Genomic DNA, 72,089 nt, shown 5'->3' with positions numbered 1-72,089 from the left:
GGCGGTTGGTCGTTGTTCTAGCCACATGACACCCTTGTTAACCGTGGGCCACAGAACAAATGTCCTTTACATCATCTGCCCTATAGATTTCAAGATCGAAAGGGAACTTTACTTTTACTACATGATACAGTAGACCTATTCATTTTTTTTTACATGGGTTTTATCAAATTGAGTTAATCATTGAAGTTCAATATAAAGAGATCAATTATTAAGATCCAAAAAAAATGTAAGCTGGAATGAACTGGTTTACTTGTACAGTAGATCAAAATTGGAATAAAGAGAAAAAAAAAAAACATTTTGAAACCCTTATATTGATTATTACATAATAGAGACTTTACAATCTACTTCAGAGAACAGTTTTTAGCTCTATGCACTATCTCAATGAAACGTTTCCACTTACTTCAATCATATCAAGTCTGTTGTAGTTATGTCTGTGATGAAATATTACACTTGTCAGTTGACAATAGATTCTTTCAAGTTTCTCAACATTGAAACCTTCAGTGTTGGACACAAGTACATTTAGCAATGCCGTCAAGCGATTCTTGTCTATAACAAACTCTTTCTTTGATTCATCTGTTACTGTACATACAGTATCAGCATTCTTCAGATCACTATTGCAGTTTTGATTGTTATCTGAAATAAATTTTTTATGTAGATTTCATGATAAACAAGAAGAAAAAAAAAAGAGGATATATAAATATATATATATAATGCCTATTCAATCCAAAAATAACTTACCATGCGGCGAATTCTCAAATACCGGTACTGTCTGTTTAGTATTGATCTGAACTGTTTGCTTGGACAATGCCTGAGTTAAAAGAGAAAAGTACATTAGCGCTGACACAAAAACTGACGATTTAAAATTTTATCAGAGTAATAAAGGATGAAATTTGTAACATGCCAAACAAATACATGTAAAGAGAAGATATTTTTAAAACTATTTATAAGTATTCTGCAAAAGGCATGTTTAACACTATCATGACATCCTACAATTGTGTTGATTGTCATTGCCAATAAGAATTATAAGTAATCATTGATGTCATGAACATTTGTATTTTATAAAGCTGAAACAGTAAATTTGTCTAACCTCTGTTTTATGGTTATCTATACTGTCTCTGGAATCACCATTACTCTCAACTGAACTACCAACACCACTGTCCAAAGCTACAGCTTCTAAATCTAATCTTTTAACAGCACTGGGTTTTTCATGGGTTTCATTTCCTATTGATGTCTGTCTTTTCAAACCTAATTCAAAGATAGTTATTATATTAAAAAGAAAATAAACAATTTTGTTCTAGAGTTTTATAGAAAGCCATACAATTTAAAATAAGACTATTTGTTAAGAATTACCTAAATGATTTCTGTCTTCTGTCTGTTTCATTTGGTCAACTTGCAGTATTGAATCATCTATTTTATCTTGTTTATGATGGGTTGATCCAGGATCTGTACTTTTCAGAACACAATTTGTTGGACTCATGCTACTTCTTCTGGTGACTACTCTATTGGGACTAACCTCTGGGCTTTTTAAACGGACGGAAGATCTTCCACTGGGATTACTTTTATCCTCTTTTGATTCAGAAACTTAAATAGCCCAAAATAGAATAATATTTTTTTTTTTTGCTAATTTAAAACAAATGTATATTTTAATAAACAAACAAAAAACATAAAGACATAATAGTCAAAATAAATATCTTACTTTCCAGTTCAGTTGTGTCTATTCTAAGCTGCTGAGATATTTGATGACTAGAAGAGGGACTCTGAACTTCACTTGGAACATTGGATTGTTTTACTAAATCTATGTCCATTTCACTATTGACTTGTTTAGCGTCTTCAGACTTAATCATACACTTTGGACGCTTACGTCGTGGCTTGCACCAAATGTCTTTCTTTTTCTTCAACTTGGATGCACTTGAGGAAGAGGATTGAGCTTTTGTCATCTCCTTATTGTCTGACAATTTGACTGCATTAGCTGAAGATATAGCCTGATTGGAAGAGATGGGAAGGTTATCCTTATTGCTACAGTCAACAGGTGGTTGGCTGTTGGATTCAAAGGTGTCTTTGTCATTAGTTTTACTTTCTTCTGTCCCAGTAGAAGCGGAAAGTCTAGACAGCTTGAAGACTTTCTCTACCGCCTCCAAAGGCGGCACTGGATCAGTATTGAGGCCCCTTACTCTCCTGCTGAAGCGTTCACCTTCAGGTTTGGGTATGGAGCGAATTTGTTTTGCATTTTCCAAGTAGTTTGGTGTAACACTTTGACTTTTATTGGAAGCCATTTGCTGGGACTGAGGCTTTGTGTAGTAAAAGTTGGGAACGGTTGAAGATTTGTGTCCTACAATAAAACATTACAAAAATATAGTTTTAAGGAGAAAAACTAACAACAATATTAAAAATAAAATAACAGACAGCACAATCATGTCTCTGATAAAATGATAATTGACCCACTATAATATAAAGAAATATTTGATATTTAAACAAGTTTTGGCAAAGCTTAAGGTTTAAAAAAAACTTCTCTCTACCCTTTTTCTAGCTCTCTGTACCAAACAGGATGCTAACCTTTTTCAGTCTACTAATTTTTATTTATAAGAAAGGACCATTGGTGACAAGAAACATTACAGTATAAAAAAAACAACAACATTTTTCATAAAAACTGTAGTTTTACCCCACCATCATCTTATTTTATCTTTCATTCAGACCTTCCTCTCCATTAGGAAAAAACGTGACCCAGATATGTTTACTTAAAAGCAGATGTCACTTTAAAACAAATCCATTTTACATTATTTCACCCAATTATAATTTTTTTTTGTCCAGCAGCTTAATAGTCTAGTTGATTTATAATTAAATGAAAATAAAAAATGCATAAGAATTATTCTTAAAATAGAGGTGAATTAAAAAAAAAAAACAAAAAAAAACTTGCAGTATGGCTAGTAAAATTGACTAGAAAATTCAATATTTCAAATATAAATTTACCTCTTCGTTTTCTGGACTCCTCTATTTCCACGCATGTCTTTTCAAAGTCTTTATCTAATTCTGTTTTTAAAATGGCGTAAGCTGTGTCTTTTAGAGCACATGCTCTGTGTCTGATAATGCGATCTTAAGTGCAAAGATAAAATACATTTCAAATGATTATTTTCTTACATTTTTAAAATATTCTTTACTTTTAAAAATTAACTTCAACAAAATCATTGCTTACCCATTGCACCTCTATTGGGATTGTATTCTAAAGCATTTGAACATATCAAATCAATATCATCCATGAAGGCCCTTACTGTGCCATATTCATGAAGGTCTATTCTAGACATCATAGTTGATAGATCCATGGGGTGTTCAATAATGTCATAGTAATCTGGTGCCTAAATCATATGATGATGACAAAAATACATTAAAAAGGTTATGAGGTTTTATAGATTTATACATTCTAGTTGACATTTTGAGAAACAACAGTAAATTTCCAATAGTACTAAAAAAAGAGGGAGTTAAATATAGGTTTCTGGTTCTTTCTTGTCTGCTGGAGAAGCTAATTTTAGAGAGTAAAAATACATGGGAAGACATTAAGAAGGTTAAGATTCATTTTATGTCTTTTTATGAATATATTATTGACATTAAGTTATACTGTGTGTTTATAGTTTGTGTTTGATCATTTCTACTTGAGGAGCAGTTTTATTTGATAAAGAGGAACTCTTCCCCTGAACAAAGATGCCCACACAGACTTTGAACTCTGGGCATTAGATTGAACTTCTGATAATATCAAGACATAATCACCACTTCATTCCATTGTAACACTTACATTCTCAATGTTTACAGGTTTAGCAAATATAGAAAACTTTTTGTCACTGCCCAGTTTATTGAGAACATCTCTAAGAAAGATGCGCAATTCCATCAATGTAAGTTCTTCTTTTTCTAACAATTGATCAAGTTCTTGCTTAGTTAGTTCTGTGGGCTTTGGCGGTTCAGCTTTAGGTAGAACTTCAAGCATTCTTTGAGCTGAAAGAAAACAAGCTTTGATTATGTGCAATGTGTTGGGGAGCTCTAACTCTATTACATATGACAGTATTTAAATATGTTTTTCTAGTTTACAGATGATAGCTGGCATAAAAGGCCTCTACAGGTTACTCTTGGGATTCAGTTAGCAAACATACATGGCATTTAATCAAACATAATTTAATATATAAAAACAATTGTAAGAAATAAAATGTCAATATAAACAAGCTTTAAAAGTATGTACAATATATGTAAGTATAGTTATGACATAGAAAATTGTGTTCATCCAAGATTCACTTAATTATTGTAAAATTGTTCTATAAATAAAAAAAAAAAGAGAAACAATTAATTCAACATACAGTGATGAACAAGAAATAAATAATATTAAGGTAACTTGTAACCCTGACAATTTAAGTGCATGATAATTACAAACAAAAAAACAAAAAAAAAATTAAGGAGAATAACAAAAAAATTCAATTCTGCAACAAGAGAGAAACATTTTTCAAATTAAAATGTTTTACCACATTTTTCTTTACTATTGTGTCGCAAATTATAGCAAATTCTACTTGGTGTTGATCTGAGAAAATTGTTATCTTTACAACCTTGGCTTGCACTGGCAGTAGTGTGACTTGTATATTTACAACCTTGGCTTGTACTGGCAGTAGTGTGACTTGTATCTTTACAACTTTGGCTTGCACTGGCAGTAGTGTGACTTGTATCTTTACAACCTTGGCTTGTACTGGAAGAAGTGTGACTCAAAATTCTATTGGCACTATTCTCTAGATCTTTTAGATTCAAGGGCAACATTTGGGCAGTACTTTTTCTTAACAATTCTGAGTTGTCACTTTTGTCAGAGTTCTCTTTATATAGCATTTGAGAAGATCCACAAGACAATACAGATAAGTCATATGATTTGATGTTACTGCTATGTTGTAACTGATTGTCTCCTTTAGTACCAGCAGCCCAAGTACACAACTTGGACAATGTACAACTTCCCACAGATTTTAGCTCTGCTCTCAGGGATCGATAAAAATAGCGCTCATAGCGGCTGGTCATGGAAAATCCTTTTCTAGCAAGTTTCCAGTTTTTACTTTGTTGTATGTCTTGGTTATATTTCTGATCATTGAATACCAATTCACTCTTAGTTCTAGGATTGCTTGAATAGCAAGGAAGTACACTGAAGCTGTTATCCACACCTATATGATCAAATTCTTTGGCAGACTGGTTACGGTTTAGTTTTCCAATGTTAGCTCTTGGCCTCAAAGTCATAGTGTGTGTCCTTGATGAATTTTGTTTAGGTTTGGACCTCGAGCACTTTGTAACTTTGACCTTTTTAGAAGACTTGGAAAGAGGAGAAGCTGAAGAATGCTTTCTTTTTCTCCCTCCTTTGTCTGCTTTTTTACACCTACATATTTTAGAGTGGACTTTGCTAAGCAAAGGATCATTGTCTTTTTTATTCAAAGAAACAGTTTTTTTTACCAAAGGCAGTAACACTCCTGAAAAACAATGATTATTGTTGGTCCATTTAATAAATTCCTAAAAAATTAAGAAATAAGGCATTTTAAATAAAAATTTCTGTGCTTTCATTAATTTTAGTTTAGTATAAGACAATTTAGGTGAAAATAATGTTTGTAAAAATTCTAATATATGAAGTAAATAAGCTAACATTCATAAAAAAAATCTGATCTTTTGTAATTAAAAAAACAAAAAACAAAGTAAAATTCAGACTTAAAATGACCAAAAAAAAAAAAAAAGAAAGAAAATTCTAAATTTACATTAAAAAAAAAAATTGCTTTTGCGTATTGCATCTTTCATTCCATAGTAGCCTAAATGTGCAGTGGTTCAATATTTTTTGATGACATGAGGGTAAAGTATTATCTGGGAGAATTATCCATGCTGCCATCACATGCATAGCAAACAAAGACTCAGTTTGAGCTAGGATTCAAGTAGCCAAGCAGTTATGTCCCTCAGCCACAATTGCATAATTGTCCTTAAAACTCTGAAGGAAAATTCTGACAAGCAATGTCATTTTAATTTGAAAGGACAGAAATCAGGAATAATAATTTAAACAATCCTTTGCTTAAGAGCTTTATTTCACATTAGTTTACATATAAAGCTCTAGTCACATTTAAAAACAAAAGATAAATACAACTAAGATAATAAAATTTGTTAAAATATGAGTTCTGATTAATGATTACACCAGAGAGTATGGAAAATATTTAGTAATTTTGCATCAGGAATTCAAGTCAACACATCATTGCATAAAATAAAGTGGTACAGGAAGCTCTGATTTGACTTGTTTAGAGCATGTGCATATAGAAATGCTTGCAGAAGTGCTGTGACTTATATGTCCTCAGAAAGATGGTAATGAATCAAAAAAAACTACAAGATTCTGATTTTATCCACAAATTGAATCTGATGTTAAGCACTCAATATTTGGGTTTTCATTCTAATGATCTCAATAAGCCTAATGTACTTCATATTTGTCCACCAAGAAGCTTGCAGTTCTAGTGATGGATGGCAATATGGAGAACTTTTCAGTAGTGAGTGGCCAGGAAAACACAAAATAGCACAAAATGCCAAATCGCTCATTGGACAAAATTCCAAATTGCCAACTAACATCCTTGAGTGAACAAGTGTACATGTTTAAAAGCCCTTGAATAGTCCATATCCAAAACAATGTGTGCCTAGACTGACCAACTACTATAGATGTGTTCAGTCAAGTCAAGATGATAGAAGCTGGAGGAGGATCTACAATAGCAATGTTTCAAAGACTGCTGACAAGTGGATCAGCAAGAGAGTGGGCTTGTGGCCAAAGGTGGGCTTGATCATGTTATACCCTGACCAGCCCTATGGCTGTATGCAGACTGGAACAAGTAAGTGAAACAAATCTAGACAATATGACCTCAATGGACATTTTAATACCAGTTTGTACTTTCCATGTCCTCAGGGTTTAAAGTTAAACATGACCTTTTAATATAGGCTTGATAAGAGATTTCGATACTTTAGGAGACAGGACAATGTGTAATGGTGGTTACAAGTGCATGAGGATAGTCAAACACAACAAATTTTGGAATTAGATCAAAATCACATAAATTATTTTAACACATTTCATAATTTTATATACTTAATAATATGGTAAAAAAAATAATCTTCTTGAACAAGCACACTGGAGATACTGAAAGGCAATCTCTCTACTTTGCATACTGCTACACCATTTGTTTTCCTAAGAAGTATTAATTGGAATTAATGTGCATAGGTGTAAGTATTTAAAAAAAACAAAAAAATTAGCAATCATTTAAAACATTTAGTTTTACCTGCTTTCTTCTTCTGGGGTGGAGGCTTGCAAGCTTGTTCCACTAATAGGTCACTAAAAAATGTTCTTCTTTCATCTGCATTGGGATTCCTCATTTCAATAACTTCACCGTTAGAGTCACAAAACAGTTCTTGGAGCTAAAAGAAATTCAAGAAAAAATGTATAAAAATTTAAAACAATATAAAAATGATCAATATTTAAAAATATGAAATGACTAGTTTACTTGTTCAAGCTTACCATGGTATCTAAAGTATCATATGATTGTTCACTGGTAGCCAACAAAAGGAGTGGTAAGCATGGATCGATGTCTTGAACAAGTGAAAGCAATGTTGCTCTCAATGTTTCTGCCATAGAATCCCACCACTGATTAACATTAGGCAGGTAAATAATGCTTGGACATTTGCGCTTGGCTTCTTGAAATACCTGATTCAGACATCAAAACACAGTGTAAGAAAACATTGTATTCCATCAACTCTCAATAACATCATTGGCATGCTTCCAAAAAAATTAGGAAAAAGTAAAAAAAAAAATAAAAAAAAAAAAAATCCTGCTTACATTTGCACAGGATTCTTCTGGTGTTTTAGCAGTGACAGCATATAAAGCAGGAAGATTCAAAACATGAACTGGAAAATTTTCCATTTTATGAATAATTGCTGGGGCAATATAAGTTGTTTGACCTTGGCATTTTCTTCCAACCAGCATCAAACGAGGACGGAAAGTTAAAGGACATCTTGTCGCAGGTCTATTAGAGAAACATGGAAGATTTAAGTCTTCAAAAACTTTTGAACACCCTAACAAGACATCTTTAAGAAAACTTGTTTTGGAAAGTTAAGAAATACAGAAATCATATTAAAAAATATAGTTATAAAAGAAAAAACAAGAACAAAACAAACAAGGTTACAAAGACAGTTTGTGTGGAAACAAACTGAAAATCGGCCCCCGAAGTGGTCTACCAAGAGTCTTCACCAGGATTTGAACATTGGACTTCTGGTTCCAAGTGCTTTACCACTCAGTCACAGCATCTCCACATCTTCATATATTCATTTAGCGTACACTTATATTTTTAAAAATAATAATAATTAACCTTATCCATACAAAAATTAATAACATCTAATAAAGAGAAACTAAAAAAGATTTATTCTTCTTACAAAATTAGATAAATTGGCAACACGAAAAAAAATAAATTCTTGACCTATTTTAGTTAGGTAGTGAGCTAGATATGAATGACTTGAAAGACTTGGAGTAGGTCTACTTGGACCAGACATTCCCCTCACAAAATAAAAATTAATATCTCCATTGTCATTTGTTATACAAACTAGACATAGATCTAGCTAGATCTAGATCTAAATCTAGATTCAAGATCTAAGTCTAGAACTAGAGCTTGATATAGAATCTACTATATCTAGGCTAGAACTCGTATGAATTTACAAGTTTAAACTTAAAATTACTAGACCTAGGCCAATGTTATGATAAAAAATAGTAGACCTTTTGTTACCATGTAATGCCATTACTAATGGTGTACTATGCTGTTTGTATCCGATTCATTTCTTAATATAATACTATTGTTTACATAATAAATAAATCTGCACCCCAAAGCTGTCAGAAGGTAAGTTATTGCCTTAATAATTACAATTTTGTTCAAATTATTAATACATTTATTATAAATATATCTAGATCTCTAGGCTCTATTTGTCTTATTTAGACTGTCAAGTGTAGGCCCCTATAATTAGGATATGTCATAACTGCGCGCTATAAAAGTAGTTTTTTTAATTTTTTTAAAACTTATAACTAAAACGAAGTTCGTATCAAAATTCTATTTTAAAACAACATTTGTATCAGTATTCTATTCAATGAGTTAGTTAATAAATGGAAAATATATTTTATAATGAACCTTTGAAACTTTTACCATTGTGACCTTAGATGCGCAAATCTATGAATGAAGCTTGAATTATTAATGAAGAAGTCCATGACCTTTTAAAAAACGTTACCTCCCCTGAAGTTTTTCATTTAAAAGTGGTGTAATTTTTTTTTAAAATCTGCTTGCATATATATAATTTTTGAAATTAGATGGTTCACTTTCGGAAAAGAAAAAAGTAGCCGTTGCATCAGAACTTTGAATGATCTAAAATATCACAATGTCCGATTTTCATTTTCTCTTCTAGTTTCTGAGATCTAAACGGGACGGACAGACAGACAAGCCACACAAAACAAATAGCGTCTTTTTCCATTTGCGGGGTCTGCTTTAAAAACAATGACAGCTACAATTTGTAGTCTCCTTAATAGACCTTTTTCCTTACTTGTTGTGACTTATAAGGTCCAGTTCTCTGTTTAATGTTGTTTTTTAAATGTGAACTTGCTAAATATATTTTTTTGCATTATTCTATTCCTATGTAATAGGAAACAAATATTTGATTGAGTTGGTGAGTTGTCATTGGAAGTTGTATTTTCACAATGTAGAAAGGGAAATATTTGTTTATTCTATAAAATTAATTTTTATTAAATATATTTTTTATACCTTTCTATGTCACATTGAACATTTTTAGACAAATTTAATGACAACATTCTGAGAATGAGTGAATAATTCTGTCATAATGTGAGAGATTCACAATGTGAATCATAATGCTGGAAGAAGCTTGAAGTTTACCTTGCAAAGTTTAGATACACAAGCTTAGAAGTACTGGTAGTCTCTTCTGTACTTTTTCTAAGGGCTTTCCCTTTGCTAGAAGTAGAAGGAACAAATATTGAAGGACTATTTTCATCCTCGTCACTTATTAAATCATCCCACAAAGAATCATTTTCACCCACTAACTGTGCTTGATTGGGCATAGCTGAAATTAATACCATTTTTAAGGTTAAAAGTAAGAAAAAAAAAAATTAACACCAGAAAGCTTTAAAAAAGTAATATGTGTGCATAAAACAAAAAGTACTTTTGAAAAAGCATTTCTACAGCAATAGTAGTAATTATGTCATAAATATTTATTAGGCAATTAAAAGTCTTTAATAAAATTGCAAATTTAAAAAATCTACTTTTAAATGAGATATATGTAGAGAAAATGTATAGGTATTTTATTATGAGAAACAAAATAAATATTTTAACTTACTACTTATATATAATATATATTACTTTAAAAGCACACCATTATTTATTAGATACAATTGCATACCAGCTGCATCTAAAAATGAAGATTGAGTCACACAGGGAGAGAATATATCTTTAAGAACATTGAATGCAGCATCTAATTGTCCCTGTAGCAAAGGCTGAACTCTTGAAGGTAATGCACGAGATGGAGCACTAACAGATCTCTGAGAAGTGGGAATAATATTACCAACAGCACTGAAACAAATAAACATCATTTTGATTAGTATGACAATGTTCTATTAGAGCTATAAATGAGAAGTGCTTAAAGAAAACAAAAATTATTCAACACCTATGTATTATTAATGCTACAGAAAGTACTATTACTCATTTTTCTTACTCAAAAAAATCTTTGGCCGAAACATTGATAGATGTAGCATCAATTTTTAAAGCATCATTGGTCATGTAGATCTGAGGATACCTGCGACGAAGAGCCAACATTGTAGCTTCTGTGCATAAGGCCTTTAGGTCTGCACCACAGTAGCCTATAAAACAAACATAATTGAAAAACAAAAATCTAAAATAGAACTTGCAGAAACAAAACTACTGTATGCTTATAATAAAACTGTTTAAATTTGTAACTCAGTTGAATTTTTGTTCAAAATCTGCTTACCAACACACTTCCCTGCCAACTCAGTTATAAAATGATCATTTAATTTTGGTTTCCAACTTTCCGTATGAATCTTTAAAATTTGCTTTCTTGCCTGAAAGTACAATGACTCTAACATTGGATCACAATTAAATTGTAGAAATAACTCTGTCACTTGAAAATGAATACACAAATAATAGAAAGTTAAACTTTTTATTTTAAAACGTTACCTCAGAAGAAGGCAAGGGGAATAAAAATTCTCTGTCAAATCGCCCAGGACGTCTCAAAGCTGGATCTAATGAGTCGATACGATTAGTGGCACCAATGACAACTATTTCTCCTCGATTATCAAGACCATCCATCAAAGCCAAGAGAGTTGATACAATTGAACTATGGATTTGATCTTGCCTGCTGGATCTCACAGGTGCCAGTCCATCAATTTCATCAAAAAATATTATGGAAGGGCGAAACTTGTATGCCTAGGACAATTAAGAATTTTTTTTTGTAAAAAAACTATCAATGCAAGCAGTTAAATACAAATACAAGTATATATTATAAAAAAAATATTGGTAAGGGTATAAATTAATGAAACAACAAGCAAAACATAAAAAAATACTTTAAAAAATCAACAACAAAGCTTATATAAGAAAAAGCAACACGATTACTACCATATCTCTCAATGCTGCAATATTTTTCACCTTTTTCTATTTAAAACAAAATTAATTAATTAGCACTAATTAATTAGTAAATTTTTTTTATTGATTCACATGTTGTAAAAAAAACAAAAAAAAAACAATGAATAGTTGTACAAAGTTTCAACTTGAACTGAGAATGGGAAGTGGAGGAAATAAAATGTACAAAATTTGTACCAGATAGAGTGAGTTGATGTTAGCTTTGTAAAAACATGTATTGTACTTACTTGGTCAAATAAAATCCTTAGCTGTCTTTCAGATTCACCAACCCATTTACTCAAGCAATCAGCGCCCTTACGCATAAAAAATGCCACTCTGCGATCACCCTTGGAACATTCATTTGCTAAGGCTCGTGCTACTAATGTTTTACCAGTTCCTAACAACAAACATTTTAAAACAGAGTATGAATTGCTGCTTCAAAATACTAAGTAAGTAAACACACTACTACAGCAATGCCCAACCTATGGGTCACAAGTCATATCAGGTATATGATCTGGTGTTATCAGGCCCCATCAAAACTTCTGCCCACAAGCCATACCAGGTTGGGCAGTACTGTTTTACAAGAATTTTCTTATATTTTATGTGATTTTTCTATTACATTTGTTGTGAGACAAATGACCCTAAATCACTATTCAATATTGTATGAATTAAATCTTGGTTTTAAAAGCTGTATGAGTATAAAAAAACATTTGTACATTCAATTTATAACTAAATGTTTCACTTTCAAAAGACCCAAAGCAGCCATTGGACTTAGTTTAAGTATGAAATGGTGGAATCAGATTTGAAAACTCTCTCTATATATATGCATATACTATACAATTTCTATTTTTTGTACTTGATCACTCAGTTTTTCAATTAAATTTTAAAAATTGAGATATATTCCCAAAATAAACTTTCTGTCAAACAAAAATAGAATATTAGAATTAGTACTACGTCTCTTTTTATCTTTTAAAAAGAATGAACAGATGAAACATCAGCTTTCCTCTTTTTCTTAGAGACAGCTCTTGCTATCAATTTTGAAAAAAAGTTGCCTACACTATCTTTTTCATCTTGTTATATATTTTAAGAACAAAATTACAGCATCGAACAAACAGCAAAGGCATAAAATAAACAATCTTTTTATAAATACAGTTTTTTAAAGGGGCTGTATATTTGCTTATGTTTTAGACATTAAACATCTTTGTTCATATTTTTATTTAAAAAAAAGCTCACAAAACATGATTAATATTGAAATTGTTGGGACGATTTATAAAACTATACTCACTTTCATAAATATAAAGAAAAAATATTTACCTGGTGGTCCATAAAATAATACACCCCTAGGAGGGTCTACATTAAAACGCTGAAACACTTTGTCATACAGAAGTGGAAAAACTACCATCTCTTTCAAAGATTGAATATGTTTACCAAGTCCACCAATACTGCTAAAAGTTATCTAAAATAACAATAAAAAAAAAACACTCTTAAGAAGCAAATAATTTAGAAGTAATACCAATGACGTACTAAAACTTGTAAGCTGTAACATTTTTCAAGTAATATGACTTTTACATACATTTCTGTCTATAGTCATAGGCTCTACATCAGCAAGACTTGCTCCAGACCTAATTCTATCTATTACTATATTTGATGGTGGTAAGGCATTTGTAGAATAGTTCAAGGGCATAAGCCTAGAGAAATGAAAAAAAAAAAAAAGTCAAGTAGAGTTAAAAATGACCAAAAAAAAATTATAGGAAAAAACAACAACACTTACCTGTTTCGAGCCTTTGCCATGCTCTTAGCTTTGCGATGCTTAAAACTTTTCTCATCACTACTTTCACCATCTGACGATGATGTAGAGCTTGAGCTAGAGTGAAAAGCTGATCTTTTCCTAAGACAAATCCAAGTATAAAAAATGCTCAATATAAATGAGGCACTAGAATAAAAGCTGATCTTTTGTCCTTCCAAGCACTTACTCTACATCTTGAAATACAAACTCAACATCAACAAAAGATAACACAAAAATGAAGTATTCAATATTAACAGTCAAAAGTTTTTACCTGATATTTCGCCTTTGTGCTGGGGAGTGATAGGTTTGACTAGCATTTTTCTTTGTAGGGGTTCCTATAAATATGGAACTATGTATCTTTTTGACTTTTCTTTCTAATAAGCAAAAACAAAATAAAAAATATTTTTACAAATTTGTGAGCATGACCTCACAAGATATACAAAAACTAGGTTATTTTTCTAATTTTTAGAAAATGACTATGGCTATATGTATGCATAAACAAGCATGGTATTTAACAAACATAAGTCATTAATAATAAATTTATATATAATTGTAACTTATAACAATAATTTCTTCCATTACATTCACTTGACAGACATTCTCCTTAAAAGGAGTTAATAAATTAATAGCCGTTTGTTTGTACTTTCCTAAGTTTAAGCTTATAGTTTATGAGTGTGTCTAAAACATCTATATCCTGTTTCATATTAAACATCATTAACAATTATTAGGTTTAATGAAGCAGCTTTGATGAAATCATGTGTTAACAATGCAATGTATGTATAATTATGACAAATCAATCATTACCTTCAAGGGGAGCTTTATACAAATCAGTCCGAGGCTTATGCTCTCTCAATGAATAAGATTTGACGATGACAGGTTCCTTTTTTTTAACAGGTACATTTTGTTGTCTTGTGACTCTTCTACTAGAATTATTGATAGCATCCTCTTTCTCTAGAACATCCCCCTCCTCATCTTCACTTTCAGTTTCAAAGCCATCATCATCTTTGTTGTTGTTCTTATTTCGTTTTCGTAATTCTGGAAGAAATAAACATTTCAGAACATTTAAACTTATTTGTAAGCAATTTGCAAGATAAGCAATTTTGTATTAATTCAATTATAATGGCCAAATTAGTGATGGAATCTTAATAACAGTGTTATAATTGATGTATCACCTATATATTTATATTTTTGTAGTTATTAATGATCCAATTTGTTTGCAGTGAAACAATCCAAGTTCATCCATTCTTCTAGGGAATTCCATTAATGAAAAGAATTTATTTTCCGAAATTAAGAAACACTTGTTATGTAAACATTTTTATTGGATGTTTAGCATTCATACTGATTGCTTTTTATTCGTTCTCATACTTATGTTGGAGTATTCAGACGAGTAGTCCTATATCTGAGATGAACTGCACAGTGGTTTCCAGATCTGGCAGCTTTCCATATAGTTCTGATTCTATAGAGGGGTTTTTGGGGGTCACTGTATATTCATTAAATCTGTCATAATAAGGCCTTCTTTGTCCTCATTGATGACAAATGACTTAGCCTACCAAACACTAAATCTGTACCCTTTTCCAATAATGCTATCAAAAACATTGAATAAATAAATACTTTGTGAAAGATAAGTTTTCATTAAAGAACTACCTGGACCAGAGTCAGAATCTTCAGTAACAGGCATTCCATACATATTCCTTTTGACTCTAACTCTCTTTCTTTTAACACGACTGTACATGTCTGAAAACTCCTGGAATATAAATTTTTTAATACATAAATATTATAATTTAAATATTTAACAAAAAAGCCAAATAACATATATTATAGTATTAAAATTCATATAATGAAATCACCAAAGTGATTTTTTTTTTCAAAAATATCTAAACAATTGAAGTACTAAAAAACAACAACAGTACTTCATTATCGTCACTATCATCTTGGTCTTTGGCATCAGAATGATCTTGTTCATTGGTTGTTCGCTTCCGTTGACCAGGTAAATTGACAAGATATGACTGATTTAGTGTGTCGTAAACCTTTCATATTCATTAACAGAAGAAGAAAAAAAAGAAAAGATATATATACAAATGGTATTTAGATGAGTGATTTAAGTGTAATGAATAGAATGATTGTTTCAAAAGGGTTTAATAAGAAATCTATATAGCTATAGATTTTTTCTGTAGTGAGAAAGTTAAGATAGTTTTAACATAAATAAGCTTTTTAAATTTAAATACTTGGAAGAAAAAGTGTAATTCACATTTACCTGTCGTCTAGTACGTGAGCTTCTGCGTATTAAATTTTCAGCCTCATCATCATCATCTTCAGAAGCTTGCTGTTGACGAGCAGTTAATCCCTGGGTCAAATTTTCCCCTTCATCATCATCTGACTGATTGCTCTTTCTATTGTATTTCTTTTTGCTTAATAAAGAGATTCTGTCTTTACTGTCTTCTTTACTATCCTTGCGTAATCGAGGTAGAATTCTTTTCTGAATAACATTATCATCATCATTTTCATCCTCATCTTCAACAGATTGATCAGCATCTTCTTGAAATGACCTTTTGCTTCTTAAATTGCCCCTTAAAGACTCCTCATGTTTATCTAACATTTCCTGCTTAACTTGACGAGACCTAGTATACCCCAAGTGTTGAGCTTGCCTTTGTATTGAACCTGAATATGAATTTTTTTAAAAATTAAAAACAAAATAATCACAGCAACCATTCCAACTACACAAATAAATACCAATGATTTTGTAAAAAAAAACTTTTAAAACATAAATTGCAACCACATTATTAAAACTACAATATTCAATTTCTTGAAAAAGGATTAATAGTGAAAAAAAAAAATTGCATAGTTTGGAGATGGCAGAGTTACCTCACTATGCTAGAATATTGAATATAATTCTTAGTACTGAAAATAAAATATAGTAAAGATTTTAGTGATTAAATGATGACTTATGAAAAAAATAAAAATGAACAAAGTCTTTCTCAGAGTTGTTTTTTTCCCCCTTACAATTCCATTATTGCTGTGTAGTCATAAAAAACTGCAAAGAGCTTTAAATTTATTTGTAAGCAGAAAAGAAATCACTTACCTTCATCAGATGAATCCTCATCTAGATAGTTATAAGCCCTTCTGTCAAAAAACAAATGAATGTAGGACTAAAGAGTATTCATAACCATTATAATAGCAGAAAGTGTGTCCATTTTTTAAAATTACGGTCTCTCACAGTCATACAAAAAGATTACACTTTCAACATTTGCTTTATCCATTTTCCTTATGTGTAGGCCCTACTAAAAAAATCAAGATGTACTTGAATTCCAAGGAAAGAACTAAAATTAAAAAAGGACTAAACTCTTGGAATAAAAAAAACATAAATTACAATTTGTATCCATATGGCATTCAAACAATGACTCACAAAGTTGCAGGAAGCTGAAAAAAAAAAGTTTTTTAAAAATAATGTTACCCTGGTCCTATTCGAGGTCTTAAACGAGATTCTACAACTTTCTCTTCAAAAATGTTATAGTCATGACTCTGATTTCCATAAGCACGAGTTGACTGTTTCTCAACAGCCTGAAAAATAATAAATTACTTATAAATTCTCTATATATCTAGAACTAAATATTATCTACATTTGAATTTAATGTTCAAAAGACCCACCATAAAAATAGACTCCTAGATTTTAGTTAAGGTTTGAGATTTTAAAAAGTACAAATGAATAGATACTAAAAGCAAGTGAGACCTGGAAAACCAAGTTAATTGAATTCTTTTTATTATTAATAATCTAGTACAGTACATTTTTTTTTAACTAAAAAGATCTTTCCCCCCCCCCCCCCCCCTATTTGCTGTGGAAGAGATTTGATAAGTGATTATGAGCCAAGGGAGCCATCAGGGTCAAATAGAGGAGTCATGAATATTAGATGTGACACACAAAGCCTTGATATTTTTATGTGTGAGAGAAAAAGGGATGTGTGTGTGTGGGAGAAGTACATTCAATTCACCAACCAATTTGAATTTAAGTCTATTTTGTTTGCCTCATGGCCCAAACATCCTCTGTTTTTACTTGGGTTTCCTATATGTGTATATATAATATGTTTATTTTCTTTACAGTCATTCACCCCTGCAGCAATAAATCTTTTTATTTTCAGTCTTAGATGGAGGTGTGGTGGGTGAGCGATAAAGCGCTTGGCTTCTGAACCAGGGTACCAGGTTCAAATCCTTGTGAAGACCTGGATTTTTAATTTCGGGATCTTTGGGCGCCTCTGAGTCCACCCAGCTCTAATGGGTACCTGACATCAGCTGGTGAAAAGTAAAGGCGGTTGGTCATTGTGCTAGCCACATGACACCCTCTGTTAACCCTAGGCCACAAAAACAGATGACCTTTTTTCAGTCTTAGATACAAGTAAAATTAGTTTAAAAGTGTGATAATAAATGCCTTGAATTTCTAGCTGTTAGAAAAAAGAATTGATGAAATAGATTATTTATATAGAATCTATATATACTTTATAATTGTTAAAATTAGATTCTATAAAATTCAAATGATCTAGTCACAGACTGACAAGATCTAGTAGTACTAAATCTAGATAAAATAATTATTTATCTAGATCTAAGATCTAGACAGGAGATCTGAAGATTAGATTCATTGTTCAACATCTAGAGATCTATATATAGATATAGATCTAAATCTAGATTCTAGACTATTTGTAAAACTTGTATGTTTATTATAAATCTCTAGAGGGGGAGATCTATATATTATAGTTTGTTAAGATCTAGATCAAAGATTAGATATAGATGTACTGATGTATATAACTATAAGCAGTGCTTTTTTGTGACGGCATGCTCAGGTACAGCACCTTTTCAATGTGGGAAAAAATTATTACTTTTCTTGTATTTTAACGTTTTTATTATTAATTTATTATATTATTAATTTGTTAAAATAGTATTTTTTTATATATAAAGTAACAAAACAATTTAAGTTGGTTAATTATAAAATAAAATTGTTTTAGACATTTAGTATCTTTGCAGTTGTGATTTAGCTTGCATCCAGGTGGGAATTGGTAGTTAAAAGTTAGGCAATCCATCACTGAGTACCGGCAGCTATTTTTTTTTTTTTTTTTTTTTACAAAAAAAGCACTGACTATAGAATCTAGTATACTTAATATCTAAACTATAATATCTATAACTATAGTAGATCTATAATATTATACTATTATATTTATTATTTTTTTTACTTATACTATTTTTTATATTATACTAATTATAGGAATAGTTCAATAGCTATAACTATAGTATAGGCAGTAGAGTCTCAGTAGAGCTCTAGTACTGGTCTAGGAATAGTCCGAATAGGATAGATATAGATCTATTTCTAACAATAACATTGTTACATTCCTTATAATTAGTATAAATAATAATACAATAATTAACTAGATATATAATGTTAAATTGTTTTATTCAGTTAGTTATTGTATTAAATAATTCTAGATCTAGATATTCTAGATCTATTTATTTATTCTATTATTTTTATAATTATATTAATATTCATATTGTCAATTATTGTCTTGATACTGATAATCATAATGATAATTGATGTGATTTCACTATATTAGTTTATTAGTCACTTAGTGTTTGTCAATTATTCATTATATGACTATAATCTAAATATGAAGAAATATGATTATTCTATTTATTGAAATTGTCATTGATATTGATTGAATACTGAAGACCAGTGAAGAGGAAGACAGTGAATGTGAATGATTTGACATCATTTGATTCGAGTGAACTGAAGAAAAGTTGAACGGTTACTACTGTTAGGCTTAGCGTTCAAGTCTTACATCACTGATCCGATTAGACAATCGGTTCTTCTCGTTGCTGAGTGAGAGAAACTTCGGAGGTGTTTCAACGTCAATATCAACACTATGTCTTGTCTTTACCATTGCTAACGGCCTTTGTCACAATGTCAACAATGGATAATACAACACAGTCATTATTGCAAAACAGTTACAATTAGTTGTGACTTGACCAGATTTTGTTACCGGATTGATTTCAGGCCATAAATATGTTTTTGACCGTTTTACGTAGTTTTCCACGTGAAGTTGAGCATAGGTTTCTATTTTGTAGTTAATCTTACATTAATTTCATTTTATGAAAATAATTATAGAAAAATTAAGCAAAAAAAAAAACTTAATAAAAAATTTATATGAATTTATTTTAGTACTTCCATATAAAAGCTTTATATATAAAACGATGCCAAATCTGGATATTACTAGGTTACCTTATTATTATTATTATTTTAAAAATTTTACTAGATTTTGATACAGATCTATAGATCTAGATCTATAGAGTCTAGATCTAGTCTAGATCTAAGAAATCTCAAGCAGAATTTTTTTCTTTGATTTTTTTTAAACGTGTAGGCCTAAATGTCATAAAGCAATATACAATCAAGTAGGCCTATTTAAAAAAAAAAGAATATTTTTTAAAATCTTTTTAACAAAGCTTATCGAAAAGGATTTTTTCCCGCCAGTTAACTTGGCGTGTGATTCTTATGTTATAAAGTCGTTCTTTCCGAAAAAGATTCTCCATCGTCCATCACTATTCTTGACGATAACATCCGTAGGGTTAACGCTGGCGACAGTTCTTAGTGTGACAATCTTTTTCATATTTTTTTTCCCCTCCAACAATAGGCATATAATACATCGATAGGCCTACTATGCATGTGATCTTATAGATTACAGACGTTACTGCTATAGCCTACTAGAACAGATGTATGATAGAGTCATGAGATTCATAACAAAGTACAAACCATAGACTATATAACAAACGAATTGGTTACAGTAACATCATTATTCAAATCACAAAATGTAGAGACATTTCAGAACAGAAGACTAAAAAGTAAAGCAGAAATAATACATAAAACACTGAACTATGACTTAACAATACAAAAACATAACATAATTTCAGAAACACACAAAGATAAAGAAACAATTCTTATTCTGTATATTACGGCGAATTCAACAAGTGATCCTTCTTCCCTAGTGCCGTTATAGCATGGGGCGGATTGTCTGAATCAGCCAGTTCACTAGCATGCACGTGACGTCAAGATTGACACATGGATACGCGTAAGACATAATTATTTTGAATAAATAATTATAATTTTTAAGATGAGGTTAGTTAAGAGATTTATAGTTCTGCAATCTATTTAAGCTCAAAGAGGTCTCGGCGCATTTTAACTATCGTGTGGGTGTCATTTGTCTTTCACAAGTCTTCCTTAAGCCTTGACCGATCTTTTAACTGATAAAGCATTTGTACAAATGCTCCTTCTTCCCTAGTGCTATTAGAGCATGAAAAGTGTTGCCTGAACTAGCCAGAAAAACCAGTGACTTGGTAGAATTTAGGTCATTGGTTAAAAAAAAGAATGTTTGGATGCCTACGTACGTGTGAGTGTATATATATATATGTATACACGTTGGCTAGAAGTTAATGTGGGGAACTGGATTAATGTAGCAAAAAGTACATGGGGAAAAAACCCTAAGCAGTGGAGACAAAAAGAAAAAAAAATGTGTGACTAAGAGGTTTAAAATGTTTAAATGTCATTTAAAGTGTTACTTTAAATGATGGCTGCCTGGTCGTGCGGTTTGCGCGCTGGACTGTCGTTCAGATTTATCGATGGTCCATGGTTCAAACCCTGCCCGCTCCCATCCCCCGTCGTCCTGCGGGAGGTTTGGACTAGGAAGTAATTATCTTCAACTCTGAAGGAACATCCGAAACATGTAAAACATTTTACAAAACAAACATTTTACTTTTACTTATTGATGTTTCTATTCAATTATCTATTGTAAACATTTTCACGGTATATATATATTGAAAGTACTTCATATTTAAAAAAATATTTATTTTTTGCCAGTAAAAAAACAAATGTCGTATGATGAATAACCTGTCCCTGTACAAAGCAATTTATAACGATAAAATGTTATGACAACCTTAATGTATTTATTTCCATTTCCAGTTTTGTAATCATTTTAATTTAAAATGTAACTATTTAATTTCTACCTTTACTAATACAAAATATTTCTTTTGAAAAAAAAAAAAAAAAGCCCAATAAAGAAGCAAATAGCTCAGAGAAGAACAAGCAGGCTTCCGAAATATCATAGAACAAAGTCTTGAGTACCAACAACGGATAACGATCAGTTTTGTAGACTCTAAGAAAGCGTTTGATAGTGTCCACCGAGAATCACTATGGAAAATAGTTAGAGAATACGGCATCCCAGAAAAATTCGTCCAGATCCTACCACACCTATACAGTCAGTCTAGTTGCTGCATTAAAACAGAAGAAGGAACAACCGAGTTTTTTTTACCATCGAGACAGGTGTGAGACAGGGGTGCATCTTATCTCCCGTCCTTTTCCTCCTTGCCATCGACTACATAATGAGAAGAGCAATAAACCAAACTGCCTTTGGTATTCCATGGCGTGAACAAAACCGAATGACAGATTTGGACTTTGCGATGACGTTGCACTACTCGGGGCTACAAATAAATGCATACAAGAAATGACGGAGAGCCTAGATAGAGAGGCATCCAAAATTGGCCTCCGCATAAACTTGGATAAGACTCTAATTTTGCAAGTGGGATATAAGGCTAATGGTGCCCCCGTCAGACTTGGCGAGTCAAAGCTTGAGGAGTTGTACAAGGGTCACTTACTTTGGCAGCATCATAACAAATGCTGGGGATGCCTACCATGATGTAGCTTGCCGAATAGGAAAGGCAGGGAGCATTTTCCAAAGGATGCAGCCTATTTGGACAAGCCAAGCCATTGGACTCGAGACAAAAATACACCTTCTCAACACAATCGTCATTCTAACTGCAACGTATGCATGTGAGACATGGAAGTCATGTGCCAAAATGGAGAAAAGACTAAATGTGGCTCAACAAAAATATGGCTGAGACGGATTTTGGGATTCAGTTACACAGGTCGAGTCTCAAACAAGGAAATCCTATGCCGAACTGGGAGTCGAACACTTAGTTAGGTTGTGACAGAGCGTCGCATGAGGTTTGCGGGACATGTTCTACGACAAAATGAACTACGCATACCAAGAGTTTCGATGACATAGAGGGCAATACGAAGATAGCGTCTTCATGGAGGACCTCAGAACAGTGAACACCAGGTGGGAGGAGGCTTCAGACATTGCAAATGACAGATCTTTATGGAGACAGCTTGCCGCCCAATGCGCCGAGCGCGGGAGGACCTAAGTCTAAGTAAGTAAGATAATCATTACAAGACATCAGTTAGGCCAGGTTCACATCTAACTTTACATTTTCTTTCACCTATCTCTTATCTGCTGGACCGTTGGGGCACCACACAAGATCTGTCAACCTTTTTTCTCCATTCTTCTCTGCCATTTGCCTTTGATAGAACTTCACTATGATATTCTTTCTGAAAATATTGAGACCTGCCTTTTTACCTGCCAGGGTGGACCACTTCGGGGGTTGATTTTGAGTTTGTGTTTCCACACAAACTGTCTTTGTAACCTTGTTTTATGTACTAAGTTACTTTTGCTTTGAGATCGTCCTCTACCCATCTATTTGATGCCCCCCCCCCCCATTCGCCACTTCGGATCAACCATTACTCTCTAGAGATTTAAAGTGAAACCCCGGCATAAATTCTCTACATTCTAACTTTGATGTATACAGACTATCATTTACACATATTTTACAACATTTATTGTTTGACTGTATTTATGTATATCTTTTACCATTCTTTATCTTCACCTATGCCTTAGCCTGTTCCACTCTTGGGACGCCACCCATTTTGTAGGCTGTATCTTTTGAGGAATAAATACTAGCTAATTGGCTACAACAATGAAAACTCTTATCTGACCGTTATTAGCTGGACTGTTAATAGAAGAGTTGATGAGGGAAAGATTTCACACAGTACTGAAGCATTACAAGAAATAATTAGAATCTGAGAAATATTTATGCAGTACACATTTTTTTTTCATATTACTTGTTTTGAAGTTAATTTTTTTAGGCCCAAAATATCCATTGAATAATATATATTAAGACAAAATTATAACTTTTAGGTTATCTTAGTACAGATCTCTCCTTGATTACAAATAAGAAATAAAAAAAAAGTTTCGTTATAAAATATGGCCTATCAGAATAGACTCGTACCCAGAGTCTATGGCTCCGAAAGCTAGCTCTCTACGTTAGTACTATACGGCTGTTACACATTTAACAAAATCGAGGTTATTTAAACATATAAATACTTTGAATTCAAGTTCCTTTGGGATCTATACATTTTTTATGCTTATTTTGCTAATATTTCTTCCAAATCTTGAACTTTTGGGTGAATTACAACATTTTATATCACTTTAAACATTATTAATAAGAGAAAAGACAATTATTAATACGAGAATTATAGTTGACCTATAAAGTTTTAAATATATTAATGTTTATATAAATTAAAAATAGATGGCAGCTTTTCAATTAGTTATCAGTCTTTGAAGGAGAGATCCTTCGATATTTTATTTTCGTTATACAACCACATAGAGAACTCTTTAGATGCTTTGATAACACAATTTTGCATATCTCTTTACAATTGTTTCAAATAGAAAATAGTCAAAATAAATCAAATTAATATTCATATTTTAGATTCTTGCATTCACCTGGAGCCAATGGAACCTTTGAGATGGAATGGTAAAACTGATGGGTATTTAACATATTAAGTTTGTGCATTCAACTGTCAATGTATGGAATTAATGCAGTGCTAAATGCTTGATTTAAAATTGGCTAGAAAGTCTTATAAAAGATCAGGAAATGTTCTTGTAGACCATGACCCCCCCCCCTTTGCCAAATTTTGCCACTACGACCAGGTTTCGACACATTTAACGCTCCTTTGAGATCCCTTGGGAAGAGGTGTGATGGTTTTCGTCGCTCTGTAATAGACACTGCCTTGTTTTTGACTATTCAGCTTCACATAAAGATGGGATTATCATGACAAACTGAAGGGATTATCAAGACAAATTGAAGGGATTATCATGACAAACTGAATTTCTCTGGTACATTTAAAGTCACATAAAAAAAAATTATCTAAATACAAAGTTCACATTAACAACTGAAAACAACAACAACATTGGTCTTGTCTAATTCAAGCTTTTTGTGTCACACTTGAGTAGATTTATTGATACTATTGACACATAATTGACAGTGACAAATATTCAGCAAAATGTTGATATATGTAGGTCTATACATAATATGTGCCAGTATTTTGGACATTAGGATGAGTAGCTTCACAGGTGTCAGTCTTAATGAAAGATATAACTTAATCAAACAAAAATGTTTCAAAATTGGTTAACATTTAAAAAAAAGAGCTACAAAACAAAAAAAAAAGTTATTTATTAACACAAAGCATTGGATAAAACATTTTAAAAAATTCTATGCCTCATTTTATTGAAATTTGAATATTCATCATCATTTGTCCCTTGACTTTCATTGTAGGGGTTGACGGTTCGCGTAATTTGAATATTACTAAAGGATATATAACAATGTATTAATTCAGTCATAGGGAGAGTACATTTCTAAAATAGAAAGAGAACGAAACTTGTCAAGATGGAAAGGTACGTGGAAAAATTAGTTCGTTGTCATTTGCCAATTTCCTTCTTTATGGTCTGTAGTCTGAGAGTCTGATGTTATATGCCTCTATGGCTGGTAGTTGGACAAACAGTTGCAGTAGGACCCCCCATCAGATTATATGTTTTGGCTTCACACCCTCTGCTGCCTCCATTTTGTATTGGCTTGGCGACAAACTTGTTCTAGAGCAGTGTTAGGGCGTGTGGCACAAGGGGCACAAGTAGAATTGCAAGACCTTTACAAGAAATCAAAACGCAGTGCTCGTTCTTGACTTGCAAGTTTGTAACGTTCTTTCAGGAATGAAGATCATTTCGTCGTGACCTTCGTGATTGAAGTCGACCTTACCTAGATGAAGCGGCGCCTTCGACATAGTCACGGAGGTCACGGACAGCAGGGGGATAACACAGGGTTCGGTACTAACCTGATGACTGTCAACACATAGCCAGACGAGCATATACACACTTATTATCGCGGGATTTTGTAAAGTGAACACATATTTTAATGTTTATATCCCATACTTTTATTTTCAAAACAAAATGTGTTTAAGAATGTTGTATAGAGACTAACAGAATATAAATTAATATATGTACAAAGGCTAATGATGGTTTTATTTTCAGCATTTGATTGGTCTAGATAAGAGATAAGAACAGAAACTGCGAATAGACCCTAGCGCTAGCTTAGTAGCGACTGTAAATAGGCCTTAGCTTGGTATAAACTGTAAATAGGTCCTAGCTCTTGGTAGAAACTGTAAATAGATGCTAGCCTACTATAAACTGTAAATAGATCCCAGCTTACTAGAAACTGTAAATAGGCCTTAGCCTAAACAAACAACTAGCGATCTTAGTTTCGTTTTTTACTGGATAGTGGTCGAATGGTCGACTCAGAAGTAGCGTCAGTTGCAGTGTCCTTAGGTTTAAGTTTATTGACTCGAACATTAGACTGGCGTCTTTTTGTATCTAAGGAGAAACAAAAGAAATATTTCATTATATATAATCCCTTTCAAAGTGTTGCATTATAATATCATCTGTGTATGCAAAATCTTAAAAGTAAAAAACATATCTTTAGCAATAAGTATAATTTCACAGTGTATTTATTGTTTGAGGCCATAACCATTTAAAAAAAATCAGAACGCTTCTATCATACAGTCATATGCAATTTTTATACTAAAGTTAATTACATTTTTCTGTTGTTTTTTTTTTAAATGTTCATTGATTTAATCAAGTTCTTGTTCCAAAGACATCTCTATAGTACAGTAAGCGCTAAAAAGAGAAAGCGCTAAGGAGAAATGTAAGAAAATGAAGAGGAAGACTGGAAAAGATTTGGAAATCTCTAGGAGTTTTATTGAAAGATCCCAGTTGTCGACCAAACTGTCACTACACTGTTCCTTGACAATCAACATTGCGTGTTGTACTACACGCATTACACCCAGATCTATTTTTTAAATTTGATTCTGCACAGCCCTTCCCTCCCCCTCCTCCCCCCAAAAAAGAAGATTTATTTGATTTTTACGATTCTTTTTTTTAGTTTGCACTCTCTTCGTGAGTATATTTGTTGTAATTATTATCATTTTTTTTTGCAGGTGATTTCATTTTATACATTTTAGTTTTGTCAACAGTCCTAGTCTAAATACATATGTGACATCTAAAATTTTGAATTCAGTCCAACGCTAAGCGTAGCCCAGGTTAGAAACATTATTGTATTAAAACCTTCTCATCAGCCTTATTGAAATGTAAAATAAAATACACGAATATCTGTAATTTTCTCACGATATATTTCAACTGTGAAAATATTGACTAGTATTTTAATGTCCTTACGATTGGGTTAGCCCCCACTTTTAACGTATATATTGGCCTATTTGGGAGAGGGGAGAATCTGATATGTCTGTAAGAAAAACTGTAAAGATAAATTACTCTAGGTGTGAAATAATTTAGAATTTAAGGAAATAATGGCTGAGAAATTATAGACATATATTCTATCGTCACCTAATATGCTTTTTTTTGACTAGGGGAAATAACTTCGAATCAGTACCAGCATAGTTAGAATTTCTAGAGTTAACGCTCTGTTGTCTGCCAGTTTTTTTCTCTTTATCATCCCCATCAATCTCATCCAAAGGAGTTGATTGCTCCTGATCTGAGCCTGAGAGTTGTTCAGCAGCTTTGGCAGTTCTCCATGACGGAGAACACTGATGTTCATACACCTGGAGGCAGAAGACAAGACAGAAATGTCAACTGAATTAAATCAATGGATATCACATTTAGCGTACATCGTTGTATATATATATATATATATATATATATATATATATATATATATATATATATATATATATATATATATATATATATATATATATATAATTTGTTATATCACAAATCGCACTTTTTATGACCAATGTATGCAACTCAACATTGAAACTTAGAAAATGTAATGAATGCAAGGGATAAATCCCGAAAAAACCATAACTAGGTTACTATTTATAGGGATAGATAACACTGACGAAATCGCTTCTACATACTGTGGATAACGGAAGAAAGATCTAAAATATGCATATGATTCTCCTCATTTGAAGTATTTGAAGAATCGTAAATCTTAAGAAGCTGCATCTAGAATAATCTAGATCTATGTATTTCAGGAAATATTTGGTATTTGCTGGTCAATTGCACACAAGGGTTCAGGATTTGCTGTAGTAATTAATAGCTCCAGATCAACAACAATATGTTAGATAGCTAGTTGAGTTAGTTGGGTTGCGCACCTTGTTAGACCGACAGTGAACGTACATTTTATAGTGACGACATAGACTTTGGGTTAGAGATTAGAATAGACTTTTATTAATCAGTTACTGCTAGACTCTTGAGGGGCAAACATCGCTGTTAGTGACGGACTGTGGCCCATTCTGTATTAAACATTGTTTGAAGTTCACCTCGAGTCAACTTGGTCATTGAGTCTGTGTTCCTGTTGGTATCTGTTCATTATATGTAATGTGATGCTGATGTGTCGAGCTTGCAAATAGTAATTCATCTCACAAGGTACGCACGCACTTAGTATGATTTAACAATAAAACAACACAAGATACTGAAATTTCACTAAGAGAACTAGACGAATTACAGAAATAAGAATCAAATTGGAGAATGTCTTTCCATAAAAAATGCCAATTGTAAAGAGCAATATTCATGGTAAGCCAGTTTCACAGCCTAAAAACTCAAAATATTTAGGTGTTAAATTAAAAGTTATCACGGAATCCCCTAATGGACGAAATTATTTACAAATTTGAATAAACCATAAGGGTTTATTAAATACATTTTTACACATTAAACATGAGCATAAAACAAAAATACCATTTTACCTTCGTTAGACCAATATTAGATTTGCGTCCTCTATTTGGGATACCTCAACTCAAGAAAACATTAAGAAAACAGAACAGACGTATATTGTGGCCGTGGGATTTATAACAAACAAATATTCCCATTCACCAATAGTAACATCACTAAATTTAGAGACACTTCAGTAAAGAAGACTTAAAGTAAAGTAGCAATAATACTTCAAACACTGAACCAAAACCAAAAACACAACCTAATAAAAATGGTCAGAAAGAGATAAAGATAAAGGCAGATTTTTAATCCATATGCTAGGACAAATTTGTACAATTCCTCCTTTTTCCCTAGTGCCATTAAAGCATGGAACGTTATGTCCATATCAGGAAAGCCAATGACTTAGCAGAGTTGAAGTTTCAGATTAACATACACGACTAGATTAACACACGGATACGCGTAGGACAAAACGAATGTTTATAATTGATAAGATAAAGCACGATAACTAATGAGAACACTTGTAACTCGAAGTGTCATTTTCATCATGCAAACTTAAAACAAGATAAGAAAGGGCGTTAATGTTTTTTTCTTAACTCGAAGAGGACCCCTTGAATCTCTTTGTTTTGTTAGAAGATAAAAAAAGGCAGGTTTTTGATATTTTTGAGAATGAAAAACATGAAGGTGAAAAAAAGTTTTAAATAGCATTTTTAGCCTTTTTTGATAATAGACTAATAGGAACCTTATAGTAGTTATTCTTAATATAAAAAATTAAGCGTACTTTTAAAAAACAAACAGTTTACGCTCATATGATGACTCTTCTAATTAGAGGTAACAATAATCACAGTTCTATCTTCTTTAACATAGAATTTTAAACTTTCTTCCATGCGATGATATCAGCAAGAGAAATAATGACCGCAATCTGACACTGCAGGATGTCCTGTTTGTCGCCTGCTTTAAAATGACCGAGTTGAAAGATGAAGATATTGTTTTACATGTAAATTGACAGTTCATTGCTACCACTGCGCACTTCGTAGTGTGTGCATTAGGCGAACTGACAATTAAACTGTGTTAAAAAATGCTAATATGTATGTACATAAAATGTGTACATTTCATTTTTGTGTGATATGCGTGCATTTGCTCCTGAGTTATTGCTTTGCCCACTACCATCCCCTGCTACCATCCTCAGCTACCATCGCCTGCCGTCTTGCACGAGGTCAGGACTTAGACGTAATAATCTTCACTTCTGAAGGTACGAACGAAGTAAATTTTTTTTTTAAAGACAATACCTTTACCTATACCTATCCCTTAGTGACTCTATTGGACCGTTGGGGCACCATGCAAGACTCGTCCATAAGACAAGAAGTTATCTTTTCTCTGTCAAAACGCACGTTTAATAATAGTTTTAAACAAATAAATTAAATTGAGTAATATAAATATTTTACTTAAAAATGTTGCGAAAATTAATGAGCAAAATCTAAGATTCTATAGCCTATGGTGTAACCGCTCTAATATAAGACTGCTGTAACCGCTATACTATAAGACTGCTGTAACCGCTATACTATAAGACTGCTGTAACCGCTATACTATAAGACTGGTGTAACTGCTCTACTATAAGACCTTTAAACCTGTCTTTAAACAAAGACGTATACAAATGACATTTTAATAATACATTTAATAAAATAAGAACATAAAAGTTTGCTTATAGAAGATCACAAGATCGTTTCGACTAGTTTAAGCTAGAAACAGGCGATTGTAAAATTTTATTTTCAATAGCCTTAAAGAATAAAATGTGACGAACACGCAGTCGGACAGACACCACAAATCCAATAGCACCTTTTCCTTTTCCGAGGACCACTAAATATAATCTTCTAAAACACTGCTTTAGTTTTTTGATCTAAACGTGACAAACAGGCGGACAGCATAAACCAGTAGTGGCTTTTTCCTTTTTGCTGCCAACTAAAAATAACTGTTTAAATACACTGCCATAAAAAAAAATTGGTTGACTTTCTATTTATAGAAAGACACTTTGTTTTAAAAAGAAATGGTTCCACTGTCTTGTTAGAACATTATTACCATATGGATGATTATAAATCAATGCCAGGATGTGATCCAATACAGAAGGAAAGAAGTTTCTATTTACTAAATAAAGCCTTCGATTTTTCGTTTTTCTTTGTCCTGCTCTATAAAAAACAAACGATGCTGTGAAGGGCGCATTGAATGGCTCTCAACATTTTTCATGTGCCAATGACATTCAAAGAAAATAAAGAAAAAGCTTTGGCTAATTATAAGGTTTCGCTAAAATGTATGGGAGCACGTCCGTGATAGAATTACCTGAAATAAAACTTTCAGTTGATTTCTCCAGTCTTCGGCTCCTGTCGTCTGCTGGGACTGGCTACTGTTGCTGCTAGAATCAGTCCAATTGCTACGATACGTGGTGTCGTGCAGACTCACAGGTTCTACGCTGCTTGGGTCATAAGGCACGCGGACCAGCCGGAAAACGTACTCTGGAGTGTTCCGGAAATCTTCACGGGGTGCGCAAAAGATCAATTCCTCGTCTCTTTTATAGTCTTTACAACTGGAAGAACTACCAGACTTTCTGTGGACATAGTTATCTTGAGTTTAAGTCGAGCGACATATTTGATTTGAATCATGTGATAGTGATTATCTGGAGATAAAACATCAACCAATACCACTCCAATTCAGCGTTTCCCAATGTACTATTTACATACAGCGCTGGAAATGCACATAGCTATTTTATGAAAAAAAAGAAAAATAGTAGCTACAAAACAAACAAACTAAAAAATATGTTTACTTTTATATTATTTTGAATTGTGGGATTTATAGGACGCCTTTGAGTCCATCCAGCTCTAATGGGCACCTGACATTGGTTGGGGAAGGTAAGGGCGGTTGGTCGTTGAGTTGGTCACATACCAGCCTCGTTATGCGTCAACCATAGAAACAGACGACCATTACATCATCTTCTTTATATATCGCAATGTTTCACAGATTTCAACTAAAAAAGTTGTGGAGGACGATTACTTAGAGCTTTAGCCCAAGATAATTAGGCCTACTAAAAATGAAAGCAAAATTAAAGACATCTTCATAGTTGCGGTGACATCAGCCCTTAGCACCACAAGTCCAATGGTCTAATGTAGGTAAAGTTCAGTTATTTGGCCAATGTGTCGGCCATTATAATGTGGACTTCATATCGTCAGCCCAGTAATTTGTTCAGACTTGAAAAAAACTTTCATGGTCTTTTTTTTAGTAAACGTAAGGCATTCTGAATCGCCCCTATTTGTTTTTTTACTTCATTAAGTATTTGACTATAAGTAAAGTACGTGTGGTGTAGATTTTTAATTGCTTTGCAAAGAAACTTATATAACAGCAATAAAAAGATACTAATGATGCTTTACCTTGTATTGATTTGCATTGATTTGGTACTGGACCTAACTGGGTCATCGAATACGTCGATACATGCAGCTCTAAAGTGACGAGAAGGGAAGGCTGCTGTTTTGGGTCTTAGAACTCTTTCCGAGTGTCTTTCTGGACCTGATTCAACCCCATTCATTACCGAGTCGGCGAAGCGTACGTCCTTGATAAGGTTTCCGGTTTGTTTGGCAGCCAGCTCTTCCTGAATCACCTGAGTGCAGGGGACGTGCCCGGACAGTAGTGCCTCGTCCAATGCCGTTCTGCCTCGATGATTGCGCTTACTTAGACTAATCCGGTATCTTTTGAAGCTCTGAATCAGGAGCTGAGCAATAGCCACATTGCCGGACATAGCTGCGTAATGAAGGGGGGTGTTGCCCACGTAGTCTGCCTGGTTAAGATCGAAGTCGACGGCTTTAAGCAGGATACGAACTAGCTTGACTCTCTCGTAGATGCAGGCGTAGTGGAGTACGTTCCTCTCGAGACAGTCTCTCTGCGACATGTCTGCACCGTGTTCGATCAGCGTCATGGCGATGCTGGCGCCCCAATCTGGGGGTTGCATAAACGCACAAAGCAGGAGAGGTGTTCTGCCGTTCTCATCTCTTGATTCGAGGTCAAGGCCAGTGGAAATAAGAGCTCTGACTTGGTGTAAATACCCAAACTTAATGATGTCACTCAGCGAGCAAGCAGGACCCCTCAGGGCATGAGCAGTTCTTGGGCGCATTATCTTTGAGTTTTCAACATTTCTTACTTTATATGTTCCTATTTTCAGTGCCAGCTACTGAAGTGAAAGTGAAATCTCCAAAAGTATCGAATGCTAACAAACTCTACATCCCAGATGATTTTTGCTTTGCAATTGAAGACACTGTAAAATATAAACATTCAAAATTCATCTGTTAATAGTATTAAAAATTAGTAGATCGATAACTATTTAAAAAAAAATAGTTCGATGCTTTAGTCGCCACTTTGTTTTCATGTTCTAAAAAACCACAACAAACAAATGTGACATATCAAGCTAACTCTGCCCTGAGACTAGGATCTTATTTTCTAAATGCCTTGTTTGATGCATAATATTGTGTATTTACTTTATATTTTGTAGTTGTTTGTCAACTCAGTGCTATCAATAAGTTTAGGAGGATAGAAGATGGATATCAATTGTCAATCTCGAGTGTAAACAACGACTGGGGATTTCATACTAAAATCAACATATATTTATATGTATATGTATATGTGTGTGTGTGTGTGTGAGTGTGTGCGCGCGCGTGCTTGTCCACATATTATTTGTACGTTGCAACTTCGCACGGAACTTAATCTCTATCTTTTGTCTGAAATCGGAATCAAAATAAATGAGTCAATTATTGTTCAAAGGATTTAAATTTTCTTCCATAATGTTGTTCTTTTCTTGACGTTTCCTTTCATCAACAATATTGGGAAGAGATTAAAAGATTAAGAAGATTCAATGTTAATGTAATGAATGTCAGCTACCTAATGTCATGTGGTGCTAAGGGCTGATGTCACCGCAACATTAATCTTGTTTAGTTATATCTTTGTTTGGGAGATTTATTTTCTGTAGAGGATTACAAATGTTTCCAAGATTAAGCTCAATTAAAATTATTTAATATAACGATAGTTGGACTAGTTGGATTGCACTTTCTATACCAACATAAGAAGATAAAACTAGGATTGTATCCTCATTTATACTCAAATTAATCATTAATGCTATTTTGTATTTAAAGAAAAGAACACAGCAAGTACCAAGTTACGAAGTTACCAAGCTTAAAAGTTACCAAGCTATGAAGTTATCAAGCTACAAAGTTACCAAGCTACAAAGTTACCAAGCTACAAAGTTACCAAGCTACAAAGTTACCAAGCTACGAAGTAACCAAGTTACATAGTTACCAAGTTATGAAGTTACCAAGTTATGAAGTTACCAAGTTATGAAGTTACCAAGTTATGAAGTTACCAAGTTATGAAGTTACCAAGCTACAAAGTTACCAAGCTACAAAGTTACCAAGCTACAAAGTTACCAAGCTACAAAGTTACCAAGCTACAAAGTTACCAAGCTACGAAGTAACCAAGTTACATAGTTACCAAGTTATGAAGTTACCAAGTTATGAAGTTACCAAGTTATGAAGTTACCAAGTTATGAAGTTACCAAGTTATGAAGTTACCAAGTTATGAAGTTACCAAGTTATGAAGTTACCAAGTTATGAAGTTACCAAGTTATGAAGTTACCAAGTTAAGAAGTAAGGTTTTCAAAGCTAAATGTAATGTAAAACGGTCTGCACTTGTTGTATACGGTGAAATGAGCTGTTCAGAATGTCCAACCACACACTTCATGAAACTATTGTGGAGACAAGAAATAACTTGAGATTCCTTGACATAGCTTTATTTAACTTTGCTACCAAGACATGAAACAACTTGAGATCACTTGACAAAGCTTCATGTAACTGTAACCAAGACAAGAAATAATGAAGACTTGCATTTCTTCGATCATTTCAAGAAAGAAAGAAAAAAACTTCCTATGGACAATTTCTTTTTATTTGAAACCATTCTTCTTTTATTATTGCCGTTTTTATTTTTCCGGTTGTTGTTTTGAACCGTTCTTCTTTTTTTTTTTTTTTTTGGATTCGGTTGTATTTCTAAGCTGTTCAAACGGAGACTTGAGCAGGATTTTAATGTGTACTTGTATTGATAACAATCTTTATAATAACACAAAACAAATATGTAAGAAATAAAATATGATTACAATTATAAGACCCAAAAATGTTTTCAAGCAAAAAAAAATATTTTTAAAAAGAAATTTTAAACACCTCATTATAAATATTATTAGTTCTGGAAATTTTTATTTGCCTCTTTTTTCGAGGGGGGGGGGTTGTATATTCTTATAAGAACAAGAAGAGGATTGAGTTGATTGACAGTTTCTTCTTTTTTCTTTGCTTATATATATATATATAAGCAAAGAAAACGAACATTGGGATAATCAGCGTACGCAAAACATTGTAATAATACATCTCAAACAACATGCCTAATATAGTATAAATTGACTCAAATCACTTTATCTCTTGTCTCTTCATATTTACAAGTTGTACTATTAGCTTTACACCATAGACTTATATATTATATCTAGACTGGAAACCGGAAATAAATTCTTATCCGCGACTGATCGATTCACAGACCTATACATATATAGATTTTTATGTACGTAAACTCTTTTTTTTAGGCTCTAAGGGGAGTCGCCACAATCAATCTTTTCTGTCTTAGAAAAGTAATGATCTTTAGTTTTCAAAGTTTAGAAATAATGCAAAATCATTTCTCAGATATTCACGCAAATATATGAAACAAAGCCATTTCCTGTTTGTTTCCATTGAGATAATGTTTCAAAAATCCTAGATGGAAATAATTCATGTTGATTTGAATCATCTTATGTACATTTAAATAGATTGATTACCTAGATCTTTCTAGATTATGTATCTAAAAATTGCAAAATAATAATTATGAGACGAGAGTACTCTTATTTTTTATGTTCAATTACTAGATCTAGATCTAAAAATTAAATTATATGTTACATAGGTTAGTGTTGAAAAACAAACAAACTATACTTTTAACTACTTTACAAAACAACGCCTTGATCCAACTTTCTAAAAAAATTTCACATTATTTTAGTGCTAAAAAATCTCCATGTCCAGTCTAGATCTAGTCTATCTATATATCAGTCTATGCTTTACACTTTCTTCCTGGTTGGAAATAGGAGAAAGCTATGATTGTAAAATACAAAGTTGAATCGTTGATTTGAAACAAATAATTCACACCTAGTAGGCTAACTAGTGTATGGCAATGTCAATGTTTGCCATTCGATTCAGGATGACTGCAGTGTTTCATATGAGTGCTTTTAATGTATTAGTACAACATTGATAGCATACATGACGTATTTAAAACTTTATTCTCGAAAATTTCCCAAATTCATGTAATTAATTTATTTGAACATTAAAAAAAAATCCCTCCTGCTGTTTAGACCGTGTTTTCCATTTCAATTCATACAACACCGTGTGCATCAATGCACTCCAGCTATTTAATACCGCCTGTAAATAAACAGTAATGAAATGTGCACACTTTCACGTCTTGGTCCTGAAGTTTGTAATGACTAACCTCCACTGTGGTTTGGGCATAGAATTCAGCTGTCACCGGCTAGTTGGCTTAGACTGAACTTTGTACTTCTAATTTAATTTTGGGTTGTGCATATTTCAAATCCCTGAGATTTAAGAGGACATTTCGTAGAGCCCATTCGAAGTCGCTTTCAGACTGACAATAAGTTGATGGTATCGATTTAGAGAGCCTCGTTTTGGATGGGCTAGACACAAAAATCGCTCCGTCTATTTCCCCTTTCTCTCTTCTCCTTTCCCTTCTATGCTTTTTTTTCTGTGTTAAATTTTCTCTCTCTCTCTCTCTCATTTGAGCATACACACACACACACACTAAGAAGAAAAGAAAACAGGATCGATAATTCAATAAAAATATAAGTTAAGAAATAGAGTGGAGTGAAGTAAATCGTGAAACAAAGGTGCTGGGGAATGAAGTTGCTTCCCTTATTCATCGGCACATAACTCTCAACGATTCATTATAACAACGCATATTCTAAAGATGTCTCTCTTAAAAACAGTTGAATGCGTCTTAACAATTTAATGCAGTGATTTCACAAAACGCTTAGAATCAATGTAGCCTACGTCCCCCCTCCCCCTAACTAGCAGGACACTTAATGCAAAGAAACGCTTTCATAATCTTTCGCATTTATTGATTTAAAAAAAAAAACGAAGAGCGGAGTAAAATCCATTAGTTTAATTATTTCTAACGTCGAGTTATGCTAGCCCAAATCCTGTCTGGATGTTTCAAGGCATGTCCGGAAAGTAGTTACAGACGTAGACTCCAGTAAGAATATTTATTTTGTACATAAGGACTTTTATACCTTCATGCAATACTGAAAATGATCGCTAGAGTTACGCATAAATTATAAACCTACATTCAGGTCACTAGCGGATCCAGAACTTTGGAGTGGGGGGGGGCGATTTTTTTCCAAACCCTAACCCTAACGCCCAGTAAACCCTAACCCTATGCATAAACGTGCATACAGCGCGCGCGCGCGCGCGCACACACAGACACGCACACACACACGCACACACACACACACACACATATATATATAAATATGAGAATAAAAAAAGCAGCATTTCTCAACCTTCGGCGAAAAACAAAACAACTGGGGCAGCGCTATAAGGTTCTCTGGTGAAGTTCGGGGCGAAGCCCCGACGCCATAAGCGTTTTCCTGCTTTTTTCACTGCAGAAACGCATTCTCCTGACAAGTACAGCTCATTATTCATCAATGGAGTTCGGGGCGAAGCCCCGACGCCATAAGCGTTTTCTTGCTTTTTTGACTGCAGAAACGCATTCTCCTGACAAGTACAGCTCATTATTCATCAATGGAGTTCGGGGCGAAGCCCCGACGCCATAAGCGTTTTCTTGCTTTTTTGACTGCAGAAACGCATTCTCCTGACAAGTACAGCTCATTCTTCACAATGTAGTTCGGGGCGAAGCCCCGACGCCAAAAGCGTTTTCTTGCTTTTTTCACTGCAGAAACGCATTCTCCTGACAAGTACAGCTCATTATTCATCAATGGAGATCGGGGCCAAGCCCCGACGCCATAAGCGTTTTCTTGCTTTTTTCACTGCAGAAACGCATTCTCCTGACAAGTACAGCTCATTATTCATCAATGGAGTTCGGGGCCAAGCCCCGACGCAAAAAGCGTTTTATTGCATTCTTCATTGCAGAAACGCATTCTCCTGACATCTACAACTCATTACCCATAAATAAAGTTCGGGGCGAAGCCCCGACGCCAAAAGCATTTTCTTGCATTCTTCTGACCTGAACGCATTCTCCTGACCTGAAGCTCATTATTCATACTATTAAAAAACGACCTTTCGAATAATGTTGTACTTGAAAAATATTATAATTTGAATTTATAGACCCATAATACATTGCAAATAAAACCGATTTGTTCCTTGAAAAGATAGGATACCCCACGTATTTAGATTTTTGCTTTGAGGATCGCCGCCGAAAAAAAACTCATTCGATAAATAGTATTCAGGAAGACTCTAGCATAAATTGTGAGTTATAGTCCCAAATATCAGAAAAATATCAGATTGAGTAAAGGTTGGGAAAAGGCGACTATGAAAACGTTATTTGAGTTTAGAACTCATCTCAATCATGACTCTTATACTGAAAAATTTCGTTTGAATTCTAACTTTTCCAATGCAAAGTCTTTCTTAAAATACTTATGATAACTTTATGTGAAATTACAAAAACTCTGTCTGGAAATGGGAATGGCGGTAGAGTGAAAACGATTAATCCTCGCTCCTTTACTAATTTCTGCTAAAGATTGCATTTGGCATTAAAGAATAGGTATGGGGCGACTCGATATAAGAATTTAATTTATAGTATATATAAATTATATTAGTGACAGATTTTTTTAATTTTGTAATTTCTTAACTATAATACAAAAAGAAAAAGTATTGATTTGTCCGATGGGGGAAATGCGATTCCATGTATCGCCCCTCCCACCTGGTACAACCCTTTTTCATTTAAATTTACTAATGATACAATTTGAGAATAGAGTGTGGTACGACATATTTACAATGGGTCACATATCAATACGTAGTTTATATTATATAGATATTCAACTACTTTTATTCACAAACTATGATTCTCCACAAAAATAGGACCGCCCCCCCCAGCACTCAGAGGGCTAGAGTGGGGAGGGCAGTAAATGCAATCGCCCCCCCCTCACCCCACCGAATCGGCCAAAATACCAGAAAGGGAGCGACATAATATAAAATTTATATATTAATTCAACTAATTTTGTTCACAAACTATGATTTCTCAATTAAAACGGACCGCCCCCCCCACTCAAAGGGTTTAGGTGGGAAGGGGCAGAAGAGGTATTCGTCCCCTCCCCCCACCAATCGGCAAACAGGGAACGACATAATATAAAGATCGGTTAAAATATCAATAACAAGTTACAAAGATATAGATATTTAATTGATTTTGTTAGCAGGCTGTGATTTCTACCAATAAATTGGACCGCCCCCCCCACTCGAAAGTTAAGGGGGGGGGCGGGATTGATACCATCATCCCCTCCCGACCCCACCAAATCTGCCAACATACTAGAGGGGGGGGCGAAATAATCTAAAAATAGGTTGAAATATAAATAATTAGTATATATTTTTAACATAAGTAATAAATTCGTATACAAATTGTGTAAATCCTATACTAAAGTTCGTCCGCCCCCCGGGGGGGGGGTCGGCCGAGTGGGGGGGGGGGGGCGATCGCCCCTACCGCCCCCCCCCCCTTGATCCGCCAGTGATTCAGGTAGTAGTAAGATTACTTTATGAAATAGTTTTTATGAATCAGTAAAGTAAGCAACCAGTTGACCTACTTTAAGCAACCAGTTGACCAACTTTAATCAATCGACAGTTTAAAAATTTCAGTTGTTAAAGCAGTCATGTTTATGTCGGCAAGACTCCAGCAGTGATATAACCTTCTAATAATAATCAATAGCACTTGTTATGGTCGACACACTTAGAGAATGAACTTTTTTTTTATATCGAATGCGTCACTTCCTGAAGTAAAACTCTTTAAATGCAAATCTTGAAACTATTCTGGTTGAATAGTAAGCTTCCGTTGAGATTCTCCATCACGAGGTTAGTTTCTATTTACAGAACTTAAGACGTATCAGGACTATCTCAATGACCCAACCAAAAGTGGGCCTGTTCTAGCGATGGTGAGACCCTCAAAGACTTTATAGAATTTTGACATATCATAAATAATATAAAAGACAAAAAAAAACAAGAAAAAAAAAAAACTGGCATGATTTATGTAAAATACATTTTAAAAAGGTAATTGAAAAGCCTAACAAAAAATCTTATAGACTCTGGTCACGTGTTCTGCAATCCTGTGCCAGATGCTAAAACGAAGTTGAGCCAATCAAGTTCAGTTTTATTTTAATCTTTGCCTTTGTTATTACGAAGATGTCTTTATATCTCGTTACAAAGTGAAACTGTTTTTTTTTTTTTTACTATTAAGCGAGTCTGTTTTGATAATGTAGTTTTTAATTACTTCAGATCACATAAGCTGCACTATTAGTATACAAAGAACTTCATAAGCCGACGTCTTGATTATGACAAAGGTAAAGACAGTTTGGCAGGCTATGGAAATAAAAAGACCTTTTTGGGAGAATAAACAGAACATCGACATCTATAAAGAAACGAAGGTCTTCACCAGCCCTAAAGCCCTACCATAGATTGAAGGATGCCACCTATTAGCAGCTCTACTTTGCTGTCACCAGAACAAAGTATAAACCAGAAATGTTTGCCAGAATTGCATAAACCGCCTTTATGCAAGTCAAAAAGCTTATTGGTGATTTGAGCAGCGTTATCAAAACTAAAGAAATATAGACGGTGTGTGTAGACGGTGTGTGTAGACGGTGTGTGTGTAGACGGTGTGTGTGTAGACGGTGTGTGTAGAAGGTGTGTGTAGAGGACGAGTGTGTGTGTAGAAGGTGTGTGTAGACGGGTGTGTGTAGACGAGTGTGTGTAGACGGTGTGTGTACTAGAACCAACAGAACTCAGTGGCAAGCGGGAGAAAACAAGGAAAACAAAAAAAAAAAAAAAGAAAAAAGGTATATGGCTCTAGGGTCGAGCTGGACAGTACTACTGATGTTAAGTTATGAAAGCGTTAACATTGGTGCACCAACGGCTCTCATAACCATGCAAAAAGAAAGTATTAAGCTAATAACTTTTACACAATCGTTTTCGATCTATTTAAAATACAATGTATTTAGAAGATGTTAAAATTACTTTTTGTTTTTACATGTCATAAAATACTAAATGTTGAAGAATGTGATAAAGCTTTTTTTTTCCTCATTTCTAATAAGTGTCTGTAATAGTATGACCCGTGGAAGTGTCCAACGTAGGCATATTTACAATTAAGCACAATACGGATTGACAAAATATTTATCGAAATCAGAATTAACAAGGTTACAAAGACAGTTTGTGTGGAAACCCAGGCAGGTAAAAAGGAAGGCTTCAATATTTTCAGAAAGAACATCAGAATGAAATTCTATCAAAGGCAAATAACATAGAAGAATGGAGAAAGAAGGTTGACAGATATTGTGTGGTGCCCCAACGGTCCAGCAGACCAATGGGTAGGTAAAAGTGAAGGAGACGTTAGATGTGTACCTGGCCTAACTAATGTCATATTATGATTATATCTAATTGATCTAATTGTTCTGTAAAGGGTCAATCTCTTATTCAAAGCCTCAGGAAAAAAACAAACATTTCCTTAAAAAAAATAAATTTTCCTCTTCCTTTAGTGCGAGACACTAAGAGGTGCTACAGTTCACACGATAACATGAAAAACTACTTATTAATTGTTGTTTTAAATTCCACTTATATGCATACTAAATAGAGACTTTTTCTCTTTATAAAAAAGTAAACATTTTTTTTTGTAAATGTAGTAGTTAGTAAGACAGAACTTACTTAACTTAGCAATACAATTGTAAAAAAATTATTTTTTTTGACAAAAAATCTAAAACAGTTTGAATAAATGTGTTAAAAATATGGTAAATGGTTATCTCCCTTACTAAATAGCCTCCCGAATTTGTTACTATTAATAGTGAATAGTTGTCAAAATGGTGTATTTTTTTTAAAAAAAAGCTTGCATAATTGATTTTAAAAATTAAATTTTTCGCTTACAGAAAAGAAAAAAATAGCCATTGCATCAGAACTTTGAATGGTCTAAAATATCATGATGTCGGATTTTCAATATCTTTTCTAATTTACGAGATCTAAACGGGAGGGACGGACGGACAGTCAGACCACACAAAACCTATTGCGTCTATTCCCCTTTCGGGGGCCGCTAAAAAAATGAATCTAGTGTATTTTTTAAAGCATAAACTACTCTAGTGTATTGACTACATTTTGTTTACTTACTGTTTAAACTCTTATAGAATGATCAATAACTTCACTGTTGAAACATATTCCTTTAAATTTGAAGATAAACAAATTTTAGATTTAGAGCCCTTCGAAATGTGTGTAACAAGACCAAATGAAAACTGGACAGCTAAAGGGAGCCTATAGATTGTATATAACGCTTGTAGACTAGATTTTAGTCCCGTTGTCAAACAGCATTATCACAGTAACGTTTCTCCACCCGCTCCATTGGTTCAGCGAAGAGAAAATAGGTCTGGTCCGAAGATTTATAATAGAAAGAGCTAGGAACGAAACGTCTCATTTCAATCGGCTTAGAATCACAAGAAATCGATGAAAAGAAAAAAAAGATTTGTATGGAACAAAATCGGTTGAGCCTCCTGAAGCGTACCTGGCCATTCAAGATTGCTTTCTACGATTTTGTTTGCCGGGTGGGGCGAAGCTAATAAACAGATAAGGTTATTTTAGCTAGGTCAGTGTCTTTGGGTGCATCGACAATCTATGGAGTTGATCAGTGTTGGTGTTGACACATTAGGCTTTTTTATGGTTTACCCTTCCCCTCCCCATTACCAACATCGCATTGAACGTATCAAGTCACAGAAGGTTTGGCTGCTTTATCGTTTGAAATATTGACTATTGCTAGCGCTCCGATGATTCAATACTGGCGAATGGGTGACGTCCTATATTCAGAACGAGTCTAAAAGCTTTTAGTCTAATGTACTTACTTGGATCTAATTTAGAGACAAGGAAGTCAATAGAAAGTGGAATGGGCGTGCTGCATTTGAAATGAATATTAATAAGTAACATTAGTAGACCTCTGTATTTAAATTCGATCAACTAAAAATTAGGGCAGCAATAATAGCAAATTTTCCTAGCATAAAAACAAACAAACAAACCATTATGAATGAAGTTCAGTTCAAACCAAATGACTTAAATGAAAAAAAAAAATGTCTATATTTTAGGCTCTACTCATGTTCTCCTGAGTTCGTTTTGTTTTTTTTATTATTTAGACTAAAAAAATAAATGTTTTTTTAAATCCAGAAAAATAAAATTAACAGAATTTTATCACGTAGACTGAATGCAATGGAATATAGTGGTAACAATTTATGTGAATTTTATCATTAGAAAATTAGAAAGTGTCCAAGTTTTAGAAATGTGATTCAACATAACTTCGTACTCAAATCTACTAACTCATAACATTCAAATTAAAATAATAAATAAGAGATACATTCAATAGATGAATAACGTTCTAACATATTTGTGCAGTGAGGATAGATTCCTGACTTCAGACTTCACACAGTTCCTATCTAACGCACGCAAGTGCTGGTAGTGCCGGAGAAAGGTCAAAACAACCTTGAATCTTTTAAGGTCTAAAAAAAAGTTTTTTGATGTAGCAAATAGAAAAGTAAATCCTAACGAAAAGCTCTCAGGTATTTATTAGAACCACAGCATTGTCTTTAACATGGAAAAAACAAAACTACGTGAATGTTATGGTGACCTAGCCACTAAAAAATTTTAAATTGTAATTACAAAACAAATATTTTATAGATATTTTTTTACGACAACAGAAATCTGGTCTCGCATTATGAATCGGGTCACTACGAGGTTGAGGAATGGTGTTATTGGGCTATTACTCAATTGGATCTCATACACACTTAAACCATTTTTCAAGAGCACGCTTGGTGGAAACAGAGAAGGCGGCAGCCAGCGGTGGAACCCTAACCCGATTTGTGTTCGCTTACTGTGGCGTTAGTTGGACTTGTGCGTCCATTTGGACTATCCGCAGAAATAAGAGAGTGATCTTTCCTTTACTTCTTGCTCGTCCAAACTGTTGAGCGAAGAAGAGAATTATATATATAGATTAAACCTATATATCATGTTATACGCTTTACTCTGATGAAGACATTCAGTTAACTTACACGGTAGCATTTAGAAAAGCCCACACATTGTGTACTAGGGACAGCAATAAAACGATGTGATCCACTTGAAAGTCAACACATTATTTACAGCACATGTAAAAAACTGAATAACAATCAGATAAGAGCTTCGATTCTATACTGCAATGGTAGTTGTGTGTGGGCAATATATAAATGTAACCTAACTTCTTATTTATTTTGCATTTAGCATTTAGCTGCCTCCGAATGCCAGACTTAACGCAAAGAGCTTGTAATAAAAAAGTTTTAAAATGATGATACCGCAATCTGACATAGCTTTTAACAAGCCAGCTCAAAATTGTCGAAAAAAGTCTTCCGAGTGAAGGTTTTCTATGTATCAAATCTGGGAAATTGACTTTGCTTTTCCTTGTCTTAAGGTTCAAGAGTATGTTATGTGTGTGTAGTGGAGTGGATACTTGTTGAGGCCACACCGGCCACCTCGATATCCACGTGACCTTTTTCCCCTAGATGGCGTCTTGTGCTCGCGCTTAAAAAGGCAAAACAACATGGACACGGTCCATTCTACCGGCATCTCTTGTCACTGTAGTGTCTGTTCGTTACTGGGCCTACGTCGTCTCCACTCCCTGTTTGTGCCTGGTTCTACACCATGTGTTTTCGTATGGCTGCAGGTCTTTAGTCTGCTCGTGCGGTTTGAGTGCTGGACTGTCGTTTGCACTTCTCGATGGTCCCGGGTTCAAACCCTGCCCGCTCTCTTTCCCTGTCGTCCTGCGGGAGGTTTGGACTAGGAAGTAAACTGTCTTCAACTCTGAAGGAACATCCGAAACATGTAAAACATTTTAGAACAGATCTAATCGGCCAACGATTAGTAGTTCTTCTGTGCCAAACCTACCACATCTATATCAGATGTGACAAAATATGCAGGTCGCAACTGGGTCTTCGTAGTAGAGTGAAATACTGCACTCAACCTTAATAGTCAAAATCTAAGACATTGCCATTATTATGCCGAGTAGGCTGCACACCCATAAGCCTCGCATTCTTAACAAAGTGAACCCTGCAATGTATTTCAATTCTGAGATAAAATATGCTTCCAACTAGGGTTTAAACCCTGGCAGGTCTATCAGGAACCCAATGCTCTTCTATTCGACCACTAAATATTACTGGGATGCAATTTCCAGCATGCATACACACCGATTACACTGTTTTTGTGTGTGTGTGTGAGCGAGTGAAATAAATATTTCAATGAGTTGAACAATTAGTGAAACACAACGAACAAAGAACATACATACACATATACTAGAGGTAAACAATTAGTGAAACACAACGAACAAATAACATACATACACATATACTAGAGGTAAACAATTAGTGAAACACAACGAACAAAGAACATACATACACATATACTAGAGGTAAACAATTAGTGAAACACAACGAACAAAGAACATACATACACATATACTAGAGGTAAACAATTAGTGAAACACAACGCACAAAGACACACACGTAGTCTGGTTTTTATTCCCCCCCCCCCCCCCGATTGTTCTTACTCTGACTCTTATATATATTTATATTGTTTTGTATGCCGTCAACTAGAAGTATTATACTGGCTTTGAAGTCAGCTAGAGGTGTTATGCTGGCTCGGAAGCACATATTTAAATTGAACAAAGACTGAAATAAGAGACCTAAAATATCCTGTTACTGGAACATCGATATTGAAGACATTGAAGATTCATGTGCACTGACCCAAAACTTTTTTTTTTTTTTAAATTTCCAGAGGGGCTTCTTTTTACAATCACTTCACGTTCAATACAAATAGCGAGATAGGATTTGAACAGATAGAAATAAATGCAATCTATATATAGAGATTTGTTTCTTAATTTAGAAACCTCATCTCTCAATCTATTATTATGATACATAGTTTATAGATTTTAGAAATTTAATGAGTGATCTTAGTCGGAGCACAACACTATCTCTCTCTCTCACACACACACTCACACATACAACAAACACATACACCCTCTCTTTCTTTCTTTCTTTCTCTCTCTTTCTCAAACTTGTTTTAAGGACACACATTATTTATTATTTTCGCTAATGAGCATCAAAGGCCTGGCACCTCCACTCCGAGGAATGATTACACACTTTATACTTTGAAAAAAGTTAAGGTATTACTTTTGTATGGTACGAAGTATTCCTTGTGCGTGGGAAAAACTTTTGGCCCCCGTTAAAATGAACTGTTTTGGCCCTAACTTCTGTTATAAAGGTGTTCTAAGTTTTGTATAAAAAAAACTAGTCTTTCAAAATCATATTCTAAAAGTTTGTCAGTCCAGTCCCAGACATTTTGGCAGACCGAGTGACAAATTGGTGCGAGATTATCAAATCAGGAAGTTTAATTTCAATTTTCCCCCCTTGATTAAATTCGACACGAGATTTGTTAAAGTGTATAGGCCTACAACAAAACTGAAGTATTGTTCAACAGTTCTTAATCCAATGATAATCCAGAGTGATGTAATATTTATCCAATGAGTGAGTGCGTGCTCTATGTGACAAATGCAAACAAGCATGTCAAACCTTAACACTGTGCTATTTTATTATTGAAACGGTATCAAGATATTATTTCCATGTATTGAAAGGGCAAAGGAAATAAAGCAATGAAAATATTTTAACCTGCATTCAGATTGTGACGCTGAAACTGAGACCTTCTACCAACTAATAAAATGATATGAATAGTACACATGCTATGCTAAGATCGAGACTTAAGTACAAATACCCAGTAAATCTATAGGACAGTTAATATATAACAAGATTAAATGATATGAAAAGTACAGAGCGACTATAAGCTAAATACTGTTTGACCCTAAACCACTAACAAACAAATTAAAATTTAACATTCGTTAATACATAAGCATTTTGACATAGTGTCGTCAAGAGAATTTGTTTGACATAGTGTCGTCAAGAGAATTTGCTTGACATAGTGTCGTCAAGAGAATGTGTTTAACATAGTGTCGTCAAGAGAATTTGTTTGACATAGTGTCGTCAAGATAATTTGTATGGTCAAGTGAGCTTACACGGAGATGTAGGAGTTAGTTTTTTAAATCCAAGTTGATTTATTTAGTTGGTATTTAACAAGCCCTGAGTGTTGTGTCTTTAACATGCCTAGTACGTTGTGTCTTGTACATGCCTAGTATGTTGTGTCTTTAACATGCCTAGTATGATATGTCTTTTACATACCTAGTATGTTGTGTCTTTAACATGCCTAGTATGTTGTGTCTTTAACATGCCTAGTGTGTTGTGTCTTTAACATGCCTAGTATGTTGTGTCTTTAACATGCCTAGTATGTTGTGTCTTTTACATGCCTAGTATGTTGTGTCTTTAACATGCCTGCGTGTTGCGTCTTTAACATGCCTAGTATGTTGTGTCTTTAACATGCCTAGTATGTTGTGTCTTTAACATGCCTAGTATGTTGTGTCTTCAACATGCCTGCGTGTTGTGTCTTTAACATGGCTGCGTATTGTGACTTTAACATGCCTGCGTGTTGTGTCTTTAACATGCCTGCGTGTTGTGTCTTTAACATGCCTAGTATGTTGTGTCTTTAACATGCCTGCGTGTTGTGTCTTTAACATGCCTAGTATGTTGTGTCTTTAACATGCCTGCGTGTTGTGTCTTTAACATGCCTGCGTGTTGTGTCTTTAACATGCCTGCGTGTTGTGTCTTTAACATGCCTGCGTGTTGTGTCTTTAACATGCCTAGTATGTTGTGTCTTTAACATGCCTAGTATGTTGTGTCTTTAACATGCCTAGTATGTTGTGTCTTTTACATGCCTACTATGTTGTGTCTTTAACATGCCTGCGTGTTGCGTCTTTAACATGCCTAGTATGTTGTGTCTTTAACATGCCTGCGTGTTGTGTCTTTAACATGCCTAGTATGTTGTGTCTTTAACATGCCTAGTATGTTGTGTCTTTAACATGCCTAGTATGTTGTGTCTTCAACATGCCTGCGTGTTGTGTCTTTAACATGCCTGCGTATTGTGACTTTAACATGCCTGCGTGTTGTGTCTTTAACATGCCTGCGTGTTGTGTCTTTAACATGCCTGCGTGTTGTGTCTTTAACATGCCTGCGTGTTGTGTCTTTAACATGCCTAGTATGTTGTGTCTTTAACATGCCTAGTATGTTGTGTCTTTAACATGCCTGCGTGTTGTGTCTTTAACATGCCTAGTATGTTGTGTCTTTAACATGCCTGCGTGTTGTGTCTTTAACATGCCTAGTATGTTGTGTCTTTAACATGCCTAGTATGTTGTGTCTTTAACATGCCTAGTATGTTGTGTCTTCAACATGCCTGCGTGTTGTGTCTTTAACATGCCTAGTATGTTGTGTCTTTAACATGCCTAGTATGTTGTGTCTTCAACATGCCTAGTATGTTGTGTCTTTAAAATGCCTAGTATGTTGTGTCTTTAACATGCCTGCGTGTTGTGTCTTTAACATGCCTAGTATGTTGTGTCTTTAACATGCCTAGTATGTTGTGTCTTTAACATGCCTAGTATGTTGTGTCTTTAACATGCCTAGTATGTTGTGTCTTCAACATGCCTGCGTGTTGTGTCTTTAACATGCCTAGTATGTTGTGTCTTTAACATGCATGCGTGTTGTGTCTTTAACATGCCTGCGTGTTGTGTCTTTAACATGCCTAGTATGTTGTGTCTTTTACATGCCTAGTATGTTGTGTCTTTTACATGCCTAGTATGTTGTGTCTTTAACATGCCTAGTGTGTTGTGTCTTAAACATGCCTGCGTGTTGTGGTTTTAACATTCCTGCTGCCCTTGCGATCCCTAATGTGCGGAGTCCATTTGAAATGTATATCCTAATGTGCAAGTTTGATATACAATTTGTAACGATATATCTTTTTGCCTTAAGCTGTCTGGGAGAGACCAAGAACTCATGGTACGTAGCAAAAATTAGTGCTAATCATGTATAAAAAATTAGATTAGTTTCAAATAAATAGTAAATACAATGAATATTTATCTTAGACTATTAGGCTCACTACGTCTGATAACATATGAGAAGAGCATTAATACCATAGATGTAAAAAAATGACTGAATTAAATAAACTATTCAACATGTCAAACTTACCGTTATTAAAATTAAACGGCTAAATATCAAACTGAAAACGGATTGTAACACACTTATTACAGAAACAGCGGTGTTCAAATCCAGTTCAGTTCTAATGAAGTGCACAGGGCAATCAATCTCTACGTTAGACTAACAAGGACCAAGGTGATAGGCAGGTTCTTTCTGCCAGCTCATTTATATTATGTCAGATATCGACCAGAAAGTCGTTGCTGTCGATTGAGACTTTATCTATTGTCCTGCTCAACAGCCAACTTCTAGCCAGGACAGATTTGATGAATTGTCCACAATCGTTGACATATTGACGTGGACAAAAAAAAAAGACTTTCTCGATTTGGATTCTCTCCAAAGAGAGCAAAAATGGGACCAAAGACTTATACGCTAATGTAACTGTCAAACAGTTGATACAGGGTTATTATATACTCGTCTCTTTTTATGCTGTTGTTATGAAAGTGGTAGGATAATGTGTTAGAGATTAAATATTTACTAGAGCTAGTCTGTTTTGGAAGGTGTTGGTTAAAAACTTGTAGGTCAGTGATTCATGCATTTTATCAATCAATCATCTTGATCATTTAAATGTTGTTCCCAAAATGTACACATGTTTTCGATTGTACCATTTTCTTGCTATCTTGTTACTCTTTTTTTTGTTTTGTTTTCTTCTGATAAAGGTTATTCAGTTTAAATAAGTAAAAAAAAAATGCAAATAAAATACGCTTTCAGTATGAGTAAAAAAATAACTGACCAGTGGCGTGCTAGGGTGGGAGAAGGGGGGGTTCCACATTTCCCCCCCCCCCTCGGCCCCGAAATCCTTAGCTACGCCACTCTAACTGACAGAATGGATAAACTGCTTTTCCCCTGCGTAAGAAACGCACTCCTCGACGATACAGAAGTTTGAATTGGTCAGAATACTAAAGTGATCATCTGCCTTTTGGGCATAAATGTTTCTAAAAAAGATGTTTTCTTTGGCTTGGGAATGTAACGAAAAGCAGGGTGCCAGGACATCCGCTGTGTTATCAGCAGCAGACCCCTTGGCTGGCTTGGCCACGTTCGTAGAATGCCAGTAGGTCGACTTTCACAAGACATTCTTAGTGGCGATCTAACAGAAGGCAGGAGAGCCGCTGGTCACCCATTTTTTACGGTATACGGATGTATGCAAACGCGACATGAAGCTCTTAAAAATCGACACTGGCAGCTGGGAAAAAGTGGCACTGGATAGATCCACATGGAAAGCGAGCATAAAGGAAGGGTCTCAGATTGCAGATACCATACACAACAGTAGTAGAAAGAAGGGTGATGATAATGATTACATATGCCCAACATGTGACCGCAGCTGTGTATCAAGGATTGGCCTCTTTAGTCACACAAGGAGTTGCAAAAGGAAAAGATAGTCTCTCGAGACGTAAAATGCCACAGATAGCATGCTACGTTTAAACCCGTGAACTCAGCCTCATTCGAACCAGTCCTCATATTATGCTTTGTGATAGGAAAGAGATCACATGACAGACCACACCTGATCTTCAGTGGAGACATAAAAGACAATATTCATATTTGAAGCTGCGAAAAATAAACTAGCCACGTGATCGATATGCAGCATCAATATTAAGGAGTTTAAACATAAAGCAAACGGACTAGTAACATAAAGCAGATGACTGCCTGGTGATGGGGTTTGCGCTCTGGACCGTGGTCTCGATGTTCGCAATCTGACCGCCAGCGTTTCCCCCCTGGTCCATGGATGAGGTTTGGGCTAGGATGTAATAGTCTTTCATTCTGAAGGAACATCCAAAACAATGTAAAAACAAAATAAAAGCTTTGGAAGACTAACAGTGCTTAATTGCATGGTTCGATAATTAGTAACTGGGCTATGCGATTAATCGGAAAGCAGTGGCGTAGCTAGGGTGGGGGGAGGAGGGGGAGAATTTGAAAATCCCCCCGGGCCCCACTTGAAAGGGGCCCCCAAATGAGTGTTTTTTAAATTGAAAATTAAATATTACGCAAAATGCAGAGGCCTCCAAAGAGGTCAAGCCCCCGGGCTCCCAAACAATGGAAAATTCCTAGCTACGCCCCTGTCGGAAAGCCTTTTTTTAACAACTACGAATTCTCCTTTTATATTTACCTTAAAAATGTATGCGAATACGCAAATTAGACAATTATGCATTATGCAACTAGTGGCTCCACTGTACCATCGATGAGACGAAACATAGTTATTGTTGTCTTTTTCACTAGATAGCAATAACAACAGCAATGGGATGTCGTACAGAGGCGTATCGTCTTGTTTTGTTTTGAAACCAATCTTTTCATAGATTCAAAGACACATTGCATTGACAATTGTTTCTTTTTTCAAAGAGCACTTGTATTGCACAGTACATATACTAGATTAAAAGATTTGTTTTATACAGGTCTAAACTACTTTTATTACAGTGTGTCTAGACTTGCATTTCTCTCCCTATTGATACCTCTGTGTTGTAGCTGAATGATTCTTTCACAAGGTACAGCAAGCTAAGCAAATAACAAAGCAGTTACAAATCAATACTGGCCATGGATTCAATGGGACCATCATCTCAAGGCTATCTCTACTGTAAATGTGAGCTCCTAGTATCTCTGAACGACATTCAAGTCATCTGTTGTTTTTTTTTAAGCTTTCGTGTTAATTGTATTCATAGAAATAATGTAAGAAAAATAAAAGAAACATTTTAAATAGACTGGGAAGAAAAGCTAAGCTTTTTTCCCCCCAGAAAGTCTAGGCCTAAAGAAGAAAACTTGATCTAAATGTATTCTCTCAGTGACGTATTAGGCTATGTCACTATGCCGGCTAAGTGAAATCACATATACTGTTTCCAGATCTATTAATCGTCCATTGTCACTAAATTAAAATGTTCATCCTTCAATTATTTTTTTTCTTCTTTTTGTTTAAGGTAGTACCAAGCCCCTCCCTCTCCTGTCTCTCTTCTTGAGCACCGAGTCCTCCAACCATATTTACTATATTTATAATTATGAGTAGGCACAGCCATAAAGCCATTTCCTGAAAACAAAGACTTAACATTTTATAAATGTTTCGCAATAGTAAAATGTATCTTTTAAGATATGGAATTAAATAAAGGATAGATTTAAAAAGTAGAACAAAAAGCTTCATAGAACAAAAACTCTACAAAAAAAAAAAACAACAACACAATTGAGTTCAATCTTCTTAGAACACATTAGAAGGATGTCCCTAGAATGGATATTAAAATCTTGATGAAGACTTTCTCAGCCAAAGCTCTTTAAGATTTTTTTTCTCCTTTCTATTTTTAGGTTTCCTCTTTGTTCTATGCGGGTTTAAGTTTTAGCAAGCTAATTCTATTTGGATTCGCTCCCAGAATGTAATGGCCCATTAGAATAGGACATAACGTCTCCAAGGGTGACAGCCTTTTATCAGGGGATGGACCTGCTTTTTTTTCTACTTCTACAAATCGTAACATTTTATAGAGTACAAGTTCTAGTGTCATATTAGGGCACAGGTACTATCCAAATATATCCATTATCAGGGTACAAGTTCTAGTCTGTTATGGTACAGATACCATCCAAATATATCCATTATCAGGGTACAAGTTCTAGTCTGTTAGGGTACAGATACCATCCAAATATATCCATTATCATGGTACAAGTTCTAGTCTGTTATGGTACAGATACCATCCAAATATATCCATTATCAGGGTACAAGTTCTAGTCTGTTAGGGTACAGATACCATCCAAATATATCCATTATCAGGGTACAGGTTCTAGTGTCATATTAGGGTACAGGTACCATCCAAATATATCCATTATCAGGGTACAAGTTCTAGTCTGTTAGGGTACAGATACCATCCAAATATATCCATTATCAGGGTACAAGTTCTAGTCTGTTAGGGTACAGATACCATCCAAATATATCCATTATCAGGGTACAAGTTCTAGTCTGTTAGGGTACAGATACCATCCAAATATATCCATTATCATGGTACAAGTTCTAGTCTGTTATGGTACAGGTACCATCCAAATATATCCATTATCAGGATACAAGTTTTAGTGTCATATTAGGGTAAAGATACCATCCAAATATATCCATTATCAGGGTACAAGTTCTAGTGTCATATTAGGGTACAGATACCATCCAAATATATCCATTATCAGGGTACAAGTTCTAGTGTCATATTAGGGTACAGATACCATCCAAATATATCCATTATCAGGGTACAAGTTCTAGTGTCATATTAGGGTACAGATACCATCCAAATCTATCCATTATCAGGGTACAAGTTCTAGTGTCATATTAGGGTACAGATACTCTCCAAATCTATCCATTATCAGGGTACAAGTTCTAGTCTGTTAGGGTACAGGTACTCTCAAAGCTATCCATTATCAGGGTACAAGTTCTTGTCTGTAAGGGTACAGGTACTCTCCAAATCTATCCATTATCAGGGTACAAGTTCTAGTCTGTTAGGGTACAGGTACTCTCCAAATCTATCCATTATCAGGGTACAAGTTCTAGTCTCAGGGCACACGCTCTATTATCACTATTCTTGTCCTTAAGTTTAGATGAACTCACTCTGTCTTTCCATCTGTCTGCCTGGTAAAAAGTTTGCACACGTTCTTTCTCTCACACCCATTATCGGATTTAGTTGAAACTTTAAACGGTTTTTTATTGTACCTAATTAAACATGAATCAATTAAAAATTAACCAATTAGTAAATTGATTGATATTACATAATGGAAGTAACATCTTCATTATTGAAATATATAGTTGTAAGTGCGGAGTTCTTTCCCCTTAGATAAGCTTTGTTAGTTAAAAAGGATTTTGTATTATTGTTTATTACTCAATACCATCTGACTTTCTCAACTCTAGTGTTTATAAAGTTATTGCTGGATGTAATCAACTTGTACCACGAAAACTGACATTGTGGCATGTTAAGTAAGGTTTTTGAAATGCTTCTAAGTTCATTTATAAAAGAAAACTCCCTAAAATGTTTTTATAAGACAGAACAGACTCTGTCACTTATTGTTGGAAAGGTGATAACTGATGTTGTGCTTTTGTTTAGTCTAGACTCTACGGGCCATGTCATATCATAGACTGATGATGTACTTTTGTTTAGTCCAGACTCTACGGGCCATGTCATATCATAGACTGATGTTGTACTTTTGTTTAGTCCAGACTCTACGGGCCATGTCATTATTATTATAGCTTTTATATAGCGCTACTTTCATGCTTATAGCATGCTCAGAGCGCTTTTGGTCCAATCTCATTTGTGGACCGGTGGGGGGGGGGGGGAGGGGGTAACAAGGAGTTGGTTTTCCGTGCTGCCTTTAGGCGCTCAGTAAACCTCGGGCCCCCTTCTAGGTAGCCAAGCCAAGCCAAGTTCAAGCGCACTTGGCCTCTCGACCACGCTTCCCATGTCATATCATACACTGATGTTGTACTTTTGTTTAGTCCTGATTAGACGGGCCATGTCCTATCATAGACTGATGTACTTTTGTTTAGTCCAGACACTACGGGCCATGTCATATCATAGACTGATGATGTACTTTTGTTTAGTCCAGACCCTACGGGCCATGTCATATCATAGAATGATGTACTTTTGTTTAGTCCAGACTCTACGGGCCATGTCATGTTTTATCCTCTATATACGGAGAGAAAAATAAGCGAGACATGTGCCTAGGAACTATTTCCAGATAGAAATAACTAGCTGTACCCACCGGCTACGCCCGTTGATTGGTTCCTAGGCTTCGTAGTGTTTATTATTGTCGGAACACCGCCTTCTTTGCATTGCAGCTGCACTGAGACCGTGGCATCAACAACTCAACCTCAAGAAATAAATTTAGCATCAACGCTCTCGCTTGGGTCTGTTACGGAAGAAATAGATAATCTTCTGGATAACACCAACAGCATTACGTACATCTGAAACGTCATTCAGGTCAATGATAACACATTTTAGTCTGTGGGACTTGCAACGGACAATGTCTGCTTTTGGATATTTTTCACAAATCCTTGCCTGAACACAGTTTTGAATTCTACCCATCACGGGGCAGCTATCGTAGCCTGGCCGAGTAGTTTGTCCATGTGAAAAATGTACATAATGTATTCGCTAACAATGACGTTAGACACAGACAGTGCGTATCTCTTAACAACAGTGACAAAACCAATGAATTCTTATTGAGTACAATCGCCATGAACAAATCTAACGCTTCAACACATCTGTTCAGTGCCTGAAATATCTGCATTTTAACGAAGTACCTAGAAAACGCAGTTAGGGTTAATTCATGCTGCTGCTGTTAGTATATTAGTTTCTTTCTGCTGTCAGTGCTCCGTCGATGTAAATCAACGTTTTGACTCGGCACGGGAAGAACTTTCTTCTATCTCTTCTATCATCAACTGGTGGACGTGTTTAACCTGCTATCTAACGATGACCGCAACTCCGCAAGACGTAAATACATTGACCAAGAGGACTGCACTCTTCAATCTTGTTCAAAGAAACTTTCACATATACCAAATCGAAAGACAGCTGGCAAGGATTTTTCCTCCAAGAAAAAAACAAAAAAACAAACAAACAAACAACAAAACAAACAAAGAAACAAACAAAAATACTTTTATCATACTCTAGTTCTTTACTAAATATACTGATAACTATTAATTATATGTAAATGAAAACAAATCGTTAGGGTGCTATAGAATATTGAATAGCAAGCGTACATGGTCGGATATGAACTACAGATTAGCCAATTCTAGTTGATTAGAATAATAACTTATCCTTATTAACTTTATTTCAGTAGAAGCACTACATGTTAAGCTGCAGACGTTAATAGACTTAAAGGTGAAAAAAAAAGGCTAAAATTTGACTACTCAGAATTCAGAGGGGTGCACGTGAATGGTCAGCCATAAATTCCTGATAAGCCTAGGCTAGTCTACTACAACTGTACTTCAGTCACCAGTGTAAGCACTACTTAGATTTTAATTGATCTTAAGGTGCAAAAGGTGGCTAGAATTTGGCTACTCAGAATCCAGGGGGTTGCAAGTGCACCACCTTGCACCCCCCTGCGGGCGCCCACGAAAACGTCATAACTTCGTCGGAGACAAAAGTTCTTTGCTTTAGAAGTTCGAGAACAGTGTTTCAAGACACGCGGCTACTTGTGAATACGTCTGTCCCAGATATAAAGTAGGATGGGACGGTCTGGTTGGAATGTCATAATGAGTGTATCTAATATAACTTTAGCCAATACTAAAAATAAAGTTATTTGCTTTAGCAAAATAAAATAAATATTATTTTCCCTTGGACGTCACCACCTTATGTCATCCGGCATGGTCCGCATCCCCAAAGGAACGCTAAAGGACTGAATCTTTGAAACTTAAGAATTGTGACCGATTGGAAACAGTCAATGTCCACTCAATATCCACCTTTTAGAAGATACAACAGTGCACGGATCTCGGAAAATAACTAGAAGTCTATTAATGTTTTTTTTTTTTTTTGCCTACGTCCTTCTTGTCCAGCGGCAACAGAAGTTTTGTCCCTCAAATGAGAAGAGACCTTTCAAGGTACAGGCGACAAACAGACACATAGAGAGACTAAATAAACATGAAAGGCAAACAATTGGGCTCAACAGACTTCGTGTTGTTTTAAAACGCAAGATTTCTCGTTCCTCTTCCATTATCACTCTGTCAATGAACTAGATCTCGAGTTGATGTCAAGACTTTGAACTAGTTTCATTGTGAGGCAAGCTTTTCAACATCTCAATCAAAGTGAACCACGTGACTAGGCTAGAAAGTTTCATCACAGTGCCGACGTTTTGGGCCATCCGATGACGTCACTGGCTTTAGTTCTGGTCCAGCATGGGAAGCTCTCAGCTGGTGGTAGGGATTTTTGATTGTTTGGTTATTTCCTATTTCGCTTGGCCTGGAACACTCCCCCCCCCCCGCCCACCGCGCGAACGCTTGGATCTATTGAATTATTTACTATCAGTAACAAGAAAATTGGCTTCTAAATGAGTTTTGTTCTAAACAGTATCTAACATGGCGGTCAGTGACATTGACGTCTCAGTCTAAATAAGGAAGTGAAACATTTCTTTAAATTCTTTTCTTGCAAAAGTAACAATAATCGAAGCACAAAATAACTGAAGCAACAAATCGTAATTTACAAAACCTAAAAACATATGTTCTTGCGGCCTACGGTTCACAAGGGTGTCATGTGGCCAGCACAATGACCAACCGCCTTTACTTTTCCCTAACTAATGTCAGGTACCCATTAGAGCTAAATCAACAATCTAAATCAAGATCTAGATCTAGATGTCTATACAATAAAAGTGCCAATAAATAATAAAACGCTGACAATTCTACAAAGTAGCTCTGGCCTAATGGGTAGATCTATCGAGCTGACGGTGCGAGTTCGTTACTTGGTTTGACCTAAAAATGTTTTATTTATAATTTCTATTTTTATATTTATTTTATTATCAGTTGCATAATGGATGTTGGATAATGGATGTTGGATAATGGATGTTGGATAATGGATGTTGGATAATGAATGTTGGATAATGAATGTTGGATAATGGATGTTGGATAATGGATGTTGGATAATGGATGTTGCATAATGGATGTTGGATAATGGATGTTGCATAATGGATGTTGGATAATGGATGTTGCATAATGGATGTTGGATAATGGATGTTGCATAATGGATGTTGGATAATGGATGTTGCATAATGGATGTTGGATAATGGATGTTGCATAATGGATGTTGGATAATGGATGTTGGATAATGGATGTTGGATAATGGATGTTGGATAATGGATGTTGGATAATGGATGTTGGATAATGGATGTTGGATAATGGATGTTGCATAATGGATGTTGGATAATGGATGTTGCATAATGGATGTTGGATAATGGATGTTGCATAATGGATGTTGGATAATGGATGTTGCATAATGGATGTTGGATAATGGATGTTGCATAATGGATGTTGGATAATGGATGTTGGATAATGGATGTTGGATAATGGATGTTGGATAATGGATGTTGGATAATGGATGTTGGATAATGGATGTTGGATAATGGATGTTGCATAATGGATGTTGGATAATGGATGTTGCATAATGGATGTTGGATAATGGATGTTGGATAATGGATGTTGGATAATGGATGTTGGATAATGGATGTTGGATAATGGATGTTGGATAATGGATGTTGGATAATGGATGTTGGATAATGGATGTTGTCGTTCGAGAGCAGTGTATTTGTTTGTCTTGTTTTATGTCAACTCTAGAACAGTTTCAATGAGGTGATCATTGAGATAAATAAAACAGGGAAACGCAAAATATGAAAAACAACAGCAAACACAAGCATAGATCGAAAAAAAAAATTATTTATCGATTCCGATGTAATTCTGTAAAAAAAAATAATTAAAAAAAATATTTTTTTATTCCTTCCGGAAACGAAAAAAATATTCAAAATTAAAAAAAAAATTTCTTCGTAACAAAACAATAATGAAGAAATACCTTTCATGAAATAAATTCAGTGATTTGCAAGAATTTGAATAACATTAAGAGTATTTTGTATGTTAAATAAATAATGTTTTCTATTCTAATAAACATATATAGTAAGCTATTTATCTCTTTAAAATCTCGAACTTATTTTAAAAATATTTTGACATACATACTGTTAAAAAACACCTCCAAGAAATGTAACCTATTCTTTGTAAGTCTGTAATTCTGATCTAATCTTTGATCTGTGAGTGCTCAAATTGGGCTACAAGATCTACATTTATCATATTAATGTTTTGCTTAAAGTTAACAAATTTCTTTATGAATAATAATATACCATTAAATACAAATTAATGTCCAATAAAAGTATTCAGCCAAATTAAATCCCTAAGAGCAAGACATTCAGCTACAAATATGAAGACCATTAGTGTTTTGATAAATCATTGTGTTTATTGAAAGTCTCCCAACTGTAATACTCGGTCGTTGGTTTGCAGCTCCAAGCAACTAATACAGCTAACTGCTAAACCAATGGAGGCGTATTATATTCTTATATAAACTTGAACAAAGTTCTTCTTAAGCAAAACTGAATACAACTTATATTCATAAATAAACACGCTTTCGTGTTGATGTATGTAGAAACACACATGAAATAAGGATCATTCAAAGAACTCTCTAAAACTACACGTCTTCCTGTCACACGCCTCTCGCTTAACCTTTAACTAGTATTAACTTGAACTACGACGAAACACCTGGTGGTTTCATCAGGATCTATTCAGCCTACGCAACATAAACCATCCGCCCACCTTTACTTTTACATGATAGTTACATCAGAAACACGCACATACACTTCATAACATGACATCACACTTTGATTACGTAGCACACTTCTACTCTTCTGAACATCACACTTTGATTACGTAGCACACTTCTACTCTTCTGAACATCACACTTTGATTACGTAGCACACTTCTACTCTTCTGAACATCACACTTTGATTACGTAGCACACTTCTACTCTTCTGAACATCACACTTTGATTACGTAGCACACTTCTACTCTTCTGAACATTCTTAATTTCTTTATTGATGTTCCTGAAATAGTTAAAAAATGTTATTTATTTATTGAAACAAAATGAAGTTTGCAAGTATATTGCTGATAACGCTGAAATAAAGTACTGATATTTTTGTTATTATTTGAAAAAGGTAACCAAAAAAATGGAAAACAAAAGTTGTTTTTGTGTGCAAGTTAATGGTTTGTTTTGATAAAGCTTACATCAACTCTGTCTGTCTGGTACACGTTTTGACTCCCACTTCCCATCCTCGGGTTAAGTTAAGACTTTGCAAGATCATTCAATGTTCTTAACAAAACACGAATCAATAAAAAAAAAGGACCAACTAAATAAAATTGTGGTTATTGAATAATTTTACTTTGACAATGAAAAAGGGAAATAAGTTTTACAGCATTGATATACATGACTGTAAATGTAGTGTTGTCATAATCAGAGTATATTTGTTTTGTTTATTAATAAAATTAAGTGTTTAAATATTGCCTCTTTACATTGTACAATAAACTCTATATAAGTGTGAACATATTATATATATGTGTATATATAAATTTACATCTATAATATATAATGAACAAGTACGGTATATAGTTATTAACAAATGTTAGTAGCAATTACCACCACATCTCCATTTCAAAATCAAAAGCAAACAGAGATGAATAGAAAGAGTTAAGGTCACACCTAGAAACAGTGACACTATTATTTATATATTTGTTACAACCTTTCCTATACAATTTACACTGTTACTTATACAATTTACAATGTTTAATTTGAGGATTCCATTATCTCCCCTGTTCTTGGTTTCATTTGAACAAAATTTCCACCCACACGGGCTGCAAGTCTGAATTGTTCTCTCCCTTGCTATTCATTACATCCCAGTGGAAATTGTTGATAATAAAATAGACAAAGGCTTCCAGATTTGTGCCTTCAGGAAAGGGAGGGGAAACATCATTTCTGTACCGCTAGCCATTACCTTGAATGTCTCCCCCACCCCCGCTAATAAACTATTTGGACATTGCCTGGAGCTACTGGTTTTATTACTTTAGAAATTCGTGTTATAAGTATTTGAATGGGGCTCGTGATTGGGCGATTATGTGTCAGTAGGGAAAGAGAGAGAGAGATAGAAGGATAGAAGGGAGATTAGAGAGAAAGGTAAGAAAGAGAGAGAGAGAGAGAGAGAGAGAAAGGTCAAAGAAAGAAGGGCGAACAAGAATTTAAAAAAAGCATGTAAACAAAATATGCTAGATGTGCTAAGGTTAGATCTGTAATTGGGCAGACTAGAACAGCTTGATGGGCTAGCTAGATGTGCTAAGGTTAGATCTATAATTGGGCAGACTAGAACAGCTTGATGGGCTAGCTAGATGTGTTAATGTTAGATCTGTAATTGGGCAGACTAGAACAGCTTGATGGGCTAGCTAGATGTGCTAAGGTTAGATCTATAATTGGGCAGACTAGAACAGCTTGATGGGCTAGCTAGATGTGTTAATGTTAGATCTGTAATTGGGCAGACTAGAACAGCTTGATGGGCTAGCTAGATGTGCTAAGGTTAGATCTATAATTGGGCAGACTAGAACAGCTTGATGGGCTAGCTAGATGTGCTAAGGTTAGATCTGTAATTGGGCAGACTAGAACAGCTTGATGGGCTAGCTAGATGTGTTAATGTTAGATCTATAATTGGGCAGACTAGAACAGCTTGGTGGTCTAGCTAGATGTGCTAAGGTTAGATCTATAATTGGGCAGACTAGAACAGCTTGATGGGCTAGCTAGATTTGCTAAGGTTAGATCTGTAATTGGGCAGACTAGAACAGCTTGGTGGTCTAGCTAGATGTGCTAAGGTTAGATCTGTAATTGGGCAGACTAGAACAGCTTGGTGGTCTAGCTAGATGTGCTAAGGTTAGATCTGTAATTGGGCAGACTAGAACAGCTTGGTGGGCTAGCTAGATGTGCTAAGGTTAGATCTGTAATTGGGCAGACTAGAACAGCTTGGTGGTCTAGCTAGATGTGCTAAGGTTAGATCTGTATTTGGGCAGACTAGAACAGCTTGATGGGCTAGCTAGATGTGTTAATGTTAGATCTGTAATTAGGCAGACTAGAACAGCTTGATGGGCTAGCTAGATGTGCTAAGGTTAGATCTGTAATTGGGCAGACTAGAACAGCTTGAAGGGCTAGCTAGATGTGTTAATGTTAGATCTGTAATTGGGCAGACTAGAACAGCTTGATGGGCTAGCTAGATGTGCTAAGGTTAGATCTGTAATTGGGCAGACTAGAACAGCTTGAAGGGCTAGCTAGATGTGTTAATGTTAGATCTGTAATTGGGCAGACTAGAACAGCTTGATGGGCTTGCTAGATGACTTGTAATGTAATCGATCTACTTCAGAGTCACTCACTCGCACCTGCAAGTTGGCGAAAGGTCCTGCCCATTTTATCTCTACTGGCATAGCCTTTTAAGTACTGCTTTATTTGGGGCTTGTATTACGTATGGCCAAAAGCAATCCTTTTTGGTGAACTGAAAGCTGGTCGACCTAATAGAGTAGCCCCACAGGAACGTTTTAAAGACCAGTTTAGGCGCCAACTTGATTTAACTGACATAGAAGAGAGCACTTGTCTGCAGACGCCTTTGAACGAGACAGATCACTTACCAAGACACATAAGACACATTGGAGGCCAAATGAAAATCAATTGAAGACGTAGATGGCGAATAGAAAATCTCAATCGGCCACTGACGGACAATGGTAATGGATGCGCTGGATGTGGCAAAATATGTAGGTAGCAGCTGGGGCTGCGTTGCCACGGCAAATACTCCAATCCTCATTATTCTTCGGACTCGAAGACAAGCCTTATATTATTTTTTATTGTATTATGATTTCTCTCAACTTCCATACTGGCTCCTCGAAAGCTATGTCGTTTTTCACATGAAACAAAATGCGTACCAGAATGCCTCTCCAAAAAGGGCAAGAAATGTGCCACGAGATGAGTCATGTCGTCTTACGACTGAAGGTGTCCGCTGTATGAGGATAACGTATTGCATAAGTCGTGACCTGCACGTACAAGGACGACAAGAAATAGAAACATAAAAACCATGTGGACAATAAAGATGATTATTATTAAAAATATGAGAAGATAAAGAAAGGGAGTGAAAATGAAAGTGAAGAAAGGGTAAAGAAGAAAACAAAGAAACATTTGAACAAGATGTACACAATAGAAAGAAAGAAGACTAACATTTCAACAAGATGTACACAATAGAAAGAAATAAAGAAGACAAACATTTCAACAAGATGTACACAATAGAAAGAAAGAAAGAAGACAAACATTTCAACAAGATGTACACAATAGAAATAAAGAAGACAAACATTTCAACAAGATGTACGCAATAAAAGAAAGAAGACTAACATTTCAACAAGATGTACACAATAGAAATAAAGAAGACAAACATTTCAACAAGATGTACGCAATAAAAGAAAGAAGACAAACATTTCAACAAGATGTACACAATAGAAAGAAATAAAGAAGACTAACATTTCAACAAGATGTACACAATAGAAAGAAAGAAAGAAGACTAACATTTCAACAAGATGTACACAATAGAAAGAAATAAAGAAGACGAACATTTCAACAAGATGTACACAATAGAAAGAAAGAAGACAAACATTTCAACAAGATGTACACAATAGAAAGAAAGAAGACAAACATTTCAACAAGATGTACACAATAGAAAGAAAGAAGACGAACATTTCAACAAGATGTACACAATAGAAAGAAAGAAGACAAACATTTCAACAAGATGTACACAATAGAAAGAAAGAAAGAAGACAAACATTTCAACAAGATGTACACAATAGAAAGAAAGAAAGAAGACTAACATTTCAACAAGATGTACACAATAGAAAGAAATAAAGAAGACGAACATTTCAACAAGATGTACACAATAGAAAGAAATAAAGAAGACAAACATTTCAACAAGATGTACACAATAGAAAGAAAGAAAGAAGACAAACATTTCAACAAGATGTACACAATAGAAAGAAATAGAGAAGACTAACATTTCAACAAGATGTACACAATAGAAAGAAATAGAGAAGACTAACATTTCAACAAGATGTACACAATAGAAAGAAATAGAGAAGACTAACATTTCAACAAGATGTACACAATAGAAAGAAAGAAGACGAACATTTCAACAAGATGTACACAATAGAAAGAAAGAAAGAAGACAAACATTTCAACAAGATGTACACAATAGAAATAAAGAAGACAAACATTTCAACAAGATGTACACAATAGAAAGAAAGAAGACAAACATTTCAACAAGATGTACACAATAGAAAGAAAGAAGACAAACATTTCAACAAGATGTACACAATAGAAAGAAAGAAGACAAACATTTCAACAAGATGTACACAATAGAAAGAAAGAAGACAAACATTTCAACAAGATGTACACAATAGAAAGAAAGAAAGAAGACGAACATTTCAACAAGATGTACACAATAGAAAGAAAGAAGACAAACATTTCAACAAGATGTACACAATAGAAAGAAAGAAGACAAACATTTCAACAAGATGTACACAATAGAAAGAAAGAAGACAAACATTTCAACAAGATGTACACAATAGAAAGAAAGAAGACGAACATTTCAACAAGATGTACACAATAGAAAGAAAGAAGACAAACATTTCAACAAGATGTACACAATAGAAAGAAAGAAGACAAACATTTCAACAAGATGTACACAATAGAAAGAAAGAAGACAAACATTTCAACAAGATGTACACAATAGAAAGAAAGAAAGAAGACGAACATTTCAACAAGATGTACACAATAGAAAGAAAGAAGACGAACATTTCAACAAGATGTACACAATAGAAAGAAAGAAGACAAACATTTCAACAAGATGTACACAATAGAAAGAAAGAAAGAAGACGAACATTTCAACAAGATGTACACAATAGAAAGAAAGAAGACAAACATTTCAACAAGATGTACACAAAAGAAAGAAATAAAGAAGACGAACATTTCAACAAGATGTACACAATAGAAAGAAAGAAGACAAACATTTCAACAAGATGTACACAATAGAAAGAAAGAAAGAAGACAAACATTTCAACAAGATGTACACAATAGAAAGAAATAAAGAAGACGAACATTTCAACAAGATGTACACAATAGAAAGAAAGAAAGAAGACAAACATTTCAACAAGATGTACACAATAGAAAGAAAGAAAGAAGACAAACATTTCAACAAGATGTACACAATAGAAAGAAAGAAGACGAACATTTCAACAAGATGTACACAAAAGAAAGAAAGAAGACAAACATTTCAACAAGATGTACACAATAGAAAGAAAGAAGACAAACATTTCAACAAGATGTACACAATAGAAAGAAAGAAGACGAACATTTCAACAAGATGTACACAATAGAAAGAAAGAAGACAAACATTTCAACAAGATGTACACAATAGAAAGAAAGAAGACAAACATTTCAACAAGATGTACACAATAGAAAGAAAGAAAGAAGACAAACATTTCAACAAGATGTACACAATAGAAAGAAAGAAAAAAGACGAACATTTCAACAAGATGTACACAATAGAAAGAAAGAAAGAAGACAAACATTTCAACAAGATGTACGCAATAGAAAGAAAGAAAGAAGACGAACATTTCAACAAGATGTACACAATAGAAAGAAACAAGACAAACATTTCAACAAGATGTACACAATAGAAAGAAAGAAGACAAACATTTCAACAAGATGTACACAATAGAAAGAAACAAGACAAACATTTCAACAAGATGTACACAATAGAAATAAAGAAGACAAACATTTCAACAAGATGTACACAATAAAAGAAAGAAGACGAACATTTCAACAAGATGTACGCAATAGAAAGAAATAGAGAAGACAAACATTTCAACAAGATGTACACAATAGAAAGAAAGAAGACAAACATTTCAACAAGATGTACGCAATAGAAAGAAAGAAAGAAGACGAACATTTCAACAAGATGTACACAATAGAAAGAAAGAAAGAAGACGAACATTTCAACAAGTTGTACACAATAGAAAGAAAGAAGACAAACATTTCAACAAGATGTACGCAATAGAAAGAAAGAAACAAGACAAACATTTCAACAAGATGTACACAATAGAAAGAAAGAAGACGAACATTTCAACAAGATGTACACAATAGAAAGAAAGAAAGAAGACGAACATTTCAACAAGATGTACACAATAGAAAGAAAGAAAGAAGACAAACATTTCAACAAGATGTACACAATAGAAAGAAAGAAAGAAGACGAACATTTCAACAAGATGTACACAATAGAAAGAAAGAAGACAAACATTTCAACAAGATGTACACAATAGAAAGAAAGAAAGAAGACGAACATTTCAACAAGATGTACACAATAGAAAGAAAGAAGACGAACATTTCAACAAGATGTACACAATAGAAAGAAAGAAGACGAACATTTCAACAAGATGTACACAATAGAAAGAAAGAAAGAAGACGAACATTTCAACAAGATGTACACAATAGAAAGAAAGAAGACAAACATTTCAACAAGATGTACACAATAGAAAGAAAGAAAGAAGACGAACATTTCAACAAGATGTACACAATAGAAAGAAAGAAGACAAACATTTCAACAAGATGTACACAATAGAAAGAAAGAAAGAAGACGAACATTTCAACAAGATGTACACAATAGAAAGAAAGAAGACGAACATTTCAACAAGATGTACACAATAGAAAGAAAGAAGACAAACATTTCAACAAGATGTACACAATAGAAAGAAAGAAAGAAGACGAACATTTCAACAAGATGTACACAATAGAAAGAAATAAAGAAGACGAACATTTCAACAAGATGTACACAATAGAAAGAAAGAAAGAAGACGAACATTTCAACAAGATGTACACAATAGAAAGAAAGAAAGAAGACAAACATTTCAACAAGATGTACACAATAGAAAGAAATAAAGAAGACGAACATTTCAACAAGATGTACACAATAGAAAGAAAGAAGACAAACATTTCAACAAGATGTACACAATAGAAAGAAAGAAAGAAGACTAACATTTCAACAAGATGTACACAATAGAAAGAAAGAAGACGAACATTTCAACAAGATGTACACAATAGAAAGAAAGAAAGAAGACGAACATTTCAACAAGATGTACACAATAGAAAGAAAGAAGACAAACATTTCAACAAGATGTACACAATAGAAAGAAAGAAGACGAACATTTCAACAAGATGTACACAATAGAAAGAAAGAAGACGAACATTTCAACAAGATGTACACAATAGAAAGAAAGAAGACAAACATTTCAACAAGATGTACACAATAGAAAGAAAGAAGACGAACATTTCAACAAGATGTACACAATAGAAAGAAAGAAGACAAACATTTCAACAAGATGTACACAATAGAAAGAAAGAAGACGAACATTTCAACAAGATGTACACAATAGAAAGAAAGAAAGAAGACGAACATTTCAACAAGATGTACACAATAGAAAGAAAGAAAGAAGACAAACATTTCAACAAGATGTACACAATAGAAATAAAGAAGACTAACATTTCAACAAGATGTACACAATAGAAAGAAAGAAGACGAACATTTCAACAAGATGTACACAATAGAAAGAAAGAAGACTAACATTTCAACAAGATGTACACAATAGAAAGAAAGAAGACGAACATTTCAACAAGATGTACACAATAGAAAGAAAGAAAAAAGACGAACATTTCAACAAGATGTACACAATAGAAAGAAAGAAGACAAACATTTCAACAAGATGTACACAATAGAAAGAAAGAAAGAAGACAAACATTTCAACAAGATGTACGCAATAGAAAGAAAGAAAGAAGACAAACATTTCAACAAGATGTACGCAATAGAAAGAAAGAAAGAAGACGAACATTTCAACAAGATGTACACAATAGAAAGAAATAAAGAAGACGAACATTTCAACAAGATGTACACAATAGAAAGAAAGAAGACAAACATTTCAACAAGATGTACACAATAGAAAGAAAGAAAGAAGACTAACATTTCAACAAGATGTACACAATAGAAAGAAAGAAGACGAACATTTCAACAAGATGTACACAATAGAAAGAAAGAAAGAAGACGAACATTTCAACAAGATGTACACAATAGAAAGAAAGAAGACGAACATTTCAACAAGATGTACACAATAGAAAGAAAGAAGACAAACATTTCAACAAGATGTACACAATAGAAAGAAAGAAAGAAGACGAACATTTCAACAAGATGTACACAATAGAAAGAAAGAAAGAAGACAAACATTTCAACAAGATGTACACAATAGAAAGAAAGAAAGAAGACGAACATTTCAACAAGATGTACACAATAGAAAGAAAGAAAGAAGACAAACATTTCAACAAGATGTACACAATAGAAAGAAAGAAAGAAGACGAACATTTCAACAAGATGTACACAATAGAAAGAAAGAAAGAAGACGAACATTTCAACAAGATGTACACAATAGAAAGAAAGAAAGAAGACTAACATTTCAACAAGATGTACACAATAGAAAGAAAGAAGACAAACGTTTCAACAAGATGTACACAATAGAAAGAAAGAAAGAAGACGAACATTTCAACAAGATGTACACAATAGAAAGAAAGAAAGAAGACTAACATTTCAACAAGATGTACACAATAGAAAGAAAGAAGACGAACATTTCAACAAGATGTACACAATAGAAAGAAAGAAAGAAGACAAACATTTCAACAAGATGTACACAATAGAAAGAAAGAAGACAAACATTTCAACAAGATGTACACAATAAAAGAAAGAAGACGAACATTTCAACAAGATGTACACAATAGAAAGAAAGAAAGAAGACAAACATTTCAACAAGATGTACACAATAGAAAGAAAGAAGACGAACATTTCAACAAGATGTACACAATAGAAAGAAAGAAGACAAACATTTCAACAAGATGTACACAATAGAAAGAAAGAAGACAAACATTTCAACAAGATGTACGCAATAGAAAGAAAGAAGACAAACATTTCAACAAGATGTACACAATAGAAAGAAAGAAGACAAACATTTCAACAAGATGTACACAATAGAAAGAAATAAAGAAGACGAACATTTCAACAAGATGTACACAATAGAAAGAAAGAAGACAAACATTTCAACAAGATGTACACAATAGAAAGAAAGAAGACTAACATTTCAACAAGATGTACACAATAGAAAGAAACAAGACAAACATTTCAACAAGATGTACACAATAGAAAGAAACAAGACGAACATTTCAACAAGATGTACACAATAGAAAGAAAGAAGACAAACATTTCAACAAGATGTACACAATAAAAGAAAGAAGACAAACATTTCAACAAGATGTACACAATAAAAGAAAGAAGACAAACATTTCAACAAGATGTACGCAATAGAAAGAAAGAAAGAAGACAAACATTTCAACAAGATGTACACAATAGAAAGAAAGAAGACGAACATTTCAACAAGATGTACACAATAGAAAGAAAGAAGACAAACATTTCAACAAGATGTACACAATAGAAAGAAAGAAAGAAGACAAACATTTCAACAAGATGTACGCAATAGAAAGAAAGAAGACGAACATTTCAACAAGATGTACACAATAGAAAGAAAGAAAGAAGACAAACATTTCAACAAGGTGTACACAATAGAAAGAAATAAAGAAGACAAACATTTCAACAAGATGTACACAATAGAAAGAAATAAAGAAGACGAACATTTCAACAAGATGTACACAATAGAAAGAAAGAAAGAAGACAAACATTTCAACAAGATGTACACAATAGAAAGAAAGAAAGAAGACAAACATTTCAACAAGATGTACACAATAGAAAGAAATAAAGAAGACGAACATTTCAACAAGATGTACACAATAGAAAGAAAGAAAGAAGACAAACGTTTCAACAAGATGTACACAATAGAAAGAAAGAAAGAAGACAAACATTTCAACAAGATGTACACAATAGAAAGAAATAAAGAAGACGAACATTTCAACAAGATGTACACAATAGAAAGAAAGAAAGAAGACAAACGTTTCAACAAGATGTACACAATAGAAAGAAAGAAGACAAACATTTCAACAAGATGTACACAATAGAAAGAAAGAAAGAAGACAAACATTTCAACAAGATGTACACAATAGAAAGAAATAAAGAAGACGAACATTTCAACAAGATGTACACAATAGAAAGAAATAAAGAAGACGAACATTTCAACAAGATGTACACAATAGAAAGAAAGAAAGAAGACAAATATTTCAACAAGATGTACACAATAGAAAGAAAGAAAGAAGACGAACATTTCAACAAGATGTACACAATAGAAAGAAATAAAGAAGACGAACATTTCAACAAGATGTACACAATAGAAAGAAAGAAAGAAGACAAACATTTCAACAAGATGTACACAATAGAAAGAAAGAAAGAAGACAAACATTTCAACAAGATGTACACAATAGAAAGAAATAGAGAAGACTAACATTTCAACAAGATGTACACAATAGAAAGAAAGAAGACAAACATTTCAACAAGATGTACACAATAGAAAGAAATAAAGAAGACGAACATTTCAACAAGATGTACACAATAGAAAGAAAGAAAAAAGACGAACATTTCAACAAGATGTACACAATAGAAAGAAAGAAGACAAACATTTCAACAAGATGTACACAATAGAAAGAAAGAAGACAAACATTTCAACAAGATGTACACAATAGAAAGAAAGAAAAAAGACGAACATTTCAACAAGATGTACACAATAGAAAGAAAGAAGACAAACATTTCAACAAGATGTACACAATAGAAAGAAAGAAGACAAACATTTCAACAAGATGTACACAATAGAAAGAAAGAAGACGAACATTTCAACAAGATGTACACAATAGAAAGAAATAAAGAAGACAAACATTTCAACAAGATGTACACAAAAGAAAGAAATAAAGAAGACAAACATTTCAACAAGATGTACACAATAGAAAGAAATAAAGAAGACAAACATTTCAACAAGATGTACACAATAGAAAGAAATAAAGAAGACAAACATTTCAACAAGATGTACACAATAGAAAGAAAGAAAGAAGACAAACATTTCAACAAGATGTACACAATAGAAAGAAACAAGACAAACATTTCAACAAGATGTACACAATAGAAAGAAAGAAAGAAGACAAACATTTCAACAAGATGTACACAATAGAAAGAAATAAAGAAGACAAACATTTCAACAAGATGTACACAATAGAAAGAAAGAAGACAAACATTTCAACAAGATGTACACAATAGAAAGAAAGAAGACAAACATTTCAACAAGATGTACACAATAGAAAGAAAGAAGACAAACATTTCAACAAGATGTACACAATAAAAGAAAGAAGACAAACATTTCAACAAGATGTACACAATAGAAATAAAGAAGACAAACATTTCAACAAGATGTACACAATAGAAAGAAAGAAAGAAGACAAACATTTCAACAAGATGTACACAATAGAAAGAAACAAGACAAACATTTCAACAAGATGTACACAATAGAAAGAAAGAAAGAAGACAAACATTTCAACAAGATGTACACAATAGAAAGAAATAAAGAAGACAAACATTTCAACAAGATGTACGCAATAGAAAGAAAGAAAAAAGACGAACATTTCAACAAGATGTACACAATAGAAAGAAAGAAGACAAACATTTCAACAAGATGTACACAATAGAAAGAAATAAAGAAGACAAACATTTCAACAAGATGTACACAATAGAAAGAAAGAAAAAAGACGAACATTTCAACAAGATGTACACAATAGAAAGAAAGAAGACAAACATTTCAACAAGATGTACACAATAGAAAGAAAGAAGACGAACATTTCAACAAGATGTACACAATAGAAAGAAATAAAGAAGACAAACATTTCAACAAGATGTACACAAAAGAAAGAAATAAAGAAGACAAACATTTCAACAAGATGTACACAATAGAAAGAAATAAAGAAGACAAACATTTCAACAAGATGTACACAATAGAAAGAAATAAAGAAGACAAACATTTCAACAAGATGTACACAATAGAAAGAAAGAAAGAAGACAAACATTTCAACAAGATGTACACAAAAGAAAGAAAGAAGACTAACATTTCAACAAGATGTACACAATAGAAAGAAACAAGACAAACATTTCAACAAGATGTACACAATAGAAAGAAAGAAAGAAGACAAACATTTCAACAAGATGTACACAATAGAAAGAAATAAAGAAGACAAACATTTCAACAAGATGTACACAATAGAAAGAAAGAAAGAAGACAAACATTTCAACAAGATGTACACAATAGAAAGAAAGAAACAAGACAAACATTTCAACAAGATGTACACAATAGAAAGAAAGAAAGAAGACAAACATTTCAACAAGATGTACACAATAGAAAGAAAGAAGACGAACATTTCAACAAGATGTACACAATAGAAAGAAAGAAGACAAACATTTCAACAAGATGTACACAATAGAAAGAAAGAAGACGAACATTTCAACAAGATATACACAATAGAAAGAAAGAAGACAAACATTTCAACAAGATGTACACAATAGAAATAAAGAAGACAAACATTTCAACAAGATGTACACAATAGAAAGAAAGAAGACGAACA

The 72,089-nt window shown here is 33.9% G+C and overlaps 3 protein-coding genes across 5 annotated transcripts in view; all 3 read right to left on the bottom strand.

Annotated features, from left to right (window-relative positions):
• LOC106062006 (ATPase family AAA domain-containing protein 2-like) overlaps window positions 1-19,484 on the bottom strand; it is a 22,161-nt gene extending 2,677 nt beyond the window's left edge. Inside the window, exons 1-29 of one of the 2 annotated variants that reach the window (XM_013220261.2) lie at window positions 19,293-19,484; window positions 16,928-17,034; window positions 16,556-16,596; window positions 15,731-16,134; window positions 15,387-15,503; window positions 15,121-15,220; window positions 14,281-14,511; window positions 13,748-13,850; window positions 13,462-13,578; window positions 13,264-13,378; window positions 13,005-13,146; window positions 11,939-12,087; window positions 11,250-11,498; window positions 11,044-11,134; window positions 10,771-10,915; window positions 10,459-10,628; window positions 9,939-10,122; window positions 7,850-8,036; window positions 7,532-7,717; window positions 7,296-7,431; window positions 4,500-5,474; window positions 3,785-3,981; window positions 3,191-3,350; window positions 2,968-3,090; window positions 1,697-2,329; window positions 1,351-1,581; window positions 1,088-1,245; window positions 739-808; window positions 401-633 (exon numbers count right to left, since the gene is read on the bottom strand). In XM_013220261.2, the coding sequence (XP_013075715.2) occupies window positions 401-633; window positions 739-808; window positions 1,088-1,245; window positions 1,351-1,581; window positions 1,697-2,329; window positions 2,968-3,090; window positions 3,191-3,350; window positions 3,785-3,981; window positions 4,500-5,474; window positions 7,296-7,431; window positions 7,532-7,717; window positions 7,850-8,036; window positions 9,939-10,122; window positions 10,459-10,628; window positions 10,771-10,915; window positions 11,044-11,134; window positions 11,250-11,498; window positions 11,939-12,087; window positions 13,005-13,146; window positions 13,264-13,378; window positions 13,462-13,578; window positions 13,748-13,850; window positions 14,281-14,511; window positions 15,121-15,220; window positions 15,387-15,503; window positions 15,731-16,134; window positions 16,556-16,596; window positions 16,928-17,034; window positions 19,293-19,394 (5,856 nt within the window). In that variant the 5' untranslated portion in view covers window positions 19,395-19,484. The remainder of the gene's footprint in view (window positions 1-400; window positions 634-738; window positions 809-1,087; window positions 1,246-1,350; window positions 1,582-1,696; window positions 2,330-2,967; window positions 3,091-3,190; window positions 3,351-3,784; window positions 3,982-4,499; window positions 5,475-7,295; window positions 7,432-7,531; window positions 7,718-7,849; window positions 8,037-9,938; window positions 10,123-10,458; window positions 10,629-10,770; window positions 10,916-11,043; window positions 11,135-11,249; window positions 11,499-11,938; window positions 12,088-13,004; window positions 13,147-13,263; window positions 13,379-13,461; window positions 13,579-13,747; window positions 13,851-14,280; window positions 14,512-15,120; window positions 15,221-15,386; window positions 15,504-15,730; window positions 16,135-16,555; window positions 16,597-16,927; window positions 17,035-19,292) is intronic. The other variant, XM_013220263.2, reaches the window with a different exon arrangement.
• A 5,106-nt stretch (window positions 19,485-24,590) lies between these two features.
• Window positions 24,591-49,148, bottom strand: LOC106062008 (uncharacterized). 2 transcript variants are annotated; one of them, XM_013220265.2, is made up of 5 exons: window positions 48,871-49,148; window positions 31,805-32,682; window positions 30,723-30,987; window positions 27,112-27,280; window positions 24,591-26,039 (listed from the first exon to the last, which is right to left on the bottom strand). In XM_013220265.2, the coding sequence occupies exons 2-5, from the start codon at window positions 32,539-32,541 to the stop codon at window positions 25,924-25,926; spliced, it is 1,287 nt and encodes a 428-aa protein (XP_013075719.2). In that variant the 5' UTR covers window positions 32,542-32,682; window positions 48,871-49,148; the 3' UTR covers window positions 24,591-25,923. The 2 variants fall into 2 exon arrangements, with proteins under 2 accessions (XP_013075719.2, XP_013075718.2); XM_013220264.2 differs by lacking the exon at window positions 48,871-49,148 and adding an exon at window positions 41,858-42,170.
• An 8,170-nt stretch (window positions 49,149-57,318) lies between these two features.
• Window positions 57,319-57,930, bottom strand: LOC129926327 (putative proline-rich protein 21). Its single transcript, XM_056029646.1, has one exon. It carries the CDS (start codon window positions 57,928-57,930, stop codon window positions 57,319-57,321), a length of 612 nt encoding a protein of 203 aa, XP_055885621.1.
• Between the last annotated feature and the right edge of the window lie 14,159 nt (window positions 57,931-72,089).

This window comes from Biomphalaria glabrata, chromosome 5 (assembly GCF_947242115.1).
Source record: "Biomphalaria glabrata chromosome 5, xgBioGlab47.1, whole genome shotgun sequence".
NCBI classification, from domain to species: domain Eukaryota; kingdom Metazoa; phylum Mollusca; class Gastropoda; family Planorbidae; genus Biomphalaria; species Biomphalaria glabrata.
The sequence above is the reverse complement of the archived record's forward strand: the minus strand, read 5'-3'. Positions and strand labels throughout refer to the sequence as shown.

Coding starts and splice junctions, on each gene's coding strand:
- LOC106062008 (XM_013220265.2), bottom strand. CDS start 32,541: ATGCGCCCAAGAACTGCTCATGCCCTGAGGGGTCCTGCTTGCTCGCTG. Junction 27,281..30,722: donor AACTGAAAGTTTTATTTCAG/GTAATTCTATCA, acceptor TTCTGCCTCCAG/GTGTATGAACATCAGTGTTC. Junction 26,040..27,111: donor TAGAAATTCTAACTATGCTG/GTACTGATTCGA, acceptor GTTTCTCCTTAG/ATACAAAAAGACGCCAGTCT.
- LOC129926327 (XM_056029646.1), bottom strand. CDS start 57,930: ATGCAACATCCATTATCCAACATCCATTATCCAACATCCATTATCCAA.